This window comes from Hakea prostrata, chromosome 9, assembly GCF_041222555.1.
Source record: "Hakea prostrata isolate BN-2017 chromosome 9, UWA_Hpros_2, whole genome shotgun sequence".
Lineage (NCBI taxonomy): Eukaryota > Viridiplantae > Streptophyta > Magnoliopsida > Proteales > Proteaceae > Hakea > Hakea prostrata.
In genome coordinates, this window is record NC_142608.1 from 114,669 (window position 1) to 186,561 (window position 71,893).

The following is a 71,893-nucleotide window of genomic DNA, read 5'->3' on the forward strand; positions in this document are numbered from 1 at the left end:
GGTAGTTATAGTAACATGCCAACCGGACTTTTGAGGATCTGACACATAATACACCTCCTCTACTTTTGAAGCAAGAACATAAGGCTCATCATTTATATTTTGTCCACTATATTTCAAGTGATTAAAATTTACAAGTGTAAACTAAGTTCATCTTTCTACAATTCGTTCTTTGGATGATCCCAATCACACTTAAATAATGTTGCTTCAATATCCGCAGAATATTCCAATTCTACTACTTGATTCAAAATGCTGTAATAAGTGACCGGTCTCTCTCTAGGATGCTTGTCCTTTTGATAAAAAACTACTAGTCAATGCAATTACCATAACCCCACTATTTTTAGTTTTCTTGGTGACCTCATATACCTTACAATGAAACCTAATCCCATTAACAATATATCTCATGTAACTTCATGCCTTAGAGTTTGGACCTTTAGTTGGATATATGATTTCTTCAGGCACCGGGATCCCATCTTGGCAAAGTTTCAGTATCTGAAAATCAATATTAGTATACATAAGATTGGAAAGTTTCTAAGTGAATTTGCATAAAGTAAATTATAAGAATAGTCACACTTCCATACTCATTGAACCATTTTGGAAAGTCCCTATCATGCAAATCCATAACCTTCTTAGGACGAGCACCACAACCTTAGTTCCTCTTAATATCCTGTATGTGGAGTCTAAAAAGAGTTATGCCAGAAATATCAATCAATTATGCTCTAACATAAATTATCAAGTCTGAATAATGAAGATGTATTGCGTCGTCCATGCTTACTGTTGGTATTCATTTATTCCTTTGAAATTGACTAACACGCATTGATGTGCTAGATTCATTTCTTTCATTTCAAGATGCAATAGTTCACACTTCCCAAGCGGTTGACCCATGTTTGAAAATATGGAATTTGGGTCTTCTATGTCAAATGTAACATAATTTTTATTTGGCCAATTCAATCTCGTTTCTACTCCTTCGAAGTATATAAAACAAATTAGTAGACTCTCTTCTACAATATATCATTCTACTATCGAGCCCTCTGGCTGACTATTATTGTAAACATAATCTTTAAGTCTCTTGAGGAACCTACATGAATTCATGTTTAAAATGAATTTTAATAATCAATATCACATAATATTAACAAGGTGTATCATTAAAATGACCAGTTAGAAACTAATCTTTCTATTGGGTACATTGAACTATAATGTATTGGACTAGTCACACTTGCCTCTTGAGCTAAACGAATGACTAAATGCACCATTATATCAAAAAATCTTGGTGGTAAGTACGTACCTTTCAAGGTGTCACATCAAACTAGCAGCTCTTTGGTCAGGCATTTTGAAATCCTCTCCAAAACTAACTTTACTACATAAATCTCTGAAGAACTCACATAACTCGATCAATATTTTATCAATATTATTAGGTAAAAGAAGTTTGTTGCATTATAATATGACAATCATGGCTCTTCAAATATGATATTATCTTGTTCTTGACTTAAACGTTACGTGAGATTTACCAACATAGCTGTCTAGCACCTTGAGACCACTTAATATAGTGCAAAACATCTCCTTCTCCTCATTGGACAATGAGTAACACGTTGAAGGTAAAATAACTTTATTCCTGCCTTCAATATTCTTTGGATGAAGATCAACACAAATGTTCATATCTTTTAAATCTAAATGTGCATTCAGGTGATCTTTGGTCTTATCTTTTGTATCCAACAATATGTATATTATGCTATCACAAACATTCTTCTCAATATGCATAACATCCAAATTGTGATGAATAACATTGTCTTTCCAATATGGCAAATCAAAGAATATACTATTTTTCTTCCAATTAAGAGGGAGTTCAAACTAATTCTTATCTTTTATTATTTTCCTCCCATTACTCTCAATTTTATCCCAAATGGAGGAAACTGAGCACGCCATAGTTGTTCCAACACATCAAACCCATAAGGTATCTTTGGTTGCACTCTATGTTCTTCATTACCGTCAAAACTTCTTTTTTCACGATGTAATTTGTGATCATGAGGAAGGAAACTACAATGAATGCTACAAATTATTAGTGATTACTGTTTTAAGTAAATATGAGGTGTTTTAAGCAAAACCAGTCATAAACGAAGTAAACATCTCCAAAGAGATCAGATAGAAACCAAGTAAGACAGAATTTGAGCACAAAGCAAAATAAACTAGTGGATTGTTAGATCTCAACGGTTACAAAGTCATATGAGTTCCTAGAAACAGATAAATTGAAGATTACATTACTTGCCCGAGTAGCTTTGCAGACCGATTCAAAAAGATGAAGAGAGACTTGAAAAGGATTTCTGAAAACCTAAGAATAAAAATTCTTGTCAGTTAGGAGTTCATAATGAAGGAACAAAAAATCGTCTACCCGTAGGGATGTGAGAGAAACCTAGCTGAAAACGGAAATGGTGGGAGGAAAAAGATGGCTTCGTTACAGATCTAGTGATCTGAATGTGTATGAGCATCACAAATTCATGACCCTAGAGCTACTTTCTTCTTCTTGAAGTTCAAGATTCCAGAAACAAATTTCTAATTGGGATATATGGGAGACAGATGGAATTTTGCTCTCCTTCCAAATCTAGCTTCTTCTTCTTTGTTATCTCTCTGCTCTTCCTCTTCGCTGCTTCTCTCTCTGCTCTCTGTGTTTAATCTCTGATTTTAGTAATGGGCACTAAGGGGACTATGCGAGAGGTTGGGTGTTTGACACAAGAGAGGGAAGTGATTTCGCGCTGAGAAGAACTTATACCACAGAAATAAAAATCCGTGGTATAAGAAACAAGCAGGCTAGGTTGTGGAAGGGTTTAAGAAGATAACAAAGTGGGGAACTTAATATGACGGAACTCGGGGACTATGGGATTAAGTAGACTATTTGCCACGGAAATAGACAACCATGGTATATACTCAGTAGTTAAGCTGGGTTTGAGAGGACTATTTACAACAGAATTCAATTTCCCATGGATTTAGCCAACCATAGTATATATTTAGACTATTTGCAATGCAACCTGAAATTCCGTAGTATATGGTATACTTAATATTATGGAATTTGGATACATTGGATCAGTACACTATTTGCCATGGAATTTTGGTTGTCGTATATGCTCTATTATGTACTTCAGAAGCTAGCGATTATGGTATTCATATGCTTATTTGTGACGGTATTTTTTTCCCTGTGACATGTAATGGAATTAAAACTACGGACTCTGATTTCCATGATATCTATTGGTTTCTAACCACGGTTTTCTGTATCCATGGCAGAGTTCCGTTGCAGCTGACACTTTTTCTTGTAGTGCATTTGACCCTAGAATCAATAATAGACAAAAGCTCTATTATGATTTTTTTTTTGGGAGGGGTGCCTTTTTTGGGAGGGGTGGGGGGGGGCATGGACTCATGGTAATTGCCTCTGGAAGAAAGGTAAAGCTGCATATATTAGTACAGTCCTTATGATTTTTCATTAAATAAGCTCAATTTAAAATGAAAGTGCATGTAAATTAAGACACGTCAATGGAGATTTCTTTTGATATTACACCAACTAATTTTTGGGCTAGTTAATTACGACCCTGCTTACAAAGGAATTTATCCAATCAAATAAAGTAGCACAAACTTAAACTAGTCTTGACGAAATTACTGTTGCCCCCCATGTAATTTGATTTTATTACTAATAAAACTCTATTCTTTACGCAATTACTATTGCCCCCTTCCTTATAACGGTGTTAAGTAGCCATGAAGTTTGAATATGTTATGTCTAATTTTACCTTTATTAAAATTAAAAAAATCAAAAGACGATGCTACCCCATTTATAAAAACCAGATTAAATGTGAATTTTATCCTAAACTTCATTTATTTTGAATTAATGAAATGGACAAAATCCAAATCCGATTTGGTTTCCCGCCTTCACTAAGCTTCATTTATTTTGAATTAAAGAAAAGGGCCAAATCCAAATCCGATTTGGTTTTCCGCCTTCACTAAGCTTCATTTATTTTGAATTAAAGAAATGGGCAAAATCCAAATCCAATTTGGTTTCTCACCTACACTAAACTTCATTATTTTGAATTCATTTATTTTGAATTAAAGAAATGAGCAAAATCCAAATCCAATTTGGTTTCCCACCTTCACTAAACTTCATTTATTTTGAAAATATTTTAGGTGATATTCAGTTTCCAATTTGAGTTGAATTCGATTTTCCTTCTTCTTCGGTTTATATTTGAGTTATATTCAATCATTCTTTCTTTATTTGGTGGGTTTTTTTAAGAATAAAATGGATTATAATAGTTAATTAAGGGTACTACGGTAACTTGACAAAAGGGTAAATTAGCAAAGAGATAAGTATAAGGGTATTTTGGGGTTTTTGAGAAAATATAAAGATGCCACATCATAAGTAAATTAACGGAACTTAACGGTAGGGGGGCAATAGTAATTGTAGACGAAGTTAAAGGTTGGATTAGTAATTTTGAAAAGTACAAGGGAGACAGTAGTAATAGAATCAAAGCACATGGGGGAGGGTCGAAACTCGAAAGCATTGTCATGTCATGTCATGTGCGTGGGTGCGTCAAACTTGAAACTCTATATTGCAGATGCAGCCTTAATTGCAATGGAACTCTTCACACGGTGATGACCATCAGACCAATTAAGTTCCCCAAATACGTAATCTTTAGCATAACCAGGTTTCTTAGTCTTGAAGGTTACTTTGAATGTCTTCTCTTGTCCAATTGAATCAAATGTCAAGATCAACGGCTCCACTGAAACCGAAATTCCGATGGGAGTATGAATAGTAGGCTTGTATGTTGATGGGTATGATCCAACATTCTTCAACTTCCGTGTTAAAGTTATAGAGCCTTTAAGGTTTGGAACTACCATGGATGGATAATTCAAGTCTAGGAGACTGATGGCAGGCTTGGGGCATTTGTATGGCATCTGTGTCTCGGTGAATATGCTGATTTGGTTTTCGTTGTAGCCAATGGCACAGAGAAAGTTCAAGAGGTCCGTAGAGTTTAGGTCATAGACCAAACCAGGATCCATGGCACGGTTAGGTTGAACATGTCCGGCTCCATAACTAAATGGGGTTGCTTTGATGTTCGACGAGTTCAGTATCTGCTCCATTGCATTATCTCTTGTGCTTGCTGCATGAACCATGTCACAAACATGACAAAATCAACAATACAAAATAAAAGATAGAAGAAGATTAATCATGGGTCTCGCAAGCTAGGAAGCTTAAAGAGGATTAATTAATTACCGGTTGTCATGATGGCAGATCTGATGGCATAGGGGCTCCAATTAGGATAAAGTGTCTTGAGCAGGCCACAAACACCAGCCAGGTGAGGGCAAGACATTGATGTCCCGGACTCAGAGTTGAAGGAAACCCTTCTAGTGTCGACTGGGAAGCTTGAGGGAGCCCCTTGGTTCCAAGAAGCAATGATGCTCACCCCTGGTCCAGTGATGTCGGGCTTGAGAATCTCGGGTGTCAAAATGTTGGGTCCTTGAGATGAGAATGAAGCCATTACAGGTGCTGGCTTGGTTCCAAGCTCCACGTTGACTGTTGAGATGTAACACGTAGGTGCTTTTGTCGAATTTATGTAATTTAACAACCGAAGACCTTCTGCAAATGACAAATGCGATGCAGGTAGCAAGTGAGCGTCGGCAATCACGTCGTTCCCTGATGCTGCATCATTGAGCACTATCATTCCCACAGCCCCTGCTTTGAGTAGAATTGAACCCTTTTCAACCCTTCCACTGCCACCACCTCTCATGCACGCCACTATTTTACCCTTTACCAGCGTTGGGTCTAGTGATGCTGGATTGCAAAACAAGCCATCCTCGGGCAAAGCTTTCTTTGCTGTCGCAGCTAGTCCTGTCACTAGAGGATACATCTTGCCGAAAGGCAATGAAGTTGGAGAGAGGCTTTGCCCATTCAACTGCTCATTGTTACCAAGCTTTACGAATGACAGGAATTGGCGATCAATGGTACTGGCACCAACTGTGAACATCCACGGTGCTGTGTTAGAGACGGTACCAGGTGTTGGACCAGCGTTTCCAGCTGACGCTACCACAAGTATACCATTCCTAGCTGCATGGAATGAACCAATTGCGATGCCATCTGTAAAATAATCATGTGGAGGGCTTCCTATGGAACATGAGAGAATATCAACGCCATCGTGAATGGCATCATCGAAAGCGGCTATAATGTCAGCGTCTGCGCACCCGGCCTTGAAGCATACCTTGTAGGCAGCTACACGCGCCTTTGGAGATCCTCCCTTTGAGGTACCTTTTCCAATGCCAAGAACACTGGCGTTTGTAACGAAGTTACCTCCGGCAGTCGATAAGGTATGAGTCCCATGTCCGTCATCGTCACGTGTAAGTCCATCGTCCTTTTGGCTTAATGTTTTATTTTGGCCAATGACAGAGTCAATTCCTCCTTTGAAAACCTTGGCACCAATCAACTTCCTGTATATTGTAGTTATGCAGAAGTCAACATCAATAACATTTACTACTCCATCTTGGGCTCAAGGGAAACTAAATAGTTTCTTTTTTTTTTTTTGTCAAGACTTAATGCTGTGCGTTAATCTGTTGCCAAGGGTGGAGATCGAAATCTCAACCATCCGTCTTGCAGGTGATTGAAAATGAGACGGATAGTCAAGAACAAAATCAGCATTTTATTTGAGAGAAAACAAAATGATCATCAATGAAAAGTTGGAAAAATAGAGGAAAGAGAAAGGGGGAAAGGGATCCAAGTACTTGTTGCAACGAACTCCGTTACGACCGGTGTCTGTGCAGCCTCCTTTCCACCTGGATGGAATGGGTCCGTATCCCTCGTCACTGAAACTCTTTGATTCCGGCCAAACACCTTAACCACAATACAGACAGATCAAGATATATGAACGAAAAGATAAGAAAAAGAAGAAGAAGATCTAGAAAATTTCAGAGACTGACAAGAAGTAGTTACCAGTGTCAAGGTTCCCAATGATTGTATTTTCACCAAATCTAGCCTTCTCCCATAACGATCCATGTTGAACTGCGTCATTTTTCTCCAGCCCAAGGAATTCCCACGATCGGGTTGTGTGTAATTGGTGTAATCTATTTGGGAAGACTGAAATGACTTTGGGATGCTCTGCATGCATGGATTGAATAATGACCACCCATTAAAATTGTAAATGATAAAAACAACATATGATCTATGCACAGAAAGTACGTACTAGCAATCTCAGCTACTTTCTCTTCTTCAAGGATCGCAGCAAAGCCATTTATATGTCTTGTGTAACAGTAAATAATTGATTCTTTCGCAGCCTGGGGACTGTGCATGGGAGGGAGGGGTATAAGTGGAAGCTAGAGTCTCAAATTTTGAAAAGAAAAGAGAGTTTAGATCCCCTATCTACATGGATGAGAAATTTTCCAACCTACACGTTCCTATTGTTCACATGTATCTCAGAGCAAGATTTTCTTCTTTTAGTAGGGTGATTTTCTTGCTTTGAGGTTGGATGCATGTCAATAATTCAACCGAATGAGTTGTAAAATTTTCTCTCCACGTGGCCAGAGGTACCGGAATAAAAAATAGAGAGACTTAGCAGTCAAATTTCGAAAGTTTGGTTAATTTCCTACCCTCCAACATAGCTTGCCAGAAACTCATAATGAGATCGTTCCGCTAGATCAAGATGATTTTGTGAGATTTCTGGACCATGTGAATGTGATCCCAAGTATACTACATAAGACTGCAACATCGAGCGAATAAAGCAAATCAAAATCACATATAGTATTCGAAAAAATAGAAGAAGAAGAAGAAGAAGTAATTGCATGCATGCCTTTTTTATAGCAAATGTGGGTCTCTGCAAGATGGAGAAAACCAATACGAGGAGAAGGACAAGCGAAAACCTTGAGCAGTGCATTATTTAGATTGTTGTCCTATGCAGCTCTCTGCTATGGTTCATAACTTTATATAGAGGATGGTCATTACCTTGAGAAACGGATTTCACATTAATCATCCTGAATGGGCAAACCCTTCCTCATAGCTCTTGAAAGTTTTGTTAGCCATCAAAACTCAACTATCTTAAGATGGAAACTCCAAAGTGGACAGAAATCCTGTTGTCCATCTTGAATAAGAAACTGATCTGGTTCAATGCTTCTTCGTTCCCATCATCTCCCTAACAGAAAGGCTTGAACTGTTTTCTGGTACACGATTCTACAACTCATGTACCGATAATACCAGCTAATGGGTCATCAATGGTTTGGACTAATTTGAGTCCGAGTGAAATTGGGTTGGTGGTTCCATTTCAAATGGGGTCACGTGGGGAAGGAATTGAAGTATAGCTTAGGGCTGCAACAGGGCGAAGTTGTGCCGGACTTTTACAATCCCAAGCCCGACCATCTATGTTCTAATATGAGTCTATTCTCACCTTCACCTTAGTTTAGGGCCAAGGATTATTGTCCCTAGCTAGCCGTAAGCTCTACGAGGCCAAGCCAAGCCCATTCCCGCCCTAATTGGCCCTAATTGGAGCGATGGGTTGGCCCTGATTGACCCTAATTAGCCATAATTGGCCCTGTCTCTAATCCTGATTGACCCTGTCCCTGGCCCTAACCTTGATTGGCCCTATCCCTGGTCTTAATTGGTCCTATCTTTGGACCTAAAATATCAAAAAAAAAAAAAAAAAAAACATAAAAGTATTACAAGACTAAAAATAAAATTCATAGAAATATAAGATGATTTAAGCTCATACAAAAATGATAAAATAGTCAATAAGTTGATATGTTGCTTTAAACTTAAATAAATTCACACTCCATAATTTTATATTGAGATCTGAAAGTTTCCCATTGCTTTGATAATGGAAATTGAAAACCTCTCCCATTATATTGGTGATGGAGATTGAAAACCTCTCCCATTGATATATATCCTTATTCAACAAAAAAATCCATATTCAAAACCTTGTTACAAGTAAATCAACAATAATTTAGAATAGGTATTTTTTTCGTATTTAAAGAAAACGATATTTTAGTTACAAACACAACTATCACTTAATAAGTTTTTTCTGAAATATCACATTGGAAGCAAAAGAAATATATCAATATTCATTATGAGAAGTTGGGGTTTAGGGCCAGAATCAAGGCCAAATCCATTGTTAGATATTAATTCTCTATATACTAGTTTTTATTATTTATAATATATTATCTCACCTTATCCCAAAAAAAAAAGTCAATGTTTCTTGGGAACTAAAAATCACTTAGTTCGGAAAATAAAAATTACCTTAAAATAATATAAAAATATAATTCATAGTTTAATATGATCAAAATGATTGAAGGTCAAAATCGAGACTTAATAGTTATATCAATGTTAATATGAAGATTAGGTAAAAAATCTAGTACATGATTAGGGTCAAATTAACAATAAGACTAGAGCAAAATTAGGGTTGGGATCAGGATCAAATGATATAATTTATTTTTATTATTTTTGTAAAAAATATGATCATGTTTTTAAAATTTGACACGTGTAAAGTATTCACCCATATGGATTAGAATTAATTCCTCTCCATATGTGGGTGGAGGGTTCGGACTCAAATTAGGGCTAGAATTAGGGCCAAAATCATGGGCGTAGATTAAGGCCAAGATTAGGGCCAAGATCATGGCTAGAATCAAGGCCAAAATCAAGGCCAAGATCAAGGCCAGAATCAAGGCTAAAATCAGGGCTCGAATCATGGCCAAGATCATGGCCAATATCAAGGACGGGCTGGGCAGGCCAGAGAATAATCCTAGGCCCACCGTTGGCCCTAGTTTAGGGCCATAATATTTTGGCCCAAACCCACCTTTAAGGCCAAAATCTTTAGCCCAAGCCCTATTCGAGCTTAGGGAGGGATAGGGCCGCCAGGGCTAAACTTGAACCCCTAAATAGCTAAGGTTGAAATTTTGAAAAAAAAAAAAAATGTTGAGAGGAAGTAGAAGAAAAAGATGTAAAAGCGTTTATCAATATATTGAATTATAGTAGCACTGCACAATTAATACGCAGCATCGTGCAGCGTACGGTTGAGATCGAAATTTCTGTCTAGATTTCGATCTTGAACGTGCATTGCAAGTGTTGCGCATTCATTATGCAGCCCCCAAGCATGATTTGAACTAAACTTGGTTTGTATTCTTTGCTTCTAAATGTGCTAATTAATACCTGTTAATAAGCTGTTGGCCTAAATTTAAATTTCTGTAATATGATGTTAGATTTTTGGAAAGATAGATACATGCAATCCTCTATATACCCATAGAAGAATTAATCTTTACCCTAGCAAAAAAGGAAAGTTACAGAGACACTCGAAAACTATGCCATGTTGGCAATGTTCCCCTAGAATGTCTCTTAAATTTGCACAACAGTACATTCAATTAGGAAATTCCATTAAATCATGGTTAGATAATTTCATAATTCCTATATTGACCTCACTCTCTTGTGACTTTACAACGTTGCCTCTAATTTAAAAAAAAAAAAATTCTAAATTTCATTTTTTTTTCTCCTGAGTTTTTTCTCCTTTTTCTATTTGTTATTTCTTCTTTTTCTATTTGTTATTTCATATTCTAAGATACATAATAATCTAAATAAGAGTATATTTGTTATTTCCTCTAGCTAATTAACTGTTTTAAGAGAAAAAAAAATGTGACTATTAATTTGATATATTTTTGGAGTGTTTATGAATTTGTCCCAATTATCCTGATATATTCCTGATATTTTTCCCAAAAAGAGATAAAGGATCCGATCTAGACTGTATTTAATGGATAATAATATGAACTTTAAAACTGCTCTCCCTAATTCCCTTCGGAACATTTTAGAATGTGGTTTTTCAGTCAAATAATCCTGAGATTCTTCTGAGGGATTTTGCTTGGGAGCAGTGCCACGTTAAACCGGCACTGCTCCGAGCAGTTGACGCTCAAGATTGAAAGTTAAGTGCTGGATTAAATACCAACCATAGATTTAAGGCACATGCAGAAAAAAATATTAAGTGGGAACAATGCCGATTTTTTAGCTTCTAACTCGAACCACATTCGGTTCATTTGAAACCATGCGAACCAAGCTACTCTGAAATCTTCCTTTCATACCCCTCTTCTTTGGCTTCAAATCTCTGACAAGTTCTTCACCTCAGTGTTGGCTCCCAAAAAAACAGAGTCGCCGGAAAAGTTTCAAACCACAACCGTTTAATTGCACTCAAGAGATCTCGTTTCTCTGAGGCATTCCGTCGAACAATTGTTTTGCGGCATCCGTCAACCCACATCTCGCATAGCCGGTGATCATGGCGTTCCATGAGTAAACGCCAGGGAAGAATCCCAGCTAATTAACTAAAAGTTAGGCGGAAAAATTTTTGATAAGTTGATTTCATGCATATTATTTTATACGATTAATTTACTATATTTCCATGTGTTTACTATTGTTTTACATCAATTTACCCTAATATGATATGAAAATGAATATGTTGCACCATTTCCTTTTATTTCTATAATTTTGGTGATTTTATATATTTCCTAACAAATTCTAATTAAGATTTATTACTTTTATGTATAGGAAATTAACAATCAATTCTGGGTATTATTGCAAGAGTCCTATCGCAAGTCAAAAACATAGAGATAATGAGTCATTGCATGCTTCTATGTTTTATTTCCTATTTATGATTTGATCAAATAAGGGAAAAGAGGAAGAAGAATCGAATCCAAATAAGGAAGACAGACAAATCCCGTTTTTGAGTGTCTCTGTCCAGTTTTGATTAAGATCTTCATCGGATGGTCATCTAGTGTCCGATCTAGCCGAATTTTGGAGGACAGTTTCACAACTTCTTGGTCTTCAAATCCAACGGTGGGATTATGCATTGGAGATCTCTAAATGTGTCTGATTCATACGTCAAAACACTCATTGGTTAAGTCAGATAAGAACTCCGAGTTTGATTCAAACTCTGAGTTTAATTAATCTATAAAAGGAGAGCAAACTCCAAGAAGAGGGGAGGACGTTTTTGGGAGCTTTGGAACACCAGGGAGAACCTTCTTGGAGCTTTGGATAACCGGAGAGATCGAACCAGGAGACGTTGGTTGGCTTTGGAGGTCTGAAGCTTGGGAATAAGTTTTTCTTCATCTTCTTTCAATGTTCTTGAACTCCTCTGTAATGTTTTTAATTTCGAATATGAACTAATTTAATTTTACTAGGGATCAGATGTATCCTATTTTTAAATTCCCACTCTTGAATTCAGAAATATAATTTTGAATATTGTTTCTTTTGATTGAGTTTTTACTTCTATTCTTTATGCTTTTGATTAATTGGCCACTAATCAACTGATTTGTTAATCATAATGAACTGAGAGGGGATTTATGTGTTTAGTTCATTGGAGTAAAAGCCATGAATTACATGTAGGATAGAGATATACTTACATGGTTTGTGTAGTTGTTACATGGGAATCCATAGAATTTAATGATTTCTCAGTTGTTGTAATCCATATAGAAATATAGTGGGTTAGCAATTGAGGGAATTTCTATTAGTACTCGAGAGAGACTAGTAGATAGGGAAGGGAATCTCGACTAAAATATTTCTCAAATTATTAAGAGGGATAAGAGGGTGGGAATGCTTAGTTATGGTGAAATCTGACCCCTAAGTCTTTAGCAATTAATAATCTCAATTTAACTTTCAATTTGCAATATATTCTAGAATAATTATCTTCCTTATTATTTGTTCAAATAAAGTTGGTATAATTAATTTGGTATTTAATCTATAGTCTTCGAGGGATCGATCTTTTATCATTATATTACTTGTTACGATAGCGTACACTTGCGTTGTACTTTTTCACAACAAGTTTTTGGCGCCGTTGCCGGGGACTATTAGATTAATATCAATATCAGCTACTGCTAGTTTTAATTTGAATTCTTTTATATTTTTTTCTTTCCAATTATTTTATTTTATTTGTAATTGTGAATTGGAGATCTTTCAGGTCCTACTTGTCACACCCCGCCCGCCGGGCCTGGTTACCGGCCCGACGACCCGTGGGTGCGATCCGTCACAGAATCCATGGTTTTAGTCTATCAATAATAATAAATACAAATACATGAATCAAGAGCAAGAATAGTACAATAATCAATAAAAAGGTTACAGGAGTCCAAATACTCCAATAAATATCCAAGAACGAACGAAAGAAGGAAGATCAAGAATCAAAAGTAATATCGAGATCAGCGGAAGCAAAAAGAATAACTAAATAATCTTCATCTTCAGGAGGCATCATGCTCTGCAAGTTCATGTATCACTGTCTGTGCCACATCAGCTTCATACGAGAAGGCTCTTTCATATGAATCATCTCCAACTTCCGACATTGTGCAACCATCTGTACGGTTTATATAATACATACAATGAAAGGAATGAGTTCCAACGAACTCGATAAGGAACAAGCAATTCTCATATATATGTCAATACAATCCACGAATGCACATATGAAATGATATGGATGATATGCGAAATATGAATGCTACTAAGATCTAACTATGCAAGTCTCTAATCAGTGACATGCTTTAAGATATACACCAGCCCTCCTTTGGGTAAGTCTCATCACTCTGATCCGGCAAGGACTGGTTACCTCTGTAGGGATCCTGGGCAAAGGGGTAAGTCCACACCTGGCTCTCAAACCATGGCTGGGGGGTTAAGTCAACACTCTCTCACTACGACCATTGGCAATGAGTACTGGCGCATGTCGGGGTTTCTAATCCAATGCAAGGTCATAATGGTAACATACTATATGGAGTCCAGATACTTCCCCTATGGCACCAACCAACTCGGTTCAGTATCCTTCGCAACCTAGGAGTGAGAACCCTCACGGACTGGCTACCGCTGTTGGACTCCACTCTTTAACCCTATGGTCATCCACATATTATTGGGGCGGATGCTCTCATGACTCCTCACGACACCCGATCCGTTCCTTGGACGTCCATGAGCCCAACCCTAACATATGCAACCCTACCATTACATGACCAATAGTGGACCACTGAGTCTCCGCACGGATTGGTTACCGCTGTTGGATGAAACATAGTCACGTCACCATTGTCACGGGTCACCCGGCTTCAATTCCCCTGCCGAAAGGGTAATAGCATGTGGGGTACCTAGCCATGCAATTCTAGACACTCCTAAGTATGTCATCCAGTAATCATGATAGTGCTGGAGACATCAGCAAGCATGTGTCCCATTCCACAGCCTTCTGATATCCCAGGCTAAGATATCCCAAAGGAATACCCCTTCCATCACAACTACACTACAATCACTCTTTATCATACCATGAACAGTTGTGCAATATCATAAAAGATGAAGTACATCAAAGAACACCACTAACAGCAAGTATACAATAAGATTCACATGCTTTATACAATTACAGCAAGTTACATGATCAAAGAATAGTAAATAGAACAATTTGAATCATCATGTATATGTAATTGCATATAAATAAGAATGCATCCTACCTTGTGAGTCCTCTAACTGCAATCCAAAACTTTAGACTTTTTTGACGGCCCTAGGCATAGGGTTACAAGAATGTATAAGAGTCAAGAGTCAAAACAATTCAAAAATCAAACCTACACAGTTACTGGAAACCAGCCGGTTGCTTGTGGCGGTTGCTTAAGTTAAGCGACCTCCACAAGCGATCCGCCTGCTTCAGACAGTTTCCAACTCCGAAAATCAGACTTTTTATCATCCGATTTCAATCCGTTTTGGGATGATCTTAGTCCGAATTTCAAGCTTAATAGGTCTAGAACAAGGGGGTAACAAGAAACCCTAAAATTAACAAAGATTTATTACCCAAATCATTCCCCTTGATGGGATCATCCATTAAACAAATACGGGGATTCGTTTCTGGACAGGATCTCATCAAGAACATTGAAAAGGGAGATACAACAAATCAATTGGGTAATCACTAACAAAATGGGGGTGGGTTCATATCAATCAGAGGTTAAAAAGAAGAGAATAGAAGATGGAGATTCATTACCTTAATCAGAATCACCAAGAATAGAAGGAAAAAGGTTCCAGATCATTAACAGCACTTCGCCCACCTTTTAGCACCTTTCCACTGCCGCCTAATCGCCCAAAATAGCAATCCCGAACATAATAATGCGTTAATAGGGCGAGGGATGCTATTTATAACGAATAGGGGGCAAAATAGGGCATTTTCCCGCAAGCAGAACCGGGCGGTCACTTAAGGCGGTCGCTTTAATCAACCGCCACTAGCAACCGCCCCCAAGTATATTGCTATACAAGGGTGCTTTGCTCAGGGGGTTGAAACCCAAACACAACCTAGCCCTAAACAACACATGGGGGATGTCTTACCTTCATTCCGGACATCTCCAAACACCACTTGCCTTCAACCAGAGATCCAACTTGCTAATAAGGCAGATTCTTCAACAAGAGAATCTAGATCCATGGGTTCTGGATATGGATCATGGACTCCTATCTGGACACTCCACAAAATTAATCCGACTAGACCTTCGGGTTCTCGGACCTGCAATACGGATTCCAGGTTAGAAAATGGGGGTTGTTACACTACTGATTTTGCATGAGAAGGAAAGGAAACGATAATTTACTTCCTTTTGATCTTGAAATTGAAGCAACTTGTCGAAGGAACGCAAAAGCAAAGAAAGATAGAATAAATTCATCTTCCACTTCTGGAGCAATGGATATTGATAATAATCAACCACCTCTTGAAGTTGAAGCACCAAGGCGCAAGACTATAGGAGAGTATGTTGCGCCAACTGTGAGAAATAATAGAACAGCTATAAGGCGCCCACCTGTAGTAGCTAACAATTTTGAAATCAAGCCTGCTATCATTACAATGGTGCAAAATAATCAATTTTCTGGATTGCCTAGTGAAGACCCAAATCTTCACATTGATGGGTCTTGGACATTTGCGACACATTTAAGAGCAATGGTGTTACTGATGATGTCATAATATTGAGATTGTTCCCTTTCTCATTAAGGGACAACGCTAAGAGTTGGTTGCATTCTCTACAACCAGGATCCATCACTACTTGGGATCAAATGGCTCAAAAACTTTTGGTAAAATTATTTCCACCATCTAAGACTGCTAATTTATTAACAGATATTTCTATTTTTTGCAGTATGATTCGAAAACACTATTTGAGGCATGGGAAAGATTCAAGGACTTGCTAAGGAAATGTCCACACCACGGAATAAAGCAATGGAGGCAAGTTCAGATTTGTTATGATGGTCTATTTAATTCTACAAGAACATTGGTAGATACTGCAGCAGGAGGATCAATCATTAACAAGGATCCAACATAAATTTTTGATCTTTTGGATGTTATGGCCTCAAATGCATATCAAAGGCCAAGGGATAGAATTGCTCTAAGAAGAGTTTTGCAGAGGAATGAAACTGATCCCATAACAGCCATGGCCGTCTAACTTGAAGCATTAACAAAGCAAGTAGTGTTGTTAGCAACTCAAGGCACCAAACCTCCAGCTGTGATATGCAACTATTGTGAGGGAACACATTATAGCAATGAATGTCAAATGGCTAATCCTTTTGAACAAAATCAGTTAGAGCAAGCCAAATATATGGGGAACTTTAACCGACAGAGCAATCCATATTCCAACACATACAATCTAGGGTGGAAAAACCATCCAAATTTTGGATGGAAAAACAATCAAGATACTGAAAGACAACCTGAAAATCAACAGGCTCAATCATTTCAAAAGAAAGCTCCATGGGAAGATGCTCTTGAAAAAATGGCTACAGTTTCTTCACAATTTATGCAGAAGCAAGAGATGACCAATCAGAATATTTTTGTATCCATTAAAAATTTGGAAGTACAAATGGGGCAACTCGCCCATGGGATGAATCAAAGGCAAAAAGGATCACTGCCTAGTAATATTGAGAAAAATCCTAGAGAGTATGCAAATGCTATTGAGCTTCGAAGTGGAAAAGTATTAGAAAAACCTTTCAAGAAAGCTGTAGTAACTAAACCCTCTTATGAGGCGGTTCATGATGAGCAAAAAGATGCAGAGGAATACGTTAAGGAGGAGGAGAAGCCAAAATCTAAATTGTTTTCAAATAATCCACCACCTTATAATCCACCCATTCCATATCCTCAGCGGCTCAAGAAGCAGAAACTAGAAAAGCAATTTTCTAAATTTCTTGATGTATTTAAAAAATTGCATATTAATATTCCTTTTGCAGATACTTTGGAACAAATGCCGAGTTATGTGAAGTTTATGAAAGACATTCTTGCTAACAAAAGGAAACTTGAAGATTATGAGACTGTGGCATTGACAGAGGAATGCAGTGTTATTCTGCAGCTAAAGCTTCCACCTAAGCTAAAGGATCCAGGGAGTTTCACAATACCATGCACTATAGGAAATTTTCATTTTAATAAGGCTGTATGTGATATTGGTGCTAGTATTAATTTAATGCCTCTATCTATTTTCAGGAAACTAGGCCTTGGAGAAGCTAAACCTACCACAGTATCACTTCAAATGGTAGATAGGTCGATTAAATTTCCAAGGGGAATCATTGAAGACGTCTTGGTTAAAGTGGACAAGTTTATATTTCCAGCGGATTTCTTAGTATTGGATATAGAAGAAGATCAAGACATACCCATTATTCTTGGTAGGCCATTCTTGGCGACTGGGAGGACCTTGATTGATCTTCAAACAGGTGAACTTACTATGAGAGTACAAGATGAAAAAATCACATTCAATGTATTCAAGGACATCAAGTTTCTAAATGAATCAGATAACTGCTTCAGAATTGATTCTATTGAGAGGTGTACAAAGGAGGTATTTCAAATAAGCTACCTAGTTGAGGCTTGTTTGGTAGGTGTGACAAATGCAGAAAATAGAGGAATTTTCGAATGTGAGATGCAGTTAGAAGCTTTATCACCTATATCTGTTGACAAATCTCCTATTGAGGACCATGGCTAGTAACTTAATCACTCCTTTGGAAATGGCTTCGACCCCCAGAAGTCACTCTTATCTTTGACCTAAAGTTGGGGTATTCGGCTGCGAACTATGATGCAAGCGCTATTTGGGAGGCAATCCAAAGTTTTTCTTTACTACTTCTTTCATTTTTCGATTGTTAATTTTTTTAGGTTTGATGTTTTTTGTTTCTTTCTCCATAATTTGGTTTTTTAGGAGAATGAAAAGAAGGGAGCGGATTTGGACTACATCACTCTTAAAGCTATGAATCAAGGGAGTCTTTTTCACCTTACTTTACATCTAATTACTTTTCTTTCCCATTGCATGCATTTCATATTTTGATTTTTTTGCTGCATTGAGGACAATGCCCTTTATAAAGTTGGGGGTGAATGGCTAAGATTCCTTTCTATGGGATAAGACTCACTATGCTGAATTTTTTTCAAAACCAGAATTCTTCAAATCATTTCAAAACTTTTTATTAGTGGTTGAAGCTTATTTGTCCAGAAGGAAGTTATGACATTAAATCTCTAGATCTTATTTAGTATTTCATGTTTTAGTTGTATTCATCTATAATTCTTTTAAATGATGAGTTTGCTAAATAACAGATGAGTATGTGAATCAATTTAACCTTGACTATGCGACCCACCCTTTGAGCACTAAACCTTGCTATTGAATTATTGTATTTAGGGATTTTCAAGTAAAACTACAATTTTTCTTGTTCATTCAACATATTTTACTCTACTAACTAGACAAATAAGCTTCAACCACTAATAAAAAGTTTTGAAATGATTTGAAGAATTCTGGTTTTGAAACAATTTCAGCATAGTGAATCTTATCCCATAGAAAGGAATCTTAGCCATTCACCCCCAACTTTATAAAGGGCATTGTCCTCAATGCAGCGAAAAAAGCAAAATATTAAATGCATGCAATGGGAAAGAAAAGTAATTAGATGTAAAGTAAGGTGAGAAAGACTCCCTTGATTCATAGCTTTAAGAGTGATGTAGTCCAAATCCGCTCCCTTCTTTTCATTCTCCTAAAAAAACAAATTATGGAGAAAGAAACAAAAAACATCAAACCTAAAAAAATTAACAATCGAAAAATGAAAGAAGTAGTAAAGAAAAACTTTGGGTTGCCTCCCAAACAGCGCTTGCATCATAATTCGCAACCGAATACCCCAACTTTAGGTCAAAAATAAGAGTGACTTCTGGGGGTCGAAGCCATTTCCAAAGGAGTGATTAAGTTACTAGCCATGGTCCTCAATAGGAGATTTGTCAACAGATATAGGTGATAAAGCTTCTAACTGCATCTCACATTCGAAAATTCCTTTATTTTCTGCATTTGTCACACCTACCAAACAATCCTCAACTGGATAGCTTATTTGAAATACCTCCTTTGTACACCTCTCAATAGAATCAATTCTGAAGCAGTTATCTGATTCATTTGGAAACTTGATGTCCTTGAATACATTGAATGTGATCTTTTCATCTTGTACTCTCATAGTAAGTTCATTTGTTTGAAGATCAATCAAGGTCCTCCCAGTCGCCAAGAATGGCCTACCAAGAATAATGGGTATGTCTTGATCTTCTTCTATATCCAGTACTAAGAAATCCGCTGGAAATATAAACTTGTCCACTTTAACCAAGACGTCTTCAATGATTCCCCTTGGATATTTAATCGACCTATCTGCCATTTGAAGTGATACTGTGGTAGGTTTAGCTTCTCCAAGGCCTAGTTTCCTGAAAATAGATAGAGGCATTAAATTAATACTAGCACCAATATCACATAAAACCCTATTAAAATGAAAATTTCCTATAGTGCATAGTATTGTGAAACTCCCTAGATCTTTTAGCTTAGGTGGAAGCTTTAGCTGCAGAATAGCACTGCATTCCTCTATCAATGCCACAGTCTCATAATCTTCAAGTTTCCTCTTGTTAGCAAGAATGTCTTTCATAAACTTCACATAACTCGACATTTGTTCCAAAGTATCTGCAAAAGGAATATTAATATGCAATTTTTTAAATACATCAAGAAATTTAGAAAATTGCTTTTCTAGTTTCTGCTTCCTGAACCGCTGAGGATATGGAATGGGTGGATTATAAGGTGGTGGATTGTTTGGAAACAATTTAGATTTTGGCTTCTTCTCCTCCTTAACGTATTCCTTTGCATCCTTTTTCTCATCATGAACCGCCTCATAAGAGGGTTCAATTTTACCGGCTTTCTTGAAAGGTTTTTCTAATACTTTTCCACTACGAAGCTCAATAGCATTTGAATACTCTTTAGGATTTGTCAGTATTACTAGGCAGTGATCCTTTTTGCCTTTGATTCATCCCATGGGCGAGTTGCCCCATTTGTACTTCCAAATTTTTAATGGATGCAAAAGTATTATGATTGATAATCTCTTGCTTCTGCATAAATTGTGAAGAAACTGTAGCCATTTTTTCAAGAGCATCTTCCCATGGAGCTTTCTTTTGAAATGATTGAGCCTGTTGATTTTCAGGTTGTCTTTCAGTATCTTGATTGTTTTTCCATCCAAAATTTGGATTGTTTCTCCACCCTGGATTGTATGTGTTGGAATATGGATTGCTCTGTCGGTTAAAGTTCCCCACATATTTTGCTTGCTCTAACTGATTTTGCTCAAAATGATTAGCCATTTGACATTCATTGCTATAATGTGTTCCCTCACAATAGTTGCATATCACAGCTGGAGGTTTGGTGCCTTGAGTTGCTAACAACCCTACTTGCTTTGTTAATGCTTCAAGTTGGACGGCCGTGGCTGTCATGTGATTAGTTTCATTCCTCTGCAAAACTCTTCTTGGGGCAACTCTATCCCTTGGCCTTTGATATGCATTTGAGGCCATAACATCCAAAAGATCAAAAATTTCTGTTGGATCCTTGTTCATGATTGATCCTCCTGCTGCAGCATCTACTAATGTTCTTGTGGAATTAGATAGACCATCATAACAAATCTGAACTTGCCTCCATTGCTCTATTCCGTGTTGTGGACATTTCCTTTGCAAGTCCTTTAATCTTTCTCATGCCTCAAATAGTGTTTTCGAATCATACTGCAAAAAATAGAAATATCTGTTAATAAACTAGCAGTCTTAGATGGTGGAAATAATTTTACCAAAAATTTTTGAGCCATTTTATCCCAAGTAGTGATGGATCCTAGTTGTAGAGAATACAACCAACTCTTAGCGTTGTCCCTTAATGAGAAAGGGAACAATCTCAATCTTATGGCATCATCAGTAACGCCATTGCTCTTAAATGTGTCGCAAATGTCCAAGAACCCATTAATGTGAAGATTTGGGTCTTCACTAGGCAATCCAGAAAATTGATTATTTTGCACCATTGTAATGATAGCAGGTTTGATTTCAAAATTGTTAGCTACTACAGGTGGGCGCCTTATAACTGTCCTATTATCTCTCACAGTTGGCGCAACATACTCTCCTAGAGTATTGCGCCTTGGTGCTTCAACTTCAAAAGGTGGTTGATTATTATCAATATCCATTGCTCCAGAAGTGGAAGATGAATTTATTCTATCTTTATTTGCTTTTGAGTTCCTTCGACAAGTTGCTTCAATTTCAGGATCAAAAGGAAGTAAATTATCGTTTCCTTTCCTTCTCATGCAAAATCAGTAGGACCTGAAAGATCTCCAATTCACAACTACAAATAAAATAAAATAATTGGAAAGAAAAAAATATAAAAGAATTCAAATTAAAACTAGCAGTAACTGATATTGATATTAATCTAATAGTCCCCGGCAACGACGCCAAAAACTTGTTGTGAAAAAGTACAATGCAAGTGTACGCTATCGTAACAAGTAATATAATGATAAAAGATCGATCCCTCGAAGACTATAGATTAAGTACCAAATTAATTATACCAATTTTATTTGAACAAATAATAAGGAAGATAATTATTCTAGACTATATTGCAAATTGAAAGTTAAATTGAGATTATTAATTGCTAAAGACTTAGGGGTCAGATTTCACCATAACTAAGCATTCCCACCCTCTTATCCCTCTTAATAATTTGAGAAATATTTTACTGATTGATAGTCGAGATTCCCTTCCCTATCTACTAGTCTCTCTCGAGTACTAATAGAAATTCCCTCAATTGCTAACCCACTATATTTCTATGTGGATTACAATAACTACAAAAACCATGTAAGTATATCTCTATCCTACATGTAATTCATGGCTTTTACTCCAATGAACTAAACACATAAATCCCCTCTCAGTTCATTATGATTAACAAATCAGTTGATTAGTGGCCAATTAATCAAAAGCATAAAGAATAGAAGTAAAAACTCAATCAAAGGAAACAATATTCAAAATTATATTTCTGAATTCAAGAGTGGGAATTCAAAAATAGGCTACATCTGATCCCTAGTATATTAAATTAGTTCATACTCGAAATTAAAAACATTACAGAGGAGTTCAAGAACATTGAAAGAAGATGAAGAAAAACTTATTCCAAAGCTTCAGATCTCCAAAGCCAACCAACGTCTCCTGGTTCGATCTCTCCGGTTATCCAAAGCTCCAAGAAGGTTCTCCCTGGTGTTCCAAAGCTCCCAAAAACGTCATCCCCTCTTCTTGGAGTTTGCTCTCTTTTTATAGATTAATTAAACTCAGAGTTTGAATCAAACTCAGAGTTCTTATTTGACTTAACCAATGAGTGTTTTGACATATGAATCGGATTCATTTATATATCTCCAATGCATAATCCCACCGTTGGATTTGAAGACCAATAAGTCGTGAAGCTGTCCTCCAAAAATCGGCTCGATCGGACACCAGATGACCATCCGATGAAGATCTTGATCAAAACTGGACAGAGACACTCAAAAACGGGATTTGTCTGTCTTCCTTATTTGGATTCGATTCTTCTTCCTCTTTTCCCTTATTTGATCAAATCATAAATAGGAAATAAAACATAGAAGCATGCAATGACTTATTCTCTCTATGTTTTTCACTTGCGGTAGGACTCTTGCAATAATACCCAGAATTGATTGATAATTTCCTATACATAAAAGTAATAAATCTTAATTATAATTTGTTAGGAAATATATAAAATCACCAAAATTCCGTCAAACAATTGTTTTGCGGTATCCGTCAACCCACATCTCGCATAGCCGGTGATCATGGCGTTCCATGAGTAAACGCCAGGGAAGAATCCCAATCCCTCCATGATCGAATCGAAGCCAAGGAAAAGAAGAAAAAGAGGAGCAGATAGAAGAATCCGATTACAACTCGCACTACCCCCATACATGCTTTTTTCAATGATTTGTGCTGACATTGTCGCTGGAGAAGTTGAAGATGAAGACCGTAAAGCTTGAGACGTGGAGGTGTTGAAGTTGAAGTTAAAGTTGAACCTGAGAGAGTGCAGAATGAGAAGAATGAGGTTTTTGTTAATAACTAAAGATTTCTAAATCCAAATTAACACAGAGGGAAAAAAGACAAAGAAAAAAACAGCCGGAAAATAGTCGGCGGCGGAGATTCCAAAGAAGAGGGGTATGGAAAGAAGATTTCAGAGTAGCTTGGTTCGCATGGTTCCAAACGAACCGAATGTGGTTTGAGTTAGAAGCTAAAAAACCGGCATTGTTCCTACTTAAAATTTGATTTTCTGCATGTGCCTTAAATCTATGGTTGGTATTTACTTTAGCACTTAACTTTCAATCTGGAGCGTCAGCTGCTGGGAGCAGTGCCATGTAAGCACTGCTCCCAAGCAAAATCCTCTTGTGAGAAATGTCTCATAATGTGTTTGATTGCCACTGATTTTCCATGGCTCCCAATTATTTTCTTTTGGACTATTATGCCCTTATGAAGGATTTTGGTTTTCTCAAAATCTGAACCAAGAGGGGTTGTGGACAAAATGGCTCGAGCCATGTTGAGCAGCATGATTTTTCGACAAAGTTTGATTTTTGGTTTGACTTAGTTCGATCTTTTATATTTGTTTATGATCTCTCTTTTCTCTCTTTTTCTTTTTAGCATTTTTGGGAATATAAAATAACACATATATGAAGGGGAAAAAAGAAAGGAGAATGTAGATTTCTTTATGTTTGATTTCATGAAATCGTCATCAATTGCTAACTGCACTTGATTCACTCTTTGTATTAATCTTCCCGTCTAAAAACATAGATGTAATTTTTTTTTTTTTAATTTTATTTACGATAATCCCTTGAAAAGAGTAAAGTACAACAATAAATATATATAAAAAAAAAAAACTTCATGTATTATATATTTTGCTAATACGTTTTTGACTATCTACCTTTTGCCTTTCATGCACCATTACATTTATTTATTTTTTTTATGTTTTTTCTTTAGTTCAAAAAAAAGGCCCGGGGGATAGGATATTAATATGCCTCAGTGAGAGTCGAACTCACTATCTTTTCACTAAAAGGTGTTGGTTTCAACCACTAGAATAGCTCTGCATAGGCCATTATATTTGTTTATATGATAAAATGAATTCATTCACTAAAGGAGCTATTACAAGCAATGTCGTTCATCATTACATGCATAATAGTCGATTTTTCTCTCGAGCTTCAGACATCATTCTAACTAGAGGATTTTGATTTTTCAAATCATATAAGATGAGTGAATAATATTTCCATTGCCTAATACATGGCCTGAAAGGGTCCAATTTGGTATTTTAGGTTGTTGGTCTTAGGGGCATTTTATTTTTATTATTATTATTTTTTTTGAATCCGAAGAGTTTATATATAGGGTGGGGGAATATTACTTAATATAGGTGCCGCCGGATGGATGCGAACCCAGGACCTCTCCATGCGAAGTTGGGCTTTTAACCACTCTACTAATCCACCTTTGGCAGTCTTAGGGGCATTTTAACTAGGATAAAAGAAGTCATTTTGCTAATTTCCGTTTTTATCAGAGTTTTTTACTGGTGGCTCTCTTAAGGGGGGTAAAACTGAATGCACCTTTCTTAATTGCTAAATATTAGTTGTGTCTCACACTTATAGAATTAAATTTTGAATAAAAAATGAGCAAAATGGCCTTATGTAAGTGTTATAACCAAATTAACTCCATCATTGTCACTCACTACCTTAGGATTTCCCTTTCACCCATCTCATTCCTTCACTTTGCTTGTTGGAAATCACCACCATACCCCTCTCCCTGCCAACCACCATTGATTGATGCCACCTTCCACCCTTCCCCTATTGGAAACCACCTATTCATCTTTGAGATTAATTGCTTTCCTCTCCTTTGATCAAAGATTCATGCATAACGTTGATTTCCCCCTCGATTGTATCTGTTGCAGGGATCTCTGATTCTAGTGAGTACTGATTTCAAAATTTTGAGATCGAAGAGGAATGAGATACATTGAAGTTTTCCTATCAAGTACCGAATTTGACTGACAAAACTAGGGTTTCTTTCTATCGTTTTTAGGGCTTGTGAGTTGTAGAAGCCCTCTGTAGGTTCTGCAGATGTCTATCGTGTAGAAAATTCATTGATTGTTGAGCCAGATGGCTAATGGTATGGATGCAGAGTAGTACCTTTTGTTGTCTGAGGTTTGAACTAATTTGAAACACTATTTTCTTCACTCCCATGTTATGGACCTGTTTCAAGTTCAAGGCCAATTGATTCACCACTGAAGCCATGAAATCCCGCCTTGTTATCTTTTGGTACACAAATTGTGACCCATAATAGAATCAGGACGACAAAGTTCGCCATGGAGACAAAATGTAATTGTTACAACCATTGTGAGCGTTAAAAGCACCGTCGTCGTTGCCGGCAAGGGAAACAAGAGTGAGGGAGGAGGTGAGGTCTGCTTGTGCCTAGAGACGGTCGTGGTGGATCAACACTGGGAAAGGCGGATCTGGGTGGGTAGAACCATTGCGAGCAACAATGAAACTCAGTGCTCTTCGATCTTAAAATTTTAAAGAAACAACAACTGCTCATTGTTGAGAAGGATGATGGCGTGGAATAGAACACCATCGGAAAGGTGCCTTCTGTTGAAGATTCCACATAACTTATATGGTTAGTGGATGGTGATAGGGGTGATTTCTGGCAGGGGAAGGTGGGGGCGGTGGTGGTCGACAGGGGGAGGGGTGTGGTGTGTTAGTAAAAAAGTAGCAAAAGACAAAACAATGAAGGCAATGAAAATAATTAACTGAAAGAAGTTCATAGTTGCCTTACGTTATTCAGATAGAACCAACCTTTTAACAAGCTTCATACAACTGAAAGATAAAAACTACCTTCTAATAACTAGGACTCTAGTGCCCAACGTGTTTCATGATAAAAGATAAATATTGAGCATTATTGAATTCAAAATGCAGCTAAAGAAACGGAGTTGGAGTTGTGGCAGACTTCTATTGAGTCATGTTCCATTTGACCCATTCTAAAGTTTTGGTGCATTCTCAACACTCCCCCTTGCTCCAAAATTGCAAATTCCAAGTAAGCCATGCAGAAATTCAAACTTGTCTTTAGCTAGAGGTTTCGTGAATAGGTCTGCAAGTTGATGCTCTGACTAACAGTATTGCACATAAATTTCTCCTTCAACAACCAACTCTCTAATAAAATGTGCTTTAATGTCCACTTGTTTTGTTCTTCCATGATGAACCGGATTTTTGGACATTGCAATTGTAGCCTTGTTGTCGCAAAACACTTCTGTTGCCTCCTTTTGCTGTTGACCGAGCTCCTCAAGTAATATTCTTAACCAAATTGCTTGACATGTTGTTTCTGAAGTTGCTATATATTCAGCCTCAGATGAGGATAATGCAATTGTTGCTTGCTTCTTTGAGCCCAATGAAATAACTCCCGAACCAATACTAAAAATATAACCAGAGGTTCTCTTTCTATCATTCATACATCCTGCCTAGTCACTATCGGTGTAGCCAATCAACTTGCATCTCATCCCACGTTCATACCACATACCAAGATCAAGAGTCCCTGCTATATATTACAAAATCCTCTTTGCTGCTCCAAATGATGCCTTGAAGGATTTTGCATGAACCTAGAGATTACAACAACATAGTGAGAAATATCAGGCCTAGTGTGAGTTAGATAGATTAGCCCTCATACTAGACTCCTAAAAAGCAAACCATTAGCTTATTTTGTGCCATCCTCTTGTTGCAATTTCTCATTCATGTTCATTGGTGTTCTTACTTCTTTGCAACCAAACATATGAAAACACTTAAGCAACTCAATTGCATTTCTCTTTTGTGACATAAAAATACCATCATCAACTTGTTTCACCTCCAATCCAAGGAAAAAAGGCAGCAGCCCCAAATCAGTCATATCAAATTCATTCTTCATGCTCACTCGAAACTCATCAATCATTAAGGAGGAAGAACTCATACATATCATGTCATCCACATACAATCTCACGAACAAAGCATCCTTACCACATTTCTTTATGTAGAGTGTAGGCTCAATTTTGCTTCTTTCAAATCCATTCTTCAAAAAATAAGCATTGATTCTCCCATACCATGCTCGAGGTGCTTGCTTTAGACCGTAAGTGCCTTCTTCAACTTGTAAATGTTTTCTTCTTTTCCTTTGGGCTTCGACTATGAAACCTGCAAGTTGTGTTACAAACTTCTTCCTCCAACTCGCCATTAAGAAATGTTGATTTTACATCAAATTGATAAGCAGACTAACCCAATTGAGCGGCAAGAGCTAGGAGGATTTCTTACAGTTTCAAATCTTGCCACAGGTGAGAATGCTCCATCGTAATCTATCCCATGTTTTTGAGTATATCCCTTGGTCACCAACCTTGCTTTGTGCTTTTGAATACTTCCGTTTGCATTGAATTTCGTCTGAAAGACCCATTTCACTCCAATTGCTTCCTTGTTTTTGGGCAAGTTTACTAGCTCCCATGTTTGATTCTTTTTGATTGCTGCAAGCTCCTCCTCCATAGATTGCTTCCATTAAACCTTCTTGACAGCTACTTCAAATGAATTTGGGTCAGCCACATATAAGGCTTGTGTTGCCTCATATATCTCTCTTAAGGACCTATATCCATGTGGTCCTATGTCTTCACTTGAGTTGGAATTGTTTCCATGCTTGAAGGAATGGTTTTACTTGATTGAACATATGAAGAATTGTTGGAACTTGTGTTTAAATTATTGGAGCTATTGCTGGAAATTTTTGGATTGCTTGGTTTACTTTTGGCAATGGGCTCCACATTCTCAGCTTCATTGTCTTAATTTTCAACAATTAGTTCTTCAATTTGTACATCCCCTTCACTGTTTTCATGCCATGTCCACCTCCCTTCTTCATTAAATATAACATTCCTACTGATAACAATCTTTCCACTCACAAGATTAAACAATCTATATGCTTTTGAGTTGTTGCAATAACCAACAAAAGTACACTTTAAAGCTTTTTTATCTAGTTTGCTTCGAACTAGAGAATTAATCAAAGTGCATGCAACACAATGAAAAATCCTCAAGTGGCTTACCTCAAGTCTTCTACCGGTCCAAATTTCATAGGGACTTTGATTTGGGATACCTCTTGTTGGTGAGATATTTAGAAGATACATAGATCTTGCTACAGCTTCTTCTCAAAAATGATTTGGCAGAAACATGCTTCTTGCCATCTTTACTACAATTCAATTCTTGCGCTTCGCCACTCCATTTTGCTCGGGAGTGTAAGGTGTTGTGAGCTCTCTACGAATCCCATTTTCTTTGCAAAATAACCAAAACTCTTTTGAAGTAAATTCTCCTCCTCTGACGGTCCTAAGAGCTTTGACAAGTTGTCCATTTTGCTTCTCAACTGAGGCCTTGAAATCTCCAGACTCATGTAACCAAACAGGCCCTAAAATAATTCAATGCTTCATCCTTTTTTTGTAAAAACAATACCCAACTCATTCTACTAAAGTCATCAGTGAATAGTAGAAAGTACTTACTCCCACCGTTTTGGTTTGCATTGGGCCACATAGATCACCATGGACCAATTCTAGATTTTTTGTTGCTCTCCATGCCTTTTCTGTAGGGAATGGCTTCTTACTTTCTTTGCCATAAATGAATGCTTCACAAATGCCTAGAGTTCCAAGTATAGGCATTCCTTTAACATCTCCTCTTGCTGTAACATCTTTAAACTACTGATGTTGACATGACCATATCTTTTGTGTCATAAAGTTGTAACTCCCTCCTTTTGTGCTATAAATGCACATATCTCCACGTTTTTTGAAATCCACAGGAAATAGTTTATTTTGCATCATGCTTGTCTCCACCAAGACTTTTCCAGATGCTTTACTTGTTACCGAGCATGATGAATTGTCAAAGGCGACAATAAATCCACTTGACAATAGTTGTCCCACACTTAGCAAGTTTTGAGACAAATTAGGCACAAAAAACATTGCAAAGATAGTTGATTTTACCAATGGTTGTTTCGCATGGCCACAATACCTTTTCCTTCAACCTGTAATTGCTTGCTATCTCCAAGGCTGACCTTCTTTTTAGAGCTCTTGTCTAGGCCTGCAAATAAGCTTTAATTCCCTATCATGTGATGATGTAGGTAATACATCAAAAGTAATTCAATTCAATTAATTGATGGGGAAAAAATTCCTTACCTGGATTCACTTTCCCTTACTTGAAGTTTTCGCAGCGGAAGTCTAGATCCACATTCTCGTTCCACCACCAAAGATTTACCGGCGAGATTCCACAATCACAGGGAAAGGGAATAATATCCACAACCCAAATGCCGTGGATTAATGGAATGAAGATCAAATACTAGGAAAGAAGAATTTCTAAGCATTCTAGAAGAATTTCTAAGCCTGCGATTCTAAGCCTCCCCAAGCATCAGAGCCATTGGTTCCCACGTTTATTGTTCCTCCCCATTGTTTAATTTTATTGTATGGATCCAATGGGAGGATCAAGGGTTTAATACGAAACCCATTGGAGAATTGATAGGGTTTTTGGAAACCTTTAATTTTGATTCGGATCCGAGTGGGAGATCCTTTTGAATTTCCCTAATGAAGATTTGCATGAATTGATAATCCATGATGATAATTTTTTGTTTAAAAATTTATTGTTGGATTTTTTCATGTGTTTTTGGATGATTTTTTGAGTGAAAAAACGTGTTTTACCGTTTTTTTCGTTCAAGAAAAATTGAAAAATCGCCGTTTTTGGTCACTATGGACCAGACGGACGACCGTCTGACTAGACGGTCGTCCGTCTATTATCAGAGTGGTCACAGTGACCCAGACGGAATTTTTGTCTGGGAGACGGTCATCCGTCTGGACCAGACGGTCGACCATCTGAACCAGACGGTCATCCGTCTGGTCACAGAATGCCAGACGGAATTTTCCGTGCGGGCGGTCGGTCATCCGGCCGGGCATAAAAAGGCGAGACGGAATTCCGTGCGGGCAGGGCACGATCCGCCTGGGGAGATGGATTTTTTTGGATATTGGTCTGTCCGGATTAGAATGTGTTTCTAACTCTTGGACACCAATGGCCCGACAGTCTGTGTGATGTTTGGGCATTGAAGGCCTATTGGGGCCTAGTGGGAGCTAATGAGGTAGAAGTGTTCTGTGTGAACCACCTCATAGCTTTAACATGATTGCATGTTTTATGTTAATAAAACTATTTTTTATTTATGGGTCTATCAATTATGTTTCTTGCACAGAATGAAGCTAGTGTATAAGTCTATTTGGGTTTGCATGAGAATTTGATTGAATGTTTTTTTAGCATCTCTTTTGGTTTAAGTGCTTATCCCATAGGTTGACTATGCTAGTGTGATTTTTTGTTGCATGAGTTGTGTTTTATGCTAGATTTATTGAACTCATTCTTGTATGTAATATCTCTAGAAAAATGGCTCTGATACCAATGTAGGTAATACATCAAAAGTAATTCAATTCAATTAATTGATGGGGAAAAAATTCCTTACCTGGATTCACTTTCCCTTACTTGAAGTATTCGCAGCGGAAGTCTAGATCCACATTCTCGTTCCACCACCAAAGATTTACCGGCGAGATTCCACAATCACAGGGAAAGGGAATAATATCCACAACCCAAATGCCGTGGATTAATGGAATGAAGGTCAAATACTAGGAAAGAAGAATTTCTAAGCCTGCGATTCTAAGAGAGAGGGAGAGAGAGATGGAGCCGCCGTTTCTCAGAGATTCGCTCGTGCGAATGAATCACTCAGTTACTTACTCACTAATGCGTGGTTACCAAAATATATAACCCTATTTTGTAACCGCCCTAATAGTGAGTTTCCAATATTGCCCTTGGGCATTTAATTTATTAATCAAATTAATAAATTCCAACAAATGAGAACATCCACTGTCCTAGAACCACACCTGTTGATTATGTGCTTCTTGATCAACCCATGCCATAAACAACCTACAATCATCTTCTCCTTCTTCATTAAATTCAGCTTATTTAGCATAATTTGCCTGATTTTGTTTCCTCTAGCAGACTGCTTGAACATGTTTGTACTGTTTGCAATAATGGCATTGAACTCCTTGAGCTCTTCCTCTTCCTTGTCCTCGACCAATAATTCGTCCACGACCTCTTCCATATGTTTGTCCACGACCTTTGCCATAAGTTTGTTCATCTGCACACTTTAAATCTTCTGCTACTGAAGCGTACTCCCCCCTTAACATGAAATGCCTTCTCTTCTGTTTTTTTCTTCTGGCCGATTGATCCTTGCTTCATGTTCTTGCAAGGATCTCATTAACTCATCGAATGACATTTGAGTTAAATCCTTTGATTCTTCTATAGCTACAACAACATGATCAAATCGTGAAGTTAAACTTATCAAAACTTTAGTGACAACGATGTGATCATTGCATTTTTCACCATAGTTTCGCATCTGGTTCACAATTGACTTAACTCTAGAGAGAAACTCTTGTATTGTTTCATCGTTCTTCATCATCGATGTTTCAAACTCTCGCCTAAGAGTCTGTAGTCTCACAGTGATGACCTTGCTATCCCCTTGATACTCTCCTTGCAATGTCAACCATGCTTCCCTAGAGGAAGATGCACTCAAGATGGTTGGAAAAATATCTTCATGGACTGCTTGTTGTAGTAAATAAAGAGTCTTTTGCATCCCTCTTCTTGTTTTCTCTCATCTTGGCAGCATCATTTGTCTCGGCAAGGCCCTCCTTAACTAACTCCCACAAGTCATGAGACTTGAATAAGGTTTGCATCTTCACACTCCAAAACTGATACGTTTCCCCATTGAACAAGGGAATTGGCAGTTGCGATGATGACTATCTATTTGTTGCCATAATCACTCAATCTTTCGTATTTCTCTCTTTAGCCCCAATTAAGATTGAACCAGGCTCGGATACCACACTATTAGTAAAAAGCAACAGAAGACAAAACAGTGATGGCAATGAAAATAATTAACTGAAAGAAGTTCGAAGTTGCCTTACATTATGCAAATAGGACCAACCTTTTAACAAGCTTCATACAACTGAAAGAACGATACTACAGTAGATAAAGAGAGAATCTAGTTATTTACAGTAGGAATTTAGGCGAGTGTAGGGGAGAGATGAGCATATGAAGAAGAAAAAGATGGAGAGAGAGATTGATTTTCCTTTCTGTAGATATTTATATTTGAAGGAGGGATCAATGTAAAGGGTCAAATACTAATACATTCAAAAGTATGAATCGTAGGTAATGACTGGTCTCAGACTCTCAGCGGCAACTATTAACTTAGTGAGTGTAGCACATCTGTCTTTTGTTTTGCAAGTGTTTGACATCATTCAACATTATTTTCTAGTTTTGCTATCTTCTGGTCTTAAATTTTAAAACTGTTACTGGCATTATTGACGCGCTCGTTTGTTGAATTCGTAGTTGTCATCTCTCTCTCTCTCTCTCTCTCTTCCCACTTTGAGTACAACTAGAACAACTTGAGAAATATTCATGATCCCATAACTCTAGTTCCATCAATTAGATTTATCAGCAGAAGATTATGTACGTTAAAACTTATGAATGGGACACTTCTTTTCATTTTAGGATGAGCAAATTGAATTTCACTAGTCTTGTCTTCGTAGCTATTGGACTATAATGGAAATCAGTATCTTCACTCCTATGTTTTGATGATCATGCCATTCATCGTTCCTATACCATCTGGGCATATAGGAGGAACTCGCAACTCTACACCGTAGTTGCTGCCTTAACCGCAATCTGACTCTTGACTTGGTGACGACCATCAGTCCATCTAAGCACACCAAACACATAATCTTTAGCATAACCAAGTCTCTTAGTCTTGAGGGTTAGCTTGAAAGTCTTCTCTTGTCCCATTGAATCAAATGTTAGGATGTTAGGCTCCACTGAAACGGAAACACCCGAAGGAGGAGTAATCTTGGCCTTGTATGTACCCGGAGACCCGACATTCTTCAATGTTCTAGTCAGAGTCATGGTGCTGACAAGGTTTGGAACTGCTATGGAAGGATAGTTGAAGTCCACGAGCCTGAAAACGGGCTCGGGGCATTTGTGAACTTCTCTCGTCTCGGTGAAGAGTCTAATTTGTGTTTCGTTGTAACCAATGCCACATAGAAAGTTCAAGTGGTCGATGGCTGTCAGGTCATAGACCAAACCAGGATCCATGGCATGGTTCGGTCGAACATGTCCAGCTCCGTAACTGAAGGGAGTTGCTTTCATGTTTGACGAATTTAACATAGGCTCCATCGCATTATCTTGTGTTCCAGCTGCATAGGAAATGATAATATAATCACCAAATCAAATCCAGAAAAAGAAGAATGCATAATTATTAGGAGTGAGTTTTAGGACTTTGAGAGGCTTAACTAATTACCAGTGGTCATGATGGCAGATCTGATGGCATAGGGACTCCAATTGGGGTAGAGTTTCTTGAGGAGGGCACTAACACCGGCGATGTGAGGACAAGACATGGATGTCCCAGATATAACGTTGAAGGAAACTTGACTATTATCGCCATCTTCATCTGAGGGAGATGCTTTTGGGCTCCAAGAGGCAATGATGTTCTGCCCTGGTCCAGTGATATCAGGTTTAAGAATCTCAGGGACTCGGGGGTTGGGTCCTTGGGAGGAGTATGAAGCCATCAAAGGTGCTGGCTTTGTCCCAAGCTTTGTTGTGACAGGTGATATGTAAGCCATCGGTGTTTTTGTTGAGTTGATGTACTTATATACTTTAAGGCTTTCCTTGAACGACAGATTTGATGTTGGGAGAGGAGCACGGGCGCTGCTCTCTTCATACACTACTTTTATGTCTTTTGTAGTCAATATCATTCCCACTGCTCCTGCCGAGAGTGCAGTCACCCCCATTTGATAATAGGGAACCCCACCACCGACCAAGCACACCACTATCTTACCCTTCACAAGGTTTGGGTCCAAAGATGTTTTGTTGCAGTACAAGGCTGACTGAGCAGAAGATGTGTTCATTCTTGCGGCCACCCCGGTCACCATAGGGTACAACTCGCCACTGAAGGGTGCTGGGGAACTTGGGGAGAGACTTTGCCCTCTCACTTGCTTCTTGTTGCCGAGTTTCACGTAGGATAGGAAGGTGCGGTCAATGGTACTTGCACCCACCGTAAACAACCAGGGTGCAGTGTTGGTGACGGTGCCAGGCGTCGGACCATCGTTTCCGGCTGAGGCTACCACAAGGATACCATTCCTAACTGCGTGGTAAGAACCGATGGAAACTCCGTTCTCGAAGTACTTTTTTTTTGATCCACCAAAGGAGCAAGAGAGAACGTCGACGCCATCGTGGATGACAGCATCGAAACCAGCAAGAATGTCAGCATCATAGCACCCACCGCCAATGTTGAGCTTCCCGCACACCTTATAAGCAGCTACCCGTGCCTTTGGGGCTCCTCCCTTGGATGTGCCGTTGCCAAATCCAAAGAAACTAACATTCTCTACAAAATTTCCTCCGGCTGTTGATAAGGCGTGGGTTCCATGACCTTGCTCGTCGCGTGTGTGATTGTTGTTGGGAAAAAGTGAGGCCCATAAAGCTTTGTTGAATGCCTTGGCACCAATTAGCTTCCTGTACAATCCATTTACCAACAAGCAAACTCGATTACCATATGGATAATTTAGTAAACCCTCCCCCCCCCCCCCCAACACCTGGAAAAACTTCAAACACAAATTGACTAAATTATTTATCGGAAAAACAAGGTCATCTGTTTTATATTATATATGTTCGATTATTGTTAATTGTGGAATATAAATTCTTTCTTAATGATAGGGCAATGCATTGATATTTTGCTGTTCTTCAAGTTAGAAACAGGCCATGAGTTTTTTAAGTGATGTTTAGGGTTATGTTTTTGGTTTTGTTATTAGTAGAAAAACATATTATTCATCAGTTGAAAGGAGAAGTGGAGGAAAGAAGGGGAAAAGGGCTGGGCAGACCTGTTGCAACGAACTCCATCAGGTGCACTGTCAGTACAACCTCCTTTCCATTTCAATGGGATAGGTCCATACCCCTCGTCGCTAAAACTCTTTGATTCTGGCCATACACCTGACCCAAAACCATGGCATGTCAACAGATATAAATCAGAAAAGCTGATCGAGCTTGACAAGTCACGAGAAAGAACACAATACAAATAGTTAAACTATGGACGGATTTTCATGATGAACTGCATATGCAGCTGCTACAGACTCTTTCAGGTCAAATGAGTGATTTGTAGCTGTTCTTCCTAAGTCAGAGTTGGAAATCACATCAATAAGAGGGTGATGAATTTGTTCAATAAAATGGATTCACATTGTTGTCTCATGATGCATTAATTTCAAGCAAATCTTTATTTAGAATAATTTTTTATCATTCCCATACTTAAGACTCTTATTACTAAAACTTCCGTATTAAAACTTTCTCATTTAATTCCCCCAAAAAACCAAACTCTAACCTCACCTTTTTTCTAGATATTTTAAGTACCGAAGTTACCCCTCTTTTTTCTAATTCAATCATATCATGTCTCTCTTTCAACATGAGTTGGTTCAACATTAACTGGCTCTAACTTATTACTTGAACCATCGTATGTTCTTAAAAGCTAAAATCAACCTCTTTGTTTTTTTTGGGCGGGGTAATCAAATGATACCTTCAACTTTTGCTACACTGGAAAATGCTCCAGGATATCCAGAATTCTACCTTATCTCAAACACACAAAGATCTTCAGAGTTCTACCCTTATCTTAAACACATAAGGATCTCTAAAGTTCAGCCTTTCTCAAATGCATAAGGATCTTCAGAGTTCTACCTTATCTTAAACAAACAAGATCACTATCAATGTAAAACCCTAGTGCCTACCTTACTTGTAAATAGAACTCTACTAGAGTGCAAGAGTCCTAGACTTACGATGAACTAGGACTTCAAGTTATATGATAGGTATCACAATCACATATAATGAAGGAAGATCAAATCATTATCTTTGTGGACATAGGTTACCCAGTACAACCAAACCAGTTAAACACCCCCATGGTGTCCTACCTGTCCCCCTAGCCACACATGGCTTCCAATAGTTCTTTAAACTTTGACTTTCTTTTTTTAGTAATACTTTTTCCCATTTCTCTAGTTGTATTCTTTTATTTATTAATCTTTGCCGGTTAGGTGAACTTTCAAGACATTGATAATGGAACACTTCAGGAAAGAACATTACAAGCAATGTATTAGCTGTTGTAATTATACTTATTATCATGGGCATTTAAGTCTTTTGCAGGTTACAGGATGCACTGGACTTTTGGGTTAAGTGATTGGGGTTTTAACCCTTATATACTTCTTTTGATGAGGGTTTTAACCCTTATATATTCTGCCCATTTCGTTTGTGGGCTTGCTCGATCGTGAAGTCTCTCCTCTTTTCTCTTGGTTCTCTCTTTGGGTCTAGGGTTTAGGATGTTTACTTTCCTCATTTCTCCCCTGTAATATGTGGTTTTGGCTATTGATCAAGGGTCTCATTTGGTCTATTTTCAACCAAGTAGGGTTTCTGTTTGATTGGATGCCAACTGTTATTGCTTGCATCGTTTCTGGTTTTGTAATCTTGGGAGGATATGTGTTTGAGAGATGTTTATTGTAAACTCTTGTACTCAGTACCTTTTCTCTGATATTGATTAGTGCAAGATCTCTAAGTCTGTGTGACTCTGTCTAGGATGTAGGATCTTACAATTTGAAACAAGTAAATCAGTGTGTGCTTTCTTTCCTTATGCTTCCTATGCCCGTATTTTGGTGTTTATCTCAACATATTGGCACCAAAGCATTTGGTTCTAGAATTTGTATTCTATTTGTTAGATCTGTTTGATTGGGTTTTTTATTTCATATTTCTTGATTTAGTTTTTGGTATTGCTTGGACTAATTTCATGATTGTAATGCTATTGTTTGAAACCCCTAATTTTTTTAGATTTGATATGCTTTCTTTAATTGGTTGTCTAGTTAGGGTTTCGTTTGTGAGGATCTAACTTCAAAGAGTGTCATGCGTGAGGAGGAGAGAGAAGATTTGATTTTTTTAGAAGAGAAATCTAATTGAACTAGGAACCCAAATCAAATTGGAATCTCACCCCCGCATCTAGCTGCGACTAGGGCAACTGGCCGAGAAAGGTTGTTATTCTAGCATGCTCAAGGGAGGGACGATTATCTCCGTGGATGAATTGCCTAATTTTGCAATAAGACTATGAATTGCAAAGAAATTTATTCAAATTTGCTCTGATATGGAGGTGAGATTCCATGGATGTAATTTGGAGAACTTGAATTATTGTTTTACGTTGTAACCTGACAAATTGGTGCTTGTCTAGGAGGTTGGGGTTATGCCTTTGCCTGAATTGCATTTCAGACTGAAGTAGGGATTGGTATTCCTGGACTGTCGTAGTAGTCAAAATATTGAGGAGTCTATTGAGTAATATATAAAATCTTGGGTAGGATATTACTCCATGAACGTAGGTGGCTTGGCAGAACCACGTAAACTCTAGTGCATAGTGTCTTTGTTATATTTTTCTTTGTTGCACATATTGGAGTACTTTGATTGCAAAATAGTGGTACACTGTCTGATAAACCCAACCACGTTGTGGTGTGTGGTAGAAGCATCCGTGTGTAGTTAATAATTATGAGATCGTTCTGATCAATCTTATTTTGAAATTAAAGAAGCATCACATCAAAGATAATTTTTTAAGACGCTGATTCACCCCCTCTCATTGTCAACCTGGGAATAACAAATCTGATTATTAAATATAATAATGATAATAATAATGATATCTTGAATTTAGTTAGTTATTGAGACAATGATTATGTTGCTGATTTGGATAAGAGAAGACCATTATCTAGTTATTTGTTCACTGTGGGAAGTATAACCTTGTGATTTGGAAATCCAACACTCCAACATATTGTTGAACTCTTGACAACTGAAGCTGACTATACCTCACTTGCTGAAGCAGTAAAAAAAGGTCTTTGGGTGAAAGGTATTCTAGGTGAGCTTGGTTATAGTGGTGTTCTTACTGATATATCTTGTAATTCACAAGTGATGATTGTTTGTCTAAGAATAGTGATTTTTATAAAAGAACTAAACATATAGATGTTAAGTTGTATTTCATTGGGGATATTATTGCTAAGGGTTTTGATTAAGAAGATTAGTACATCTGTTAATTTAGCTTATATCATGACTAAGGTAGTTCCAGACAGTAAATTTAGGGCTACATTAGACTTAAAGAATGTCTAGAGTTTAACTTTTTTGTTAAGAGTGTTGAGTCACAATGATTCATATCTTGTACATAATCTATTAGAGTCAAGGTGGAGATATGTTGTAATTACACATTATTATAGGCATTTGAGTCTTTTGTAAGTTGAAGGACGCACTAGACTCTTCGGTTAACTGATAGGAGTATTATGGTTATTATACAAGGCGATAAATATAATCTAATCTGCTCATTTCATTTGTTGGCTTGCTCGTAGAGTCTCTCCTCTCTTCTCTTGGGTTCTCTCTAGTTTTGGCTGTTGATCAAGGGTCTCATTTGGTCTATTCAGCCAGGTAAGATTGTTGTTTGATTCGATGTTACTATGTTTGCTTGCATCATTCCTGGTTTTGTTATTTTGACAGGTTATGTGTGTTTTAGAGATGTTTATTGTAAGCTTTTGTACTCTACACCTTTTCTTTGATTTGAATTAGTGCAAGATCTCCGAGTCATGTGACTTTGCTTTGGATGTAGGTACGATCCGAACCATGTAAATTATTGTGCTTCTCTTTCTTTATGCTTCCTATGCGCGTATTTTAATTTGGAGTTTATCTCAACATGATCTCTTGGTTTTGACATTCATTTTGAAAACCATATTGAATTTGCAGGTTCATTTTGATGTTTATCTCAACATGACCACATCCTAAGCTAGCCTCGATTAAGATCTCCTCTAATATGCCAATCTGGAAAGTCAAGGTTCCTATACAGATGCATTGTTTTCTTCGAGCTGCTGCAAAGGGTTCAAACTTTGGGGTTCTTTCATTAAAATGCTACCCCAAAACTTCTCTTGCCACTGCGACGGAATGGAAAAGAGCTCAAACTTTGGGATTTCTTCATTAGAACACCACAATTTCTCTTGCAACTGCTGCTGAACCGACTAGCTACTCATGATGCCTTGTATGTTTGTGTGGTTTTTCCTTACTCGTCATTTATTCTTCAATTCTCTGATTGGTAGATCTGATTAATTTCAATATTCTTAAGTGAGTTAGGGCTTTCAAACTTGTCACCTTTCTCAATTTCTTTGTTTTCTTAAACTTTAGACACCTAAGTGGTAGAGTTTTCACCCATGTTCTTAGGTGTTGGTGTAGTAGAAGTTGTAGGTATACTTTTCAGGTACCGTTTGATTTCATTTTTTTTTTTCGTGAGTGTATATTTCTGTATACGGTAGTGGTTGGATGTTTTTGTGAAGATACAATGGTTCAAGTAATAAGTGTGAACCATAAGAGAGAAATCAACTAGGTTAGTTAAATAGAGGGGCAACTTGGGTATTTAAAATTATTGAAGAAAGAGGTGTGACAGTATGGTTTCTTGGGGGAATCAAATATGAAAGTTTTGAGTATCAAAATTTTAGTAATACAGAGTGTAAGGGAGTATAGAAATTCGTTCTTTTACTTTTTTATTCATTTATATGTCAACTTTTTTTTTTTTTTTTTGGTACTCAGTTTTTGTAGTACTGAAAATGAAATGTTGTCCGCAAGGGTCAAACCATTACCTCTCCACTAAAAAATATTAATCTTACCACTTAACCAACCTTATAAAAAACTAAATGATTCTATCAACTAGACAGGGCGCAATCTCAAATTCTAAAGTTTAGCTAAAGATGCAGAAAATTTCACAGAATGAGAAGAAGAGAAGTAGTAGTTACCAGAGTCAAGGATCCCAATGATTATATCTTCACCAAATTTAGCCTTCTCCCATAGCGATCCAGGTTTGACTGCATCATTTTTCTCCAGTCCAAGGAATTCCCACGAGTGGGTTGTATGTAATGGATGAAAATTATTTGGGAAGACTGAGATGACATTGGGATTCTCTGCATGAATTGAACAGAAAACGATGAACACCCATTAAAATTTTAAACAAGAAAAGCAAGGGACGAACGAGGCTTTCTCTTAAATACTTACTAGCGATCTCAGCTGCTTTCTCTTCTTCAAAGGTGGCAGCAAAGCCATTGATATGTCTTGTGTAGCAGTAAATAATTGATTCTTTTGCTGCCTCCGGGCTGTGCATTGGAAGAATATGGAGAAATTAAGAACGTAGTTTAGCTAGAAATTAAAGCCAGAGCTCCAAATTTAGAAAAATAGAAGGAAAGAGAGACAATTTCCAACCAAGTTCCGAAAGCTCCATTAATTTCTTACCCTCCAACATAATCTGCCAGAAACTCGTAATGAGACTTTTCTGCTAGATCAAGATGATTTTGTTTGATTTCAGGACCATGTGAATGTGATCCCAAGTATACCACATAAGACTGCAAAATTGAAAGAGTAAGATATTATCAGAATTACAATCAGAGAAAAATAGGAAGAACAAGAAGAAGAAGAATAGAATGGTTTGAATTGATGCCTTTTTGATGGCCCACGTGGGTCTCTGCAAGATGGAGAAAAGCAATAGCAATAGAGGAAGAAGAAGAAATGGAAACCTTGGGAAAGCCATTAGTTATTCTTTGTAGATCTCAGCTCCCTCTCCAGCCTCCTTCCCTCTTGGTGGTGGTGGTGGAAGAGTTTCACTTAAAGCAATCTATCATGGAATAAATAGAAAACAGCTAAAACCATTGGTGTGGCCGTACCATATGGGCATTTGGAACCGGATCTCACAAAATCCTCCTGACATCTCTCAAAAAAACTCTAGGTAATTTAGATGATAGCCATCAAAATATAACTAACTGTCCACTTGATGGCAATTCCGTATCCATTGTTGATTCACTATCTATCAAAATAATTGAGTAGAATCATTTTCATTACTGTTGAAGTGGATGAACTGGTTGGTTGGATCACGAAAGCCTCTAGACAAGATCGGACCCATGGCGGTGATCGATGGCTTGCCATCGATACTAAAGTCAGATTGGGAAGCAACACTACCCTATAGTAGGGTATTGAGAAATCTAAATAAAGTTAAGAACAAAAAAATTAGAATTATAAGTATGCATTGTCACTTGATATTAAATGGGGGTATTTAAACTCAACATATTAGGGACAAAGGCACAAAACATTACTCTAGTTAGCAGCGCAAGCTCTTATTGTCTCTCGTGATTGTCCATATAGGACAATGCATGATAGGATGGCAAGCAAGAATGTGTGCTTTAGGGCTTAATAGAACGACTTTAAGGCAACACGGTTAATGCACAAAAGCTCCCCATCCTCATGTAGTTGGCCCGATACTAGCCTCATGCCAGAGTGAATCGAACCTTTAGTTTAGCTAATTAATATTCTAGTCGGTGGTTAGACCAGTGGTTGGTGTATTCAACATAACACAACTTGCATGGAAATTTTTTCCTTATCTTAATATGGCTGATCATGATCTGTTAGCCAAACAAAAAAGAAGAAAAAAGAGTCTAAAATGTAGTAGTAGAACGGCTGTGAAAATACATTGGCAGGGTCTTCGAAATTTCTAACCCTTCATTTTATAAGATTAGTAGAATGTCACATGCAAATGCATATGGAATTTTGTCTTTTAATATGATTATATAGTAAAAATATGCCATGTATAATTCTTAGTAATTGTGAAGTCATCCAATTTTCTAATTCTTTTTTTAAAGAAGTATTATTAAAACTTCTAAAAACATTTGAAAGATGAGAATAGGGTAATTCTGAGAGAAAAATAGATGTGAAGTCATCTTTGGTTTGATCAGCAATGAGAGAGCGGGAGAGTCGAATGGTGAACACATTTTTTTCTAAAAATATTTAAAGATGAGAATAGGGTAACGGAGAGAAAATAATAGAGAGGTGACAGACGTCTTCTTTGGTTTGATCAGCAATGATTCAAACGCGTGAATCGAATTCAGCTTAGCTTAAAACCTAGTTTTTCTCTTATTATAAGGGAATAAATAGGCAGATTCACCTTTTGATTCACTATTAGTAAATCACCTGCTGATTCAACTATTACTCCATTAAAACTTGGTGACTAACATGCTCTAGGCATATATATACCTTTTTTTTTTGCTAAAAGGGTCATTTGTATTAAAAAGTGAAAAGAAAAATTACAAACATACTATCAAAGTGCCATCCCTCAAACCTGCAACATCAGTTGCCCCCAAATACTCCCAATCTCACAGGATTCAACTCACATAATCTAGGCATATATATCTGCAGTCACCAAACAGAGAAACTGCTCATTGAGAAAAGATGCAAGATGCAATAGCATTTGTAGCAACTCCATGGTTCCATGTGCATGTGGGCTTTTCCGTCCCTAGCATGATTTGAAGAGCTGGGTTAGGATTCTGCAGAAAGCTTGCTAATTGGCTAATGTCAATTTGGGTATTGAAGTTTGTCTAAATGAGTGGCTAGGTGTAATTGTTGGGAATTAAAAGGTTTTGAGGAATTCCCTCTTGCAAGTGAGTACAATTCGGTTCATAACTATGAGAAGCCCTTCTTGCAAATAAGATGAAAGTGTCATTGAAACCATTTTTTTTTTTTTTTTTTTTTTTTGTTTCCTGATTGTTAGTTGATTAGGCCGTTATAGAATAACGTGAACTAAATGAATCCCTGTACCACTATAACCATGGTATCAGGGTGATAAAAGTGGTTTTAACTTCTATATGGATCAATTTAACATTTCTGCCTCACTCTTGCCGTTCTCCATCTCAAAACTGAAAGTCAGCATTCTATCCCTGAGACACATGATTCCTGATTCTACATCTTTGGCCAAGAGAGAATCTCTTCATCAAAAGTTATTGCCATCCCTCCAATAATTTGAATTGATGGGTCATTAGACTTGAAATTGATGTCTATGTGTCCCATGTTGGATCCAATCATTGGCCTATGTTTTTTGTCCAAGTTAAATCCAATCATTGCGGGGGATTGCGCTAGCATTGCCTTGTTTTTCCTCAAATGCAACACATACCAAGCGATTGGTACCAATCATTCTGAATAAACACTCAATAGAACAAATTTATGATTCTAAAGCCTGCCCAAATTTACCATGACTAAGAAATCATGCATTTGTAAAATGGTTAATTGAACTTCAAAGAGCAGCTTCATCTCCCTCGTAAGTAATCCTCCAATTATACGTTTTGCTCATCTCTGCTGACAGACAATGAGTCGTCTTCCACATAAAGCAATTCAAGATTGAGATTGGCTGGATATTAGTGTGGGTAAATACTTCCTCATCCTGTGCATTGAACTCTTCCGAAGCATTAATCTGTAGCTTTGTCCACTTGGTTGCTTTAGGATTGTTAAAGTTCAAACCAACTTGTGAAAGTTGTAGACACCTGACACCTAGCAAGGATAATGTCAGTAATGAAGAAAGTCATAGAACTTTGAAGAAACAAGAAGAAGATTGAAGAAGACTATAGAATCTTGAAGAAAGAAGAAGAATTTTGAAAAAGGCTATAGAATTTTGAAGAAAGTCGAAGAACCTTGAATACATCTCAAAGTGCCATTGTGCCTAAGATGACTCACATCTCAAAGTCCCACTTTTAGCTAGTTTGATTAGTGAAACTCAAAGTGCCTTTGTGCCTAGAAGGGCAATCACTGATAATATCCACTTGGCTCATGACCTGGCTCATGAGTGTCTTCATTACATGAAGAGGTCTTGATCCAAGACAGACTTTATGGCTCTAAAACTTGATCTTTGCAAGGCTTATGATAAAATGGAATGGACCTTCATTCAAGAAACTCTTAGCCATTTAGATTATGCAATGCATTTCCACCATGGAATCCCAAATCAAGATAAATGGCCAATTGCACGGGAGGATAATCCCTTCAAGGGGTTTGCGTTAGGGATGCCCTCCAAGCCTTATTCTTTATCATGGATCTTATCCCGCAAGACTCACATACTCAGTAGGAATTCCAAGACTACCTGGTATAAAAATTGCTAGAGCAGCCCCTGAAAGCAATCATTTGTTCTTCATGGATGATTGTATGATTTTCTCCCCACCTCAAGCTAAGAATGCCATCTTGATTGGACAAATCTTACAGGCTTATAAGGAGGCATCAAGCCAACATATAAACCCTGCTAAGTCTTCTATCATGTTCAGTAGAACTATTCCCAACCTGCATGCGACAATATTTTTGTCAGCTACTTCAAATTCCGGGAGTTCACTCCCATGGATTTTATTTGGGATTACCATCGACTTTTGGTAGGTCAAAAACACAAATCTTTTCCTACATTTAAGATAAACTAGATAGGAAATTAGCTGGATGGAAAGAAAAGTTGTTATGCTTTGTAGGGAAAGAGGTTCTAATCAAAGTGGTTGCCACAACGATTCCAAACTATGCTATGTCCTCTTTTCTTCTACCAAAGACAATCAATCACAAGCTAACAAACAAGATTCGAGCTTTTGGTGGAAGAACAACTCTAACTCTTTGATAAATTGGATCAAATGGGATAAGCTGTGTCTTCCTAAAAGGAAGGGGGTTTAGGGTTTAGAGTCTTCCATCACTTTAACAAAGCTTTATCAGCTCAAAACATATGGAAACTTATAACCCAACCTAGCTCCTTATGCGCAAGAACTTTGAAAGCAAAATATTTTCCTGGCACATCTTTTCTTTGTACATCACTACAGTTGGAGCCTCTTGGGGATGAAGGAGCATCTTGGCAGGCAAGGAGGTATTGAATTTGGATCTAAATAGAGGAATTGGGGATGGTACTTCTTCTATTATTTATCATGATCCTTGGATTCTTGGTTCACCGTCTCTTTCATATAGAGCTTCCAAATTTGGGCCACAATTGGTGGCTGAGCTTATTGACTGGCAGTCTCACTCTTGGAAATTGCCTTTGCTTAGGAATATCTTTACAAGGGAGGAAACTCTAGCAATTTTGACCCTCCCAGTTCTATCCTAGGAATCTGACTCTTGGGCTTGGAAACCCTCCAATAATGGGAAGTTTAATGTTAAAACCGATTATTATCTTTCAGTTACTACGTCTAGACCGCAACGATCTTCCCCAACTGCTTCTTTGGATAGTAATTTTGATTTGGGATTTGAGAAATCTTCCTAAGTTCAGAGTTTTGTTTGACGAGCGGCTCATGATGCTTCGCCCACAAGTCAAAACTTTTTCCTTATGGATATTGCACTTTCACCTATGTGCTTCAATTCTTGTGCTAGCTCCACTCATGTGGAAACCATTGTGCATATGTTTTTTCATTGTCCACATGCTTCAGCATGTTGGAAAGCATCAGAGTTGAGGCTAGATACCACAAGTTTCCAAAGGAGATCAATTAAGGACTGGTGGGCTTTTATTATTGGTAGGTTTTCTGAATCCAACCAAATGGATTGGATATATCCACTCCATATGGAGTTCCCTTCTATGGGTAATAATATGGAATGCCCGAAATAATTATTTGTTTCGTGGCATATATCCTACCCTTCATAGCTCTGTGTTTTTTCTTCATTCCTATTAAATGATATCGAGTCTTATTTTCATGTCCAGGTTTGGACCAGATGCAACACTCGGTTGCAAGAAACCTTCCCTCTCCTAGGAAGGATTGCTACCATATTTATTGTGATGTTGCATGGGGCGGTGTGTCAGAAACGGGTGGTCGTAGCTATGTTGTTTGGGTCACTTTGTTGTGGTTAGATGGGTTGCTTGTTGTATTGTTTCAGTTCTTGCTTTAGAAGTACCATCTATTAGAGATTCTATGTTTCTTGCACATATGACAGTCTTATCTGATTGTCAGGTTGCAATTTTGCCCTCAATGGACACACTGAATCCTTAGATTGGGTAAGCGGCAACATTGTGAGAGAAATTAGTAGGATTAAAACTCTTTTTGAAGTTGTTCAGTTTTGTTATGTCAATTGGTCGGACAATATTTTTGGCCAGCTGTAAAGACTAATAAAAATTTTGTGATCCCAAGCTTCCATGTTGAATCAAAGACAGACAAAATTTGAAGAAAATACTCTTAACAAAGAATAATTCAATTCCCATGTGAAGTAAAGTAGATGCAATTCTGACCATTGGAGTGGAATTTCAGAGTTATTTGCAGAATGACAAGGGGTTTTTGAATGCATGATCTATGTCTTCCATTTTTCAAAAGAAATTCCAAATTTTCTGTGTCTGCTTGCGCCTCTAATTTTTTCACATATACAGTGGCTTAGGATAATGCTTGGATAAATTTTGAAGTTGATACATGAGCCTCTAAGCTTGGTGTTTTATCAGATGAATTTTGCCTTGAATTTTTGAGAACTATTGTAAATTTATAGCTTGATTTTCATAAAGATTTTGTAAACATATTCTATTTTTAAGGACAAGCACTCAAGCAAGAAAAGGAAGAGGGGGGGGGGGGGGGGGAAGAAAAAAATTGAGGCTTATTTGATGTTACACTCCCTAAAGTTTTATGTTTCTCTAATTTCGATAATCATGATTTTACGGTTCAGTACTACATTCTTTGTATGAATTAATGTTTGGCAATATTCAGTAATTATTCTTTGTTTCCAATAGATGAGATTTAGAGGGATGTTAGTGAAAGATCATATTCATTTTGAATGTTTTTTCTCTTTCTTTTTTTTTCTTCTTTTTTATTTTATTTTTTTTATTTTATTAATATTTAGAAAACAAATTACACACTTAGTAGAACCAAAACACTCAGCCCTCAACAATAGCTGTCCCTAGTACAACTAACCTCATGGGTTTCTGTCAAGGCAACCTAAGAGGGGGGAGTGAATAGGTTGCAACTAGTGGAATTGTCCAATTTTTTTTGTTTGATTGCAAATTTAAGATGAATTGTAAATTTCAATGTGATAAGATAGTACAATCAACCACAACACAAGAATTTATAATAGTTCGATTTTATAAGTCTATGTCCACTCATCTCTTGGCCTTAAAAGAGATTTTCACTAGTGATTCTCTTTCAATACAATGAGTATAGATCAAACCCTTACAATCTATGGGCAATAGCACCTTTTACAATCTTTGTTTATCCTAGGGCAAGAGTTCTCCTCTTCAATTTTTATTCATGAGCAAGAGCACCTAAATAATCTTTGTTTATAGGCAAGAGCACCCAAAACCAATTCTAGTCTACTTAAACTAAGAATTCAAGAGAAGCAATATACAAAAGAAGGATGTTATCTAACAAGATGTGTGACACTTTACCTCTTGTGTGAGTATGATGCAATGAGAGTGTATGCTCAAATGGAAATGAATACACCATCAACGTCTTCAATCACCTCAAACTTGGTTTCTACAAGCTTACTTAACACAATGGTATGTTCTTCAAGGTTAAGTGATGATGAAAAGCAAAATCTAGTTGATTTCTTATAATTTGAGAGCTTGAGAGTACTTGGGGAGTAGTTGATCAATTGGCAAGGTTTTCAAAGCTCTCAAATGGGGTTGGTTGGGCTTTTATAGATAACATTCAATTGCTTAGCCCAACCTCCCAATTGATAGAAATTTCTATGAAATTTCAGTCCAGACAGACGTCCATCTGAATTGGACGGAGCTCTATCTCAAAATAGTTGTTTTACAAAAATAACAGTTTGAGCTAAGTCAGAACCAGACGGTCGTCCGTCTAGCACTCTATGACCAGATGGACAACCATCTACAACATAGAGTGCACACTAAGGTGCATTCAGAGACTTGATTGGGTTTTTTGTATTTCTAGCCAACCCTAAGCCTCATACACTCTCCTAACATATCCTAGGTCAATCTAATGACATGATACGTGTATAGTCAAGTGCAATTACATATGAGTGCACATGAAGTGACTTTAAGTCCTAATTTTCTAAGTCTTCTTGCTTGAGCTTGAGTTGATGATCATTGATGTTCTTGAGTTTTCTTGTACTCCATTCTTCATACTCATCTTAACTTAGACTTCAAGTCCATCTTGGCTTGGTCTTGGCCTTGACATGGGCTTAGCATTCGGCATTGAATTGGAGTTGATCATTTTGCTCTTATATTGAACTAAATAAATACAACTCAATATAGCAATTAGTAATTCATGTTTGTTATCATCAAAACAAATGGAGGCTGATGTAATAATATTGACATGGTATTTCCCAACAGCTTTCTTATCACAAACAAGCAAAACCAGTCCATGGTTAGCAAAACCTGAACCTTGGGAGCTCCATAGTATTCCACTATAACTCCCTCTGAATATGTTCACACAAATCCCCTATTGGTTAGGAAGTCTGGTCCTTGCTGTAGATTTTTTTTTTTTTTTTTGTCTTAAATAATCAGTTATATATCCTTTATTTTGAAAGTGTTTAACATCATTTAACATTATTTACTAGCTTTGCTATGTTCTGGTCTTAAATTTTAAAACTGTTTTGGCATTATGATGTCTCGGTTTGTTAAATTCGTAACTGTCATCTCTCTCACTCTCTCTTCCCAATTTGAGTTTAACTAAAACAATTAATTCAGAAATTATTTTTGACCCAAAGTCCAATTGTACTTTCATTATTTAGGGATATCCCTGAATGATCATGTACGTTAAAACTTTACATGGGAAACCTCTTCTCATTTTCGGATGAACAAATTAAATTTCGCTAGTCTTGTCTTCATAGTTAGTCAACTTATGAATGGATATCAATACCTCCACTCTTATGTCTCTGTGAACATGTCATTCAATCTTTTGATATCATCTGAGCAGATAAGTGGAACTCAAAACTCTATACTGTAGTTGCTGCTTTAACCGCAATCTGACTCTTGACAAGGTGACGACCATCAGACCATCCAAGCACGCCAAACACATAATCTTTAGCATAACCACGTCGCTTAATCTTGAGGGTTAGCTTGAAAGTCTTCTCTTGTCCGATTGAATCGAATGTTAAGATATTAGGCTTCACTGAAACAAAAACACCCGAAGGAGGAGTAATCTTGGCCTTGTATGTACCCGGAGACCCGACATTCTTCAGTGTTCTAGTCAGAGTGGTAGAGCCGACAAGGTTTGGAACTGCGATGGAAGGATAGTTCAAGTCCATGAGCCTAATAGCAGGCTTGGGGCATTTGTGAACCGCTCTCGTCCTAGTGAAGAGTCTAATTGTGGTCTCATTGTAGCCAAGGGCACATAGGAAGTTCAAGTGATCGATGGCTGTTAGGTCATAGACCAAACCAGGATCCATGGCACGGTTCGGTCGAACATGTCCAGCTCCATAACTGAATGGAGTTGCTTTCAAGTTTGACGAATTTAACATAGGCTCCATCACATTGTCTCGTGTTCCAGCTGCATAGGAAATGATCATATAATCAAAAACATATCGAGTAAGTGAAGAATACATAATTAGAAGTGTTAAGACTTGAGAGATTGAGGCTTAATTACCGGTGGTCATGATGGCAGATCTGATGGCATAGGGACTCCAACTGGGGTAGAGTTTCTTGAGGAGGGCACCAACACCAGAGATGTGAGGGCAGGACATGGACGTCCCTGAGTCAGCGTGGTACAAAACTTGTCTATTGTCGCCAGTCATAGGTGAGGGAGGCCCTTTTGGGCTCCAAGAGGCAATGACGCTCACCCCTGGTGCGGTGATATCAGGTTTAAGAACCTCAGGGGTTATCACGTTGGGTCCTTGGGAGGAGAACACGGCCATCAAAGGTGCTGGCTTTGTCCCAAGCACTGTTTTGACAGGTAAAAGGTAAGCCATGGGTGCTTTCGTTGAGTTGATGTATTTATACAATCGAAGACTTTCTTTTACTTGCAGAGATGACGTTGGGAGCATGAGAGCATTGGCCAACATCTCATAATTCTTATTAGTTGCATTTCTGTTAGTCAGTATCATTCCCACAGCTCCTGCCGAGAATGCAGTTATTGCCTTTCGGTAAAAGCCAGACCCACCACCGACTAGGCACACTACTATCTTACCCTTCACGAGGTTTGCGTCCAAAGATGTTTTGTTGCAATGCAAGGCTGCATCAGGCAAAGACGTCTTATTTCTTGCAGCGTCTCCTGTCACCAAAGGATAAAACTTTCCATTAAAGGGTGGGAAGCTTGGGGAGAGGCTCTGCCCTTTCAGTTGCTTATTGTTGCCGAGTTTCACATAGGACAGGAATGTGCGGTCCATGGAACTTGCGGCCACTGTAAACAACCAGGGTGCGCTGCCGGAGAGGGAGGCAGGCTCCGGACCATCGTTCCCAGCTGAGGCTACCACGAGGATACCATGCTTAACTGCGTGGAAAGAACCGATGGCAAGTCCGTCTCTAAAGTACTTGGCATTCTTAGTACCAAAGGAGCAAGAGATGATGTCGACACCATCGTGAATGGCAGCTTCAAAACCAGCGAGAATGTCAGCATCGAAGCACCCGAAATTAAAGATTTGTTTGCCGCACACTCTATAGGCAGCCACCCGTGCCCTTGGCGCTCCTCCCTTGGATGTCCCATTGCCAAATCCGAAGGCATTCACATTTTGGACAAAATTTCCCCCAGCTGTTGATAATGTGTGGGTTCCATGACCTTCAACATCACGAGTGTTATTGAAGGAGTACATGTCCCAAACTGCATGGTACCCTTTGTAGAATGCTTTGGCACCAATTAGCTTCCTATATATGTCATTTGCAGCAACAATAACTCAATCACTAGATGTATGATAACCCACAAAAGAAAAAGAAAAAAATGAGCATGGGTTGACATTTTTCCCTTGATTAAGTGAAAAACTGAGCATGGGTTGATATAGGCTTGAATACATCATCTAATTTTTGGCCGGAAATTGTTCCAAGCCAAGCTAACCAATATTAGTAGAAAATCTCAGAAAAATTTGTCTTTCAATTAACCTTCTTTGAGTGGTGTTGTAAGGAGGGAAGAATAGGAAAATTATAGATGTTTTCATTATTTTTGTTAATGATAAAAAGAGCATATTAGGTCGATCATTAGTTGAATCTGAGGAGAAGTGGAGGATAGTGGGATAGGGAAAGGGAGCAGACCTGTTGCAACGAAGAACTCCATCAGGGGCTTTGTCAGTACAACCTCCTTTCCATTTTGAGGGAACAGGTCCATAGCCCTCGTCATTAAAGCTCTTTGATTCTGGCCATACACCTAATTCATAACAGTCAAATCAACAGATATAAACCAGAGAACTGAGATTGAAAAATCACAAATTGTATGGTTCAGTTAAAGAAGATTTACAGAAATTTCCTAGATTGGTGAACTAACCAGTGTCAAGATTCCCAATGATTATATCTTCACCAAATTTAGCCTTCTCCCATAGCGATCCAGGTTGAACTACATCATTTTTCTCCTGTCCAAGGAATTCCCACGAGTGGGTTGTATGTAATGGGTTGAACTTGTTTGGGAAGACTGAAATGACATCGGGATGCTCTGCATTGATTGGAGAGCAAAGGATGAACATCCATTAAAATTTTAAATGAGAAAAACAACAAACAAACGAAGCTTATATAATTTCCAAAGAACGTACTAGCGATCTCAGCTGCTTTCTCTTCTTCTAAGGTGGCAGCAAAGCCATTGATATGCCTTGTGTAACAGTAAATCATCGATTGTTTTGCCGCCTCAAGGCTGTACATGGGTGGGACGCGTATAGATATACAAAGAAGTTAGAAACGTATTTAGTTAGAAATGAATCTGATCCTCTACCCACATGAAGAGGAAAAGTTTTCAATCCCCACAGGATTAGATTAATGATATATGTGCAATTTAAAAATAACATTTTTTAAGAAATTTTCAAAAAATGTAGAAATTCAGATTTTCTCTCTCATTCAAAAGATGATTTTGTTTTTAGATTGAATACTTGATAGCAATTGTTGTATGTTTTTTTCTTTTTTTTCAACGCTTAATAAAATAACACTTTTTACGGAAAAAACAAAATCAAAGCATTTGAATTGGAAATTTTCCTCTCAATATTGGTAGATAATCCAAACTTGCTAGAAATTAAAGCTAGAGTTTTGAAAGCTCTATTAATTTCTTACCCTCCAACATAATCTGCCAGAAAATCATAATGAGACTGTTCCGCTAGATGAAGATCATTTTGTGAGATTTCAGGACCATGTGAATGTGATCCCAGGTATACCACATAAGACTGCAAGATTAAAAGAATATGATATTATCAAAATTGAACTCAGAGTCAAAATAGGAAGAAAAAGAAGAAGAGTAATAGAATGGTTAGTTGCCTTTTTGATGGCCCATGAGGGTCTCTGCAAGATGGAGAAGACGAAGAGGTGAAGGAGGAGTATCAGAATCCTTGGGAGCTCCATTAGATAGTTCTCTGTAGTTCTCAGCTCCCTCTTTCCTCCTTCCCTCCTCCCCTCTTGGTGATGGTGGGGGAAGTGCTTCATTGATATAAGACAACGGCTTGATTCACCATTGGTGTGACCGGAACTTGCGAAATCCTCCTGGAATCTCTCAAAAAACTCTTGGTAATTTCATTTCTACATTTTAAAATAGAAAACTGGAACTAGTCAAACGTCCAAATCCCATGTTAATTCTTAGCGGTTGTTATAGATAAATTTTCAATACGTTATACCTTAAAATTAATGCCATAAAAGGGTTTTTAAACTCCATTCATCTCTAGCTTTTTTTATCCCAAGCTTCAATAATTCAAGAATAAAAATGAATTTCATGATAGGGTTGAAAGCAAGGCCTTTGATTTTCTTTGAGATTAAGAACGAAGGATGAGGCTGCCTAAAACCAGAAACTCGATCTATATCACTGTTGCTTCTGCCTTTGTTGCAATTTGACTCTTGATACGGTAGCAGCCATCAGATCATTTAGCTCGCCAATTATGTATTCTATTGCATAAACAGGACCCTACTCTTTATTATTCATGCATTATTTACATGTTCATTAGTTGAGTGTAATTATATATCCTTTTTCTCTCTCTTTCCCCTAGGGGTGTAAATGGATAATCTAAATTCGCTTCCGAATTCGCACCCGCATCCTTCTAAGGGTTTTCGAATCTGTCTGATTACTAATAGGATGCGAATATGGTAATACCCCTTTCTTACCGATTATTATCCGTTTTATAAAATTATCCGATTTAGTTACTTATTTAGATTTAATTTTTCTTATTTTATTATTTTTTTACCTGTGATACGTGACTATTTTTCTAGATTTTCTACCAAAATAGCCACCAAAGTCGCTGAATTTTAAATTTCAAACCTAGTCCTCAAAGATAAAATGGTAAATATGTAAACAAGTAGTTGAAAACTTGTATTCAATCAGTATTCATTCTCATTTAGAAGAATCTACTTAAGAAAATAACTATCCGATTATCATCCGTCCGAAACCGATAGGATATTATCCGAATCCGTCCAAATATAATAGGATGCAGATATGGTATTACCACTATCCCATATGAATTCGGTCCATTTACACCCCTACTCCCCCCCCCCCCCCCCCCCCCCCCAAACAATATGAGTTCAACTAGAACAATTAATTAGATAACTAGTAGCAATTGCACAAATTTAGTTTCATTATTTAGAGATATTTGTGACAGGTCATAAAAATAAAAACTTCTTTTTGTAGGACGAGCAAATTAAATTTCATTAGTTTCGTTTTCACAAATGTAAAACTTAATAAGACATTAGGTTGAGTTTGGTTTGGTATCTCTTGAGTCAACATAGAATCATGTTTCTAGAAAATTATGATTCATTGAAATTAGGTTTTGTAGGATCACATTCATTAAAAGAATAAAAAAAAAGGGATAATTACTATTGGCCTCTTTTACTTTGATTTTATTACTACTGTATCCCTTATACTTTTCAAAATTACTAATCCAACCTTCAACTTTGTCTATAATTACTATTGCCCCCTACTGTTAAGTTCCGTTAGTTAACAGATGATGTGGCATCTTTATATTTTCTCAAAAACTCCAAAATACCCTTATACTTATCTCTTTACTTATTTACCCTTTTGTCAAGTTACAGTAGTACATTTAATTAACTGTGGACAAAAAATATAATTATAATCCATTTTATTCTCAAAAAAATAAAAATAAAAATAAATAAAAACACCTACGAAATAAAGAAAGAATGATTGAATAAAACTTAAATGGTAACCGAAGAAGAAGGAAAATCGAATTCAACTCAAATTGAAAATTGAATATCACCTAAAAATTTTCGAATTCAACTCAAATTGAAAATTGAATATTACCTAAAAAAATTTCAAAATAAATGAAGTTTAGTGAGGGTGGGAAACCAAATTGGATTTGGATTTTGTTCATTTCTTTAATTCAAAATAAATGAAGTTTAGTGAAGGTGGGAAACCAAATTGGATTTGGATTTTGCTCATTTCTTTAATTCAAAATAGATGAAGTTTTGTGAAGGTGGGAAACCAAATCGAATTTGGATTTTGCCTATTTCATTAATTCAAAAATAAATGAAGTTTAGGGTAAAATTGACATTTAATCTGGTTTTAGAAATGGGGTAGCATCGTCTTTTGATTTCTTAATTTTAATGAAGGGCAAATTAGACATTACATATTCAAACTTAACGGCAACTTAACACCGTTATAAGGAAGGGGGCAACCAGTAATTTTGTAAAGAACAGGGTTTTATTAGTAATAAAATCAAACTACAGGAAGGCAACAGTAATTATCCCAAAAAAAAATTTTAAATTGATTTTCTTGATTCTGACTAGTAATTCAATCTAAAAGTATTTGATTACCTTCGACAAATGAGTTTAAGTGAAAAATTGTTTGGTTATGTTGATTCTATGAGTGAATTCTTATTAAATTATTATATTCTACAAATCATACACCGAAGCCACAATAGTTTTACAATCCATCCAATCAAAAACTTTTTGAGCAGCATCTAGCTTAAAGAGCAGGTTCCCAATTTTGAGTAAAATGTGTCACGGATTCACATTACGTACTCAAGTCAAAATTGTCATTGCTTGTTATGCTATTCATAACTTTATCCGTGATGAGCAAATTACCGACAAAAAATTTGAACTTTTCGGAGACCCGAATTGGATATCTAAAAAAGTAATATCGGACCCTGATATTCCCCCTGAAAACACCCAAGCAAAAGCAAGACAAATAGAAGAGCAAAGGAAGAAAATTGCAAATGAATTGACAATAAAAGAGTGACTCACACTAATCACTTGAAAACATTATAATATCACTTGATTGTACGTGAGCACCTATGTATGAATCGAACCAGCATATTTATATATTTTTAATTATTTTATATTTATTTTTAAAATATTTTATTAAAAAATGAGCCCATTTTGGCACAGAAGTCGTACATACCATACAAGATTTTGTGCCAAGATGGGCCAAAGAAACGTGCCCATCTGTGTCCAACCATACAAGATTTCAATACAAATTTTGTGCCAAGTGATTGTCGAGCCTTTTAGTTTTCCTTTTTATTTTTTCACTTTTTGAACTACATTACTGAAACCTAAAAAAAATAAAAAAACAAAAACAAAATGGGTGGACCACTCGTTTTGGTTTTCCTCTCCCCCCCCCCCCCCCTTATTTTTGACTTTTGAACTACCCATTGAAAAAAAAAAAAAAAAAGACAAAATCGGTAGTCTCAACTCTCAACCACCATTTTAAATCTAGACCATTCAATTCGTTGCTCATTATTGCTCGTTAATGTACTGCATTGAAGCCAAATCGAGGAAGTTGCCATGGATTGTCCGCCCTAGCCGAATAAAGGAACATCGGGTACATGCCTTGAACAAGAACATAACATCTATACATCAGAAATTTTAGAAATTGCCATGGATCCAAATAGGCAGTTCTTGACCATCTTTATAGATGAACGAAGTAAAAGTCTGCTCTTTTATAGATGAACGAAGTAAAAGTATGAGTGAAACTAATACAGTGGCAGATTTTTTGGCAAATTTGGCAGCTAGAACAGGAATTTCTGATATTAACATTCCTTGGTCAGCTTCAATCCTTAATGAACTTGATGTGGATGCCTCTAGACGTCCTAGATTTCGTTTTATAAGTTAGTGGTTTCTAATCTGAGCAGGAACCAGTGAGGAAGGGTGTATTGGGGGCAACAGTTGTTGCGGGTAAGGGAGGTTGGTTCTTTATACGGTATTAATTGATGTATTTTTAATATTTCTTCTTCGCTTAATATAATGATCCTTTTAGCGAAAAAATGAGTGAAAAAGATATTTCATCTTAACCGACACTATTGCTTCATAATTCGATGCTATTGCAGCGCTAGTTGATGGTGCTCTTCAGAGAATGAAGACAATAAGGCTGATAGGAAACTTATATAGCTACAAGGAAGAAACTTCGCTTCAGGACTAACATCATCAATTCAAGCAATATCGACGAGCAAAATGAGCAAAATCCATTGGCATGTTTCATTGTGAATGAGTTGAGGTAGACAAAGTCGCGAAAGAAAGGAGAGAGCTGCTCTGCAATTCCTAACCTTGGTTCTTCCACCTTCTTCTTTTCCCTGCATGGTGCCGGATCTAGCCGATCTGTCTTGAAAATCTCCTTCTAGAGGTTTGTTTTTGCGGCTCAATTTCTTTGGACTAAGAACTAAGGTCACTCTACACTATCTCCTCCTTTACTGCTGCATGTTCTTCACTATCAAAGAGTCTCTGCTGTGCGAATTGAACTATAGCTTCAAGCAATTCCAGAACTCGAGCTGAGAAGAGAATGAACAGAAAACCCCCCCCAAAAAAAAAAAAAACAACCCCCCCCCCCCCTTTTGTAGCAAACAAAATAATTTTTTCTTCCCCCCTCCCCCAGGAACAAAAAGAGAAAAAAAAGAACGCCCCCCCCTAAAAAAAAAAAAATTTTACAAAAAAAAAAAAGAAAAAAAAATCTTCCTTCCTTCTTCCTCTCTTCCCCCCTCCCTCCCATACATAAAAAAAAATAACCCTTCTTTTTCTTCTTTTGTGGTTCGATTAATAAAAAAAAAAAAAAAACAAAAACAAAAACAATTTAATGTAAAAAAATAATAAAGTTGTGGGTGGGGGGTGGGGGGGGAAAAAGGGGGGGGCGAAGGTTTGACAAACACATTTGTAGAGAGAAAGTTTTCTTCTCTCTCAGCCACTTATGTTGACTTTGAAGAGAGAGAGAGAGAGCTCTCCTTCTCTTCTCTTATCTCCACCGAATTCACCTATTTATGACAAAGGAGACAACCATTAATATGGACGGGTAAGTCCTTTGACAAATTGTCAAGGGAGATAAGGCAACGTTCATCCTTTCTTCTCCTCTCCAGCTATAAATAGGGGTGGGGAGGTTTGCTTGAGAAGCAGAGAAGTGTAGAAAGAAGCAAGAGAGTAAAGCCAAGTGAGAGAGGCTAAGCCAAGTGAGAGGCAAGCCAAGTGTGGGAACACTCTTCTAGAGTTGAGAGTGTGAGTTGAGAGAGGGTGTACAGGGGTATCCGGTTTTGGATACAGGGTTGGGTTTGGTTGTAAATCCAAGCACTGTACAAGAGTTGTATTTCAACTTTCTCATAGTGAAGGTCCCATTACGCCCGTGGATGTAGGCAAAGCCGAACCACGTATATTGTTGTGTTGGTGCTTCCTTTGTGATTATTTCCTTCGTTATATTTCACGTGGGTCCCATACAAGTACTATTCACGTGGGCCCCACACCGACACTATTCACACGGGCACTATTCAAGAATACATTTTTGTATTCTTTTTCTCTGTCGATCTTTTACACAGGAGGGAAAATAGTGAACCGTCTATCGGTCTTTTTCCCAACAAGTGGTAATAGAGCCTGGTTCGCGTGACTGTTCGTAAAAGATGTCGATGGAGGGAAGCGTCGTAGGACGGATGATCAGCTTGAACGGGAGCAACTGGATGATATGAAAATCCAAGATGGAAGATTTGCTATATTGCAAAGACTTGTATGCTCCCATAGAAGGTGTATCGTCAAAACCAGAGCAGATGTCTGAAGTGGAATGGAAAGTCCTAGATCGAAAAGCCGTTGGTTTCATACGCCAATGGTTAGATGATTTTGTTTATCATCACGTTTCCACTGAATGTTCGGCGCATTCACTATGGCAAAAGCTAGAAGGTTTGTATGAGAAAAAATCTGCTTGCAACAAGGCATTCCTTATCAGGAGACTTGTAAATCTCAAATACAAGGAAGGGAGTTCTGTGGCAGCACACTTAAATGAGGTACAAAGTATTGTTAACCAACTCAGTTCTATGAAAATGACACTTGATGATGAGTTGCAGGCTTTGTTATTGTTAAGTTCGTTGCCAGAAAGCTGGGAAACCTTAGTTGTCTCCCTCAGTAACTCAGCTCTTGAAGGAAAGCTCACAATGGATATAGTAGCTGGAAGCCTACTGAATGAAGAGACAAGGAGAAAATCCTCAATCTCATCTCACAGTGAAGCCCTTGTCACTGAGAAGCGGGGGAGAAGTAAAACTAGACCACCTCATTTTCGTGAGAAATCATATGGAAGATCCAAGTCAAGAAGCAGGATCACATGCTACTACTGTAAAAAGGTAGGGCATATGAAAAAAGATTGCAGAAAGCTTAAGGCACGAATGGAGAACCAAAGTGAGGACAAAGAAGACAAAGAAACCACTGCCATCAGCTCAGATGGAGATATTATCATCGTCTCAACTAGTGATGAGTTTTGCCTCACTTTTACATGCCATGACTCAGATTGGGTCATTGATTCAGATGCATCCTTCCATGTTACCCCTTACAAAGAATTCTTTACTACTTTTGAATCAGGTGATTTTGGTATAGTAAAGATGGGTAACAATGGTATTTCAAAAATCATGGGTAAAGGTAATGTGTGCATCAAGACAAATGTCGGATGCCAAATGGTTCTCAAGGAAGTAAGGTATGTGCCAGACCTCCGTTTAAATCTAATCTCTGCAGGAAAGCTAGATGAAGAGGGATACCATAACCATTTTGGTAATGGTCAATGGAAACTTACCAAAGGATCTCTAGTGATGGCAAGAGGTAGCAAATGTTGCACTTTGTACAAAACACAAGTGCAAATATGCAAAGCAGGGGTAATTGCAGCAGAAGAAGAGTCCACTGCAGATTTGTGGCATCAAAGACTTGGCCACCTGAGTGAGAAAGGTATGCAAATTCTCACAAAAGGGAATCTTCTGCCAAACATTAAAGGTACGCATCTAAAACAATGTGTTCATTGTTTAAAGGGAAAACAACATCGTGTTACCTTTAATAGAACTTCTTCCTATAGAAAAAGAAAAATTTTGGAATTAGTGCATTCGGATGTATGTGGTCCTATGAAAGTAAAAACTCTTGGGGGAGCTTTGTATTTTGTAACTTTCATAGATGATGCATCTAGAAAAGTGTGGGCATATGCATTAAAAACTAAGGATCAAGTTTTTGATGTATTTAAAACTTTTCATGCCTCTGTTGAAAGAGAAACAGGTAAAACTCTTAAATGTGTCCGTACTGACAATGGAGGTGAGTACAGTGGAGCATTTGAAGAGTACTGTAAGGAGCATGGAATCCGTCATGAGCAGACTGTTCCAAAGACCCCACAACATAATGGTGTAGCTGAAAGGATGAACCGCACCATTATTGAAAGAATAAGATGCATGCTTTCACATGCAAAGTTGGCAAGGTGCTATTGGGGAGATGCAATGCGCACAGCCGTTCATCTAATCAACTTATCTCCATCAGCCCCCTTGAATGGAGATGTTCCTCAGCGAGTCTGGAGTGGAAAGGAGGTATCCTATAACTACTTGAAGGTGTTCGGTTGCAGGGCGTTTGTGCATGTCCCAGAAGACGAACGAACCAAACTTGATGAGAAAGCAAAACAATGTATTTTCTTGGGTTATGCTACTAACAAGTTTGGTTACAGGTTATGGGATCCAATTGACAAGAAGGTGATCAGAAGCAGAGATGTGGTCTTTCTAGAAAACCAAACGATCCAAGACTTTGATAAGATCGAGAAGCCTCAACCAGATAATGACGATCTTATTGACCTTGGTCAAAACACTTCACCGTCGGTGAAAGGTGAAGGGGGAGATGTTCAAGAAGGTGATGGTCCCACCAATGGTGAACAAAGTGAGCAACCAGCTCACGAACCACCAGTTGAGCCTGAGTTAAGAAGATCCACCAGGCCACGACGTCAATCTACCAGGTATTCACCTAATCAGTTTGTTATGCTAACAAATGCAGGTGAACCAGAATGCTTTGAAGAAGCAAATGAAAGCAAGCATAAAGATGAGTGGTTGAAAGCTATGCAAGAAGAGATGGATTCTCTGCATAAGAACCACACATATGACCTGGTAAAGTTACCTGAAGGTAAGAAAGCACTCGAGAACAAATGGGTGTTTAAGCTAAAAGCCCAAGAGAAAAGCTCACAACCAAGGTACAAGGCAAGATTGGTTGTGAAGGGATTTAGGCAAAAGAAAGGTATTGACTTCGACAAAAAAATTTCACCTGTAGTAAAAATGTCTTCTATACGGGTGGTGTTAAGTTTAGCTGCTAGTATGGATTTGGAAATCCATCAACTTGATGTAAAGACGGCCTTTCTCCATGGAGATTTGGAGGAAGAAATTTACATGGAGCAGCCAGAAGGTTTTGAAGTCAAAGGTAAAGAACACATGGTCTGCAGGTTAAGAAAGAGCTTGTATGGCTTGAAACAAGCACCAAGGCAATGGTACAAGAAGTTTGATTCATTCATGATGGATCATGGGTATAACAGAACAGCATCAGACCATTGTGTGTTTGTTAAGAAATTTTCTGAAGAAGATTTCATTATTCTTTTGCTCTATGTTGATGACATGTTGATTATTGGTCAGGATGTCAATAAAATTGACAGGTTGAAGACACAATTGAGCAAGTCCTTTGCCATGAAGGATTTGGGAGCTACACAACAAATCTTAGGCGTAAAGATTTATCGTGATCGAGCAACTAGAAAGTTGTGGCTATCACAAGAAAGGTATGTGCAGAAGGTACTTGAAAGATTTAATATGAGCAATGCAAAATCTGTAAGTACCCCCTTGGTAGTCATTTCAAGTTGAGTAGTGAACAAATTCCCTCAACTGAAGAAGAAAGGGATAAAATGAAACGCATTCCCTATTCTTCAGTAGTAGGAAGCCTAATGTATGCCATGGTTTGTACTAGACCTGATATTGCTCATGCAGTAGGAGTTGTTAGTAGATTTCTATCCAATCCTGAAAGGAACACTGGGAAGCAGTGAAGTGGATAATGAGATATTTTAAAGGTACTACTAACATTTCTCTGTGTTTTGGAAGCCAGCCACCTATGTTACAAGCATACAGATGCTGATTTGGCTGGGGACATTGACTCCAGGAAATCCACATCAGGATACCTAATTACCTTTGCAGGGGGGGCAGTGTCATGGCAATCTAAGTTGCAAAAATGTGTGGCTTTGTCATCTACCGAAGCAGAGTACATCGCTGTTGTTGAAGCATGTAAGGAGATGCCATGGATGAAGCAATTTACTCAAGAACTCGGTCTGAAACAAGAAAAGTATGTCATTCACTGCGACAGCCAAAGTGCAATTCATATATGTAAGAATCCAAGTTTGCATTATAAATCCAAACGCATCCATGTAAGGTATTATTGGATACGAGATGTACTGGAACGGAAGCAGTTGCAGATTGAAAAAATCCATACTGACAAAAATGGAACAGATATGATGACAAAGGCACTACCAAAGGGCAAACATAACTACTGCAGAAACGCGGCAGGCATGATCTGTCCTTCCTTATGAGTCGGAGGGGGAGTTTGTTGTGGGTCCTCCTCATAAAAGGAGGCACCAAAGTTTGACAAACACATTTGTAAAGAGAAAGTTTTCTTCTCTCTCAGCCACTTATGTTGACTTTGAAGAGAGAGAGAGAGCTCTCCTTCTCTTCTCTTATCTCCACCGAATTCACCTATTTATGACAAAGGAGACAACAATTAATATGGACGGTAAGTCCTTTGACAAATTGTCAAGGGAGATAAGGCAACGTTCATCCTTTCTTCTCCTCTCCAGCTATAAATAGGGGTGGGGAGGTTTGCTTGAGAAGCAGAGAAGTGTAGAAAGAAGCAAGAGAGTAAAGCCAAGTGAGAGAGGCTAAGCCAAGTGAGAGGCAAGCAGGAAACAAGTGAAGGGAGTGGGAACACTCTTCTAGAGTTGAGAGTGTGAGTTGAGAGAGGGTGTACAGGGGTATCCGGTTTTGGATACAGGGTTGGGTTTGGTAGTAAATCCAAGCAATGTACAAGAGTTGTATTTCAACTTTCTCATAGTGAAGGTCCCATTACGCCCATGGATGTAGGCAAAGCCGAACCACGTATATTGTTGTGTTGATGCTTCCTTTGTGATTATTTCCTTCATTATATTTCACGTGGGTCCCATACAAGTACTATTCACGTGGGCCCCACACCGACACTATTCACACGGACACTATTCAAGAATACATTTTTGTATTCTTTTTCTCTGTCGATCTTTTAAAACAGGAGGGGAAAAGGGGGGGCCCCCCCCGCCTTTTCCCCCCCCCCCGAGGGGAAAAAAAAGGGGTGAAAAAAAAATTCCTCCCCCCCCTCTTTCTCCTCCCCCCCCTCCCCCGGTGGGGTGGGGGGGGGGGGGGGGGTAATAGTATTTTTTTTTCTTTTTTTTTTTTTTTTTTTTGTTGTTGGGTGGTTTTGGGGTTAGCTTCGCGTGTGGCCGTTTGTTTTTCTCCTCCTCTTCCTTTTTTTTTTTCTCTTTCCTACTCTCTTTTTTTTTTTTTTGGAGGGACGATCAGTTGAAGAGAAGAGATGGACAGCCTCTTATTTTACCAAGAGATTATTCTACATTGGTGACTTCTTTTCATACAGCAGCATTCTATATATCTTTCTTCTATGGTTTTTCTTTCTCGAAGACAATTAGCAGTTTGCATGTTCTTACATCTATCAAGAGCAGATCCTTCTATGAGCTTCTTCTACGTATCTCTTCCTTTTGCATTCATCAGATACAAGTCATTGTTTCACAGACTCACAGTGAAGCTGAAGTACGTGATCTCTGGGTTTCAGTTTTTCACCATAAACAGAAGACTTTCATTATGTTTTGTGACACATTGAAGACTTTGTATTCTCCTTGTTGTCCTTCATCTACTTCCTCTCCCCTCTCATATGATAGATTGGCTTCTGATTGTGCAAATCTTCTTACCCCTGTTCTTTTATTCGAGAAAGTTTTATTTTTCAGTGGAGTGCTGCTTGTTATCTATGAGACTATCGAGTTTTCTCTCTTGGGCTGGGTTGTTGCCGGTCTTGCAGTCACATGGTTTGATCTTCTCAATTTCACCTCCAAAGTTATAATCACTTCATTAGAGGACGCAGGCAAGCAGTTTATAGAGGGTATGACTAATTTGATTTGCTTAGAGGCGTTGGCCAGCCTTGAAGGGCCATTGGTGAAGAAATGAAAGCTATATCTCTCAACTGTAGAGGATTGGGTCGATCATCTATTCAAAAAGAGCTTAAAGTCTTAATTTGCAAGAATAGACCCACCTTTGTTTTTCTATTTGAAGTCAAGTAAGTTTCTGTTGATATTAGTAAGTTGTGTAAGCAATAGGGCTTCAATAAGCATGTTTTGTACCGCCAGAGGGTAAAGCGGGGGGACTTGTTCTCTGTTGGAGTGATTGTATGCAAGTTGATGTTATTTGGTTTTCACAGTGGTGTGTACATCTTATGTGTGGTGATTCTACTAATATATGGTATTTTACTTGTGTGTATTTGAGTTCGGTCCTCTCTACTCAAAAGTATCAGTGGCAAACCATGGAAAATCTGGCATCTTTTATTGATAAGCCATGGGTAATTGGTGGAGATTGGAATTTGTACTTGTCCTCAACAGACAGGCAAGGAGGTAGACCCATCCCAAACGCGCTCCTTCATCGAATGCAACATTTTACCAATGCTTTCAATATGATTAGTATTCCAGCAGATGGGCCCAAATTCACATGGACCAACAAACAAAAAGGTATTAACCATATCAAAGGACTTTTAGACAGATTCTTATGCAATATGGACTGGCTTACAATATTTTTTAGAAGCAAGAGTCAATCATTTGCCTACTGCGCATTCAGATCACAAAGCACTACTTTTAAACATGGAGAATTCAGCGGGTAAGCTTCGCAAACTTTCAGATTCGAAAACTTTTGGGTGCTGAAGAATTCCTATGCAAATCTGATCCATCAAACCTGGAGTATTCCAGTAAGGGGATCCCACTCTTTCATTTTGACTAAAAAGTTGAAAACCCTCAAAAGTACTCTACTGAGATGGAATACAACAACAGTGAAGAATCTTGAATCCAGAGAAGAAGATCTCAAAAAAGCGATAATCCTTCATGAACAAAGTCCTTTAGATAAAAGGTCGGAGATGCGTTACATGGATGAAAGCCATCTTGTGGCCCAATTGAAGTTGGCTTTGAAATAGCAAGTGGACAAATGGCAACAAAAAGCTTGCATCAATTGGAAATCCTAGGGTGATAGAAACACTAGATTCTTTCACCAAAGTACTTTGGTGAGAAGAGTTCGCAATAGAATCCAACTCATTAAGCAGAATGGGCAACAATTCACTGAACAACAAGACATAGCGAATGCATTTGCAACTCATTTTCAATGTTTGTATACTTCTTCTCCAAGAAGTAGGGATGAATATTTCAACCCCATAAAGAACAGACTATCAGATTCTGATCGAGATTGGCTGCTACACCCTATCAATAATGAAGAGATTCAAATAGCAGTCTTTGGAGCCAATGGTCTAAATTCCCTAGGTCCAGATGGCTTTCCAGGAATCTTTTACCAGAAAAGCTGGGAGGAGGTTAAACATGATGTCGAAGCTATGGTGTATCAATTCTTCGATTCAGGTACTTTCTCCAAATCACTTAATTATACTTTCCTAGCTTTAATTTCGAAAGTAGATAAGCCTGGATCAGTTGGAGACTTCAGACCTATTAGCTTGTGTAATATGAGCTATAAAATCATTTCCAAAATTTTGGTTTCCCGCTTGAAGAAAATCCTTCCATGCTTAATCTCCTTTAAACAAAATGGATTTGTAAAAGGAAGGCATATCCAGGACAACATCTTGATTGCGCATGAACTTATGCACAAAATCCATCTTCACAGACAAAAGAAAAATAGCATTATGGCAATTAAATTGGATATGAGCAAGGCATATCATAGATTGGAGTGGGGCTTTTTACAACAGACACTTTAGGCATATGGTTTTCCAGACAAATGGGTGAGATGGATCATGTTCTGTGTAACAACGGTCACTTACATTCTGCTGGTCAATGGATGTCACATCCACCCAGCCGGTACCCCATTTGGAATACCCGGGATGTGATCCACAGTCCAAGGATCAATGATCTGAGGTCCATGCCTCCCACATACATGATAACACAATCATGAACAATAATAATCAAGGGTAAAAACAGTTAATACAAAGTATCATGAATAAGATAAGATTAACTAAATCAGAGTGCGGAATATAGATAATAATAGAGTGTGATCAAAATCATAAAGGGTGAGAAGGTGTGGTAGCCACCCTCTCAGAGCAGCGGAAAAGAAGTAAATCAAGTTAGTTATATATCCAAGTGTCACAAGAATAATCCAAAAACAAGTTAATTACAAGATCCAAGGTTCCACAAATACACCAGGGGAATGGGCCACTATGCTAGGGTTTCTTCTATACTAATGGTAGTCTCCTCAACAGTACGGATGAAGTAAACCCAACGCCGCCGCTCCTGCACAACTGTGGGGCTAACCCTGGTGCGGATCGTAATCCTCCTCGGCTCCAATATACGGATCCTCACCGATGCCACTACTCGGAGGGTAGTATGTGGAATCATAGTCTGCCTCATAGGAGGTGCCATCGTAATCTTCGGTACCTGGAATGTAATCTAAAACATTTGCACAAAAAGGAATGAGTTCGAAGAACTCAGCAAGGAAGTTATTCCATAATTAGAAATCATACACATTCAGAACATATAATAATGCAATATGATATGGAACATATGATGCAGATATGAGCCTAACTCTATGAATGCTAGTCTCTAGGGTAGACATGCTATAAGTCATAGCACCGTACTTCTCTGGGTCGTCAGTCACTCTCCCATTTCCATATCTTGGGAATGCCCGGGGAAAATCGGTAAAGTCATCAAAAAAAGCCGTGGTAAGGGGATCGGTCACCGCTCAGATTTAAATGCTACTGTTCTAACACATATGTAACAGTCTCATAATGATTGAAAGGAAATTAAGGGATTTCATTCTTTAAATAAAGCACAGTTCAATATTTGATGACTTATATGTTTATGGATATCACCATCCTTACCTTGGATGAATTGATGATGAATTGAGAATACCAAGAATAGTCCAATAGAATTGTTAAGGCCCTAAACAAACATCAATAATAAGTTAGAAAAGAAGTCGGGAAGATCGGATGTCATTTGGGTCAAAACTGACCAAGGTTGCTGTCAGCAACAACTTTGGTCGATGGTCTTGGTCGATGGTATTGACCAAAAGGATCGACCAAAATTGTCTTCGGGACAGAATAGTGGATTTTGGGGATTTTGGTCTGAAATTAGTCTTCCGGTGTTCGGATCAATCTGAAACTTGGAGGCATACTTGACAACAGTAGTAGGACACTATAAATCAAGGAATTAACCCAATCCAATGGTGTAATTAAAAAGCCCCAATTTGAGCTATCAAGTTCAAGTGATAAACATCATGGCATGAGTTGGAGTTGATTGCATTGATGAGGAATAGCATGCAATAGTTAGAGGAACTAATAGAAATTCGATTGGAATCATATGGCAATGTTAAACATGAACATAATACACTCTATAGCTCAGTTTGATATCAAATGGCATGATGTTAATAGGTAAATCATGGAATACATATGCTAGGCATGAGATAGAAGCATAGCATCAATGAATAGCTAAGGAAATCATGGATTCAACATGAGTAGGCACTTGGAGTGGTGGTTGCAAGGTTGCAGCACCATTCCCAATGTCTCATCAGCAAGGTGACGATAGAAAAGAGTAGAAAATGGTAGGGTAGAGAGTGGAATGAGGAGTCATACCTTACTGTGGAAGATGAAGACAAGAATCAATGATAAACTAAGTATCTTTGATGAGGTACCCTTCACACTAACCAAGGAGCTGCTTTGGGAAGCTCTCCCCACGTTCTCAGGTGAGAAAATGATTGCAAAAGGGCTCAAGGCTCGAGGTTATATTAAATAAAAAAGGAATATTCCATGGAATCATTAACTTGGCAGACTGGGATATTTTGGTCGATGGTCCTTGGTCGATGGTATCGACCAAAAGGATCGACCAAAATATTTCCAGCAGAAAACTAATGTTTAGAACAACAACTTCAAGTAGGGATTTGAAAGGCTATACAAGGTCAAATTGAGTGAGGTTTTCTTCCACAATTCAATCAAGAAGTCTAGTTTCGGGGAATACCTTCGGATTGTGCACAGGAGGTCATTTGGTACATCAACCATATTAATCTTCTCCGATGCGCAGACTTTCCTTAAACACTGACAATGCATTTAAGCAAGGGGTATCATTGTCAATATCCATGGGCTCGGTCTCCGAATCATGATCATCAATCAGAATGGTCCATAAATCTCTTCTTCCACTGCTTCGGGTCTTCGGACCTGAATACAACAGTGGATCCGGGTCAGGGTCAAGGTTAGAATAGGGCTGGATATTACAATGGATCCCGTACTTCCTGCATTCATCCCTCTAGGGGCCTCCGTCAAGGGGATCCATTGTCGTCTTATCTTTTTGTGTTATGTGCTGAGTTGTTAACTTCACACTTGGAATTGGAAATTCATAATAAAAAATTGAAGGGTATTCAATTAAGTAGAGGAGGAGAGAGACTCTCACATCTTGCCTTTGCAGATGACATTATATTGTTTGGTCAAGCCACAAAAAAGGAAGCCAACACTGTTGCTCAGGTAATCCAACAATACTGTGATTTCTCTGGTCAAGAATTGAATGTGAGGAAAACAAGAGCTCATTACAGTCCGAACACCTCCGCTACTATGAAAAGATAGTTGTCCTTGCATTTCCAAATCTCCCCGACTACAATTGAAGACATTTATTTGGGAATTCCGATGTTTCCAGGTAAAATGAAATGCAAACATTGTGCTACTCTTCTTGATCGAGTGAATAACAAGTTGCAGGGAGGGGAATCTAAATACTTAGTGTGAAACCCAGCCCTAACCTTGACCCGGAAACCCTGTTGTTTGTAAGTCCGACAACCCGAAGTAAAGCAAGAAGTCAGCTATGGGCCATCCCAGTGGAAGACTTGGTGGCTAGCTTGAAATCCAGGAGTGTTGATGTCAGTGTTCCATTTATGGAAACTGCATCCTGATGAAGCTCAGATTAGTTGATGGACTTGGAGTGCTCTCTGTCATTGTTCGAAGGCATTTCTACCTACTAGGTAAGTCACTTGGTGTGTGTGCAAAACCCCTTGATGTTTGGATTTGATCTGAGCCTTCATTTCCCTGTTTTGGACTTGTTGTCCTGATTGGTCGATTGGACCAGTCGACCAATCCAATCGACCAATGGGTTCTGCTTTTGCTAATTAGGTTTTGCTTGCTCTATTTAAGTCCAATCTTGATCCTACTTCGTATTTTCTGCCTCCAAACTCTTTGGAATGTACCAGAGACCTCTGCAAGTCATCTTCCTTGCATCCTTGGTTAATCCCTCGCAAGAACTCAAATAATCTCCTTCCTCTTGCATCAAAAGGTATGTCTACACTCTCTTCTTCTTCTCCATCTTTGATTTTCTTTCCTTTTTGGGTTGAGACAGTAGAGAAGATGCTACATTCTCTATTGCAAACATCTCTCTACTTATCTCTCATGATTTCCTTAGGATTAATGGCTAAAGCAATGATCTTAATCATGATCATTGCAAGCTTTTGAAGGAATCATGATCTAAATCATGATCTTGTCTTTGTTTATCTTCAATTCAAATTCTGATCTTCTTAGATCTATTTTATTGATCATATTAGTAGTCAATCGCTGTGTTTTCTTTACAAGATCTATAATCTATCAATCTCTAGTTCTTTCTCCTTGATCATACCATGCTCTCTTCAAGAACCATGATTGATCTAATTATGGTAACTTTTTGTTTCCTAATTTGTAACTTGAAAACTTGATTCGATTAGTGTTTTGAAGTCCTCTATATACTAGTATGCTGCCATTGTAGTTTACTCCTTATTTAGTACCCTTTTGAACCACCAAATTCGGTTCTTTATTCTCAAAATTCTGATTTTTGAAGGCCACTGTCTCGGTTGGTCTACTCATTGGTCGACTGAGGCAGAAGACCAAGTCAATCGACCAATGAGTACAGCAATTGTATACTTGGTCTGTTTTGGATGTTTTGATATCTTTCCTTTTAGGTATCTTTCCTAATATGGTGTATACACTTGTTTAGGACCTTCTTCTCAAGTTTTGTCAAGATCTTACTTGATTCCCTAAGATTCCTTTGCGAGTTATAAAAGGTAAGGATGGTTATTTCCTTAACTACATAGATTGCATATCTTAGTTTCTATATTTGAATCTTGTTAGTTTATTTCCTTAATTAGATGCTTACAATGATATAATACTGTTGCATAGTCTTGATATCAGTAGCATTACTTGTTTATATTAAATTGACTCATGTATGATTTACTTACCAAATATATGCAAGTTGGATGTTATTATTGATTTCTTTCCATATAAGAAGCTGCCATATATGTGATGTTACGGAATTGTGTTTGTGTATGAATAAGTACAGTTTAGAAAGGAGAGGTGTCCTTTTGATACTTCTGTCCTTGGACTACTATGGGATGTTTCCGGAGATGCCCTTTGGACACCTTCCTAAACTGTTGGATGACATGTTTAGGACTGTCTAGTGGTGTTTGGCTAGGATGTCCCGTTATGTCAGACCCTAATCGGAGGGGTATTGAGACCAAACGGCCCGTGGTAGTAATGGGGATTCATGGGCGTTCAAAACCGGTAACCAACCCGTGAGAGGACAAGAATCACATTGTGGGGACCATTTATCGGTAGGGTTGCATATGGATAGACTTGGGCTCATGGGCGCTCAAGACCAGTAACCAACCCATGAGGGGACGTGAGAGCTTCCCGTTTACCATATGTGGATGACCTATAGGGTTGATGAGTCCGTAGTCAGGGACTATGAGGACTTTAGTGTGAAGGATACCGGAAAGGATTGCAAGGGGCGAGGAATGGACGTATCTGGATCTGACTTGATATAACTGAGTAGGAGACTTGCATTTGGCTAGGCTTTGACCTTGACATGCGCCGGTACTTAGACCAATGGTGATGTGAGAGAGTGGTGACCTATACCCCCAACCATGGAATGTCCCGAGGGATGCCGGACCCACTACCAAAAGGTGTTGTGTGATGAGACCTTCCTAAAGAAGTACGGTGCTATGACTTAAAGCATGTCTGCCAATAGAGACCAGCATACATAGAGTTAGAATCATATTGCATCATATGTTTCATGTCATTTAGCATTTTGCTTTGCTTTGAAATCCTGCCATTTATGTTGTTGTGGATTAACTGCCTTACTGAGTTTCTTTGAAACTCATTCCTTTTGTACAATGTTTTGTTAGACTACTCTACAAGTACTGATGACTACGAAAGTTAATTCGAGGAAGCGCAAACTGAAGAGGCGTACTACACGCAAGGTGCTAGCAACCATGACGATTACATTGAGGATTCCTCAAGTGGTTTTGCTTGTTACCAGGATTAGTCCTACTGTGGAGTGGGAACGTCTAAGCGTCATTGATGAAGTTTATGTTTATGAAGACGTTCTCTATAAAATAATATAGACTTTAGTTTAGTTGGCCTCAGTTTTCTTTCCTATTTTAGATACAATTGTAATCTTTCTTTTGAATTGCGAACTACTTTTCTGCTGGTTGTAGAGTGGGATTCCGCCTCACTTTACTTATTGATTTAGACATTCTGATTGTCTTTCATACTTTGATGACACATGATTTATTCTTTCTTTATATGGATCTTTTGTTTATCTTTTGCACATTAATTGATTATTAATGTTCATGATTATGTTATTGTCTATGTGGGAGGTTGATTACCTCGATACTTGATCTTCGGGGCTGTAGATCACACACTCGGGTATGCCAAGTAGGGTACCGGCTGGGTGGATGTGACACTTAGCATCTCCTGGAAAGACAGTCTTAATAAAGTCATCTCTCGTTGCTCTACCCTCACATTACATATCTTGCTTTCGACTGCCGTCATCTATAATAAGGACTCTGGAAAAAAAGATGAGAAGCTTCTATTGGTCCAATGGAGAGAAGCAACAGGTTCACACTATAGATTTGAATACTATCTGCTCTCCAAAATCTGAAGGTGGCCTTAACTTCCACCATCTTCATGCTTTTAACCTCGCCCTTCTGTCTCAGAAGGCATGGGAATTACTTCAAAATCCGCAATCACTGTGGAGGCAATTGATGTTGAAGAAATACTATCACAATTGTTTTTTTCTAGATATCACCCCCAAACCATATGATTCATGGGGTTGGAGATCAATACTACTGGGTCGAGATTTGACAAGAAAGGGAATCATGTGGCAAGTTGGGGATGGAAATCTGATTAATCCATGGACTGAAAATTGG

The 71,893-nt window shown here is 38.0% G+C and overlaps 5 protein-coding genes and 2 pseudogenes across 5 annotated transcripts; 3 read left to right on the plus strand and 4 right to left on the minus strand.

Annotated features, from left to right (window-relative positions):
* Positions 1-4,575: 4,575 nt before the first annotated feature.
* On the minus strand, positions 4,576-7,889 carry LOC149003845 (subtilisin-like protease SBT5.4). The gene is made up of 7 exons (XM_089169029.1): positions 7,806-7,889; positions 7,606-7,715; positions 7,203-7,300; positions 6,953-7,117; positions 6,745-6,853; positions 5,246-6,453; positions 4,576-5,132 (listed from the first exon to the last, which is right to left on the minus strand). The coding sequence occupies exons 1-7, from the start codon at positions 7,887-7,889 to the stop codon at positions 4,576-4,578; spliced, it is 2,331 nt and encodes a 776-aa protein (XP_089025155.1).
* A 7,758-nt stretch (positions 7,890-15,647) lies between these two features.
* LOC149003846 (uncharacterized) lies at positions 15,648-16,275 on the plus strand. Its single transcript, XM_089168451.1, has 2 exons — positions 15,648-15,902; positions 16,093-16,275. Exons 1-2 carry the CDS (start codon positions 15,648-15,650, stop codon positions 16,273-16,275), a joined length of 438 nt encoding a protein of 145 aa, XP_089024577.1.
* LOC149003847 (small nucleolar RNA R71) lies at positions 16,066-16,166 on the minus strand (annotated as a pseudogene).
* A 228-nt stretch (positions 16,276-16,503) lies between the features above and the next one.
* On the plus strand, positions 16,504-17,913 carry LOC149003848 (uncharacterized). Its single transcript, XM_089168453.1, has one exon. It carries the CDS (start codon positions 16,504-16,506, stop codon positions 17,911-17,913), a length of 1,410 nt encoding a protein of 469 aa, XP_089024579.1.
* Positions 17,914-20,895: 2,982 nt separating this feature from the next.
* Positions 20,896-20,996, plus strand: LOC149003849 (small nucleolar RNA R71; annotated as a pseudogene).
* An 11,978-nt stretch (positions 20,997-32,974) lies between these two features.
* LOC149003850 (subtilisin-like protease SBT5.4) lies at positions 32,975-40,937 on the minus strand. The gene is made up of 7 exons (XM_089169349.1): positions 40,848-40,937; positions 40,643-40,752; positions 40,409-40,506; positions 40,153-40,317; positions 35,209-35,317; positions 33,633-34,843; positions 32,975-33,528 (listed from the first exon to the last, which is right to left on the minus strand). Exons 1-7 carry the CDS (start codon positions 40,935-40,937, stop codon positions 32,975-32,977), a joined length of 2,337 nt encoding a protein of 778 aa, XP_089025475.1.
* Positions 40,938-49,045: 8,108 nt separating this feature from the next.
* LOC149003851 (subtilisin-like protease SBT5.3) lies at positions 49,046-52,574 on the minus strand. Its single transcript, XM_089169249.1, has 7 exons — positions 52,491-52,574; positions 52,290-52,399; positions 51,782-51,879; positions 51,520-51,684; positions 51,291-51,402; positions 49,696-50,909; positions 49,046-49,599 (listed from the first exon to the last, which is right to left on the minus strand). The coding sequence occupies exons 1-7, from the start codon at positions 52,572-52,574 to the stop codon at positions 49,046-49,048; spliced, it is 2,337 nt and encodes a 778-aa protein (XP_089025375.1).
* Between the last annotated feature and the right edge of the window lie 19,319 nt (positions 52,575-71,893).

Coding starts and splice junctions, on each gene's coding strand:
- LOC149003846 (XM_089168451.1), top strand. CDS start 15,648: ATGGATATTGATAATAATCAACCACCTCTTGAAGTTGAAGCACCAAGG. Junction 15,903..16,092: donor CGACACATTTAAGAGCAATG/GTGTTACTGATG, acceptor TATTTTTTGCAG/TATGATTCGAAAACACTATT.
- LOC149003845 (XM_089169029.1), bottom strand. CDS start 7,889: ATGCACTGCTCAAGGTTTTCGCTTGTCCTTCTCCTCGTATTGGTTTTC. Junction 7,301..7,605: donor CTGGCAAGCTATGTTGGAGG/GTAGGAAATTAA, acceptor TCCCATGCACAG/TCCCCAGGCTGCGAAAGAAT. Junction 5,133..5,245: donor ATCTGCCATCATGACAACCG/GTAATTAATTAA, acceptor TGGTTCATGCAG/CAAGCACAAGAGATAATGCA.
- LOC149003848 (XM_089168453.1), top strand. CDS start 16,504: ATGGCTAATCCTTTTGAACAAAATCAGTTAGAGCAAGCCAAATATATG.
- LOC149003850 (XM_089169349.1), bottom strand. CDS start 40,937: ATGGCTTTCCCAAGGTTTCCATTTCTTCTTCTTCCTCTATTGCTATTG. Junction 35,318..40,152: donor CATTGGGATCCTTGACTCTG/GTAACTACTACT, acceptor GTTTTGGGTCAG/GTGTATGGCCAGAATCAAAG. Junction 33,529..33,632: donor ATCTGCCATCATGACCACTG/GTAATTAGTTAA, acceptor TTTCCTATGCAG/CTGGAACACAAGATAATGCG.
- LOC149003851 (XM_089169249.1), bottom strand. CDS start 52,574: ATGGAGCTCCCAAGGATTCTGATACTCCTCCTTCACCTCTTCGTCTTC. Junction 51,685..51,781: donor GAAAGCAGCTGAGATCGCTA/GTACGTTCTTTG, acceptor CAATCAATGCAG/AGCATCCCGATGTCATTTCA. Junction 49,600..49,695: donor ATCTGCCATCATGACCACCG/GTAATTAAGCCT, acceptor TTTCCTATGCAG/CTGGAACACGAGACAATGTG.